This window comes from Triturus cristatus, chromosome 2_2, assembly GCF_964204655.1.
Source record: "Triturus cristatus chromosome 2_2, aTriCri1.1, whole genome shotgun sequence".
In the NCBI taxonomy this organism is placed as follows: domain Eukaryota; kingdom Metazoa; phylum Chordata; class Amphibia; order Caudata; family Salamandridae; genus Triturus; species Triturus cristatus.
The window spans coordinates 157,347,029-157,419,117 of NC_140582.1; positions in this window are offsets into that span (position 1 = coordinate 157,347,029).

Genomic DNA, 72,089 nt, shown 5'->3' on the forward strand with positions numbered 1-72,089 from the left:
AAAGTAATTGCGCTGGAGATTGTCAGATCAGCAATAAGTGGTTTATTAGTGGAGAGTAGATGAGGCAGAGCACACAGCAAAGAAAACCAGATCAAACAGTTCAACTGTCGAAGCTGGAAAATAGAACATAAAATGCACACGTAGGTACTATGTTCTATGTTCCAAGCTGAGGGAAGGGAACAAAGGAAACTACAAAAGAAATAAAGGAAAGAATATAACATATCTCCTTTCTAACATAAAATAACATAAATCGTAATGATCAAGTTAAATATCTACCAGGTAAAATTCTAGGACGGACATTTTCTTTAACTCTTGACGCAACAGATTGCGTATGCACTAGAGCATCAGCAGAAACTTTCTCAGAATTGCATAATGGAGATGAGCCAGCATTATTTAAAACCTTGCATTTAGCAACCCTTCTCACATTCCAAACCCTACCATCTTGAGTGATAATACTACTCTTACAAACATTCACAATCTTAATAGGTTGGTAGAATTTAGAACGACCTTTTATCCAAAAACCAGGTTCTCATTCTCCTACAACAAAATCATGATCTTTGACTTTCATTTTTGAATCGAACACAGATTTCATCTTGTTTTGTTTTTCTTCCACACGTTTGGCAACAACATCAATATCAAGCATGTTGTTATTAGAGTTAATTTTTTTCATCCACCAAGGACAGATGTCAGAAGAAGGTTCTCTACCCTTCAATAGTCTAAAAGGACTAACACCAGTTACAGAGTGAGGAGTGATGCGATACATCCATAACTTCCTCCTCACTATATCCATCCACGGGTCAGAAGATTCATTAATCAACTGAATGCCTTCTTTAAGAACACGATTGAAACGTTCTACTAGACCATTTTCTCTTGGTTCGTATAGAGACGTGTTATGATGTTTAATGTTACACTGTAAAAGAAACTCTTTCATTTCCTGTGAAACGAGTTGAACCCCATTATCAGTCACCAACACTTCTGGTGCTCCTTCACGGGCAAAAACCTCTTTCAAAAAGGTAATGATCACCTGAGATGAAATGCTTGCAACAAATTTAGCCTAAGGCCATTTAGAGTGATAATCCATAATGACTAATGCAAAACGAGCATTTAGAGGTAATTGCTTGAAAGGCCCAGAAATATCAAAGCCACTTTCTGCCAAAGATGAACTGGCCAACTCACTGGATTGAGAGGCGCAGAAGAAACCTGGAGCATCTTATCACTACTTATGCATTCAGGACATTCCCTAACTGTTTTGTCAACCATCTTATCAAGACCAGGCCACCAGAAATTTGCCCTAATTAGTCGTTTCATTGACGACATACCCAAATGTCCTTGATGGGAAAGAAACAAAATCTTTTTCTGCAATTTAGCAGGAGGAATAATTTTCCCCCCTTTAAAAAGTAAACCACCACTTTCTTCAATTTCAGCAGAAATACGACAATATGGAGCAATTTCCGCGGACACAAGCCTTTCCTTGGGCCATCCCTTTTTTATGAATTCAAAAATCTGTTGACACAAAACATCATCATCCATTTCTCTAGACCACTCACTTTCGGACAGATTTACAAACTCATGAGAAACAAAATCTTTTATAGTGGCAATAATGTCCACATCTTGTGCAATAGTGGACACACACCCATCAGAGCATGGTAGCCTAGAGAGAAAATCAGCTGTGACATTATTCCTGCCTGGAACATACACTACCTCAAAATCATATTCTTATAAACGGGAGGTAAGACGGGCTATGCGGGCCGTGGAGTTCCACCCACCCCCAGGAGATAGAATACCAACAAGAGGATGTATGACATTACAACGCGTGTCATTACAACGCGTGCAGTTACATCGCATGCGTTACAACGCATGCAATGTTACAACGCTATGCCATTACAGCGCAAGTCTTTACATCGACTAGATGGCGTGCTAACATTAGAAAAGTGTAATTTACTATTCCAACTCCAGTCCACGTAACAGTAGGGAAGGTGTTGGGATAGTAAACTACACTATTTGTAATGTTAGCACGCCATCTAGCGCAAGTCGATGTAAAGACTTGCGTTGTAATGGCACTGCGTTGTAACATCGCATGCATTGTAACGCATGCGATGTAAAAGCTGTGCGTGGTAAAAACCGCGTTGTAATGGCTGTTCCCCCCAACAAGAGGTTTATGATCAGTCCTTAGTAGGAACCTGCTACCCCATACGTAGTTACAAAAATGTTCAATAGCCCAAATGCATGCAAGTAATTCCTTCTCAATTACCGCATACCTTCTTTCCGTAGCAGACAACATTCTGGAAGCAAAGGCTACACACCACTCATCTTTCCCAGAGCACTGACTGAGAACACCACCCAGTCCATAAAGACTGGCATCAACCGTGATAATGCACTTTTTATTAAGGCAAAAAGATTTAAGAGTAGGTGCATTGACAATCTCCTTTTTGATATCTCTGAAAGCCATTTCTTGTACATCAGTCCAAATAAAATCAGACGATTTCCTAGTTAACTCCCTAAGAGGCTCCATTTTAGTAGCAAAGTTTTGTATAAACTTGCTATAGTATTCACAAAGACCAGCAAACGAAAGAAGCTTTTCCTTATTATCAGGAGCAGGAGCCTTTACAATCGCATCAACCAAAGCTTTTTTCGGTACCACACCTTCACCAGAAAGAGTATGACCAAGATACTCAACAGATTTGCAAAAAAATTTGCATTTCGGAGCCTTAAGTGTTAAACCAGATGTACTCAACCTAGAACATACCTCTTTTAAATGAATAACATGTTCATCCATATTTTTAGAAAATATGAGTATATCATCTTGAAAACATTTGACAAACATGTTCACATCCTTAAAAATATGATACATTGCTCTCTGAAACACAGATGCAGCTGAAGCTAGGCCAAAAGGCATTCTTTTAAACTAAAACAACAAATGGGGTGTGATAAACGCCGTGAAATGTTTAGAATCATCTGTTAGATCAATTTGGTGATAAGCTGACCGCAGATCTAAAGTAGAAAAAATACAAGCACCATCTAACATGCATATCATTTCATTGATGTTGGGAAGAGGATGACAGTCAGTAATCAAACTAGAATTTAACGCCCTCAAATCAACACATAGACGAATGCTATTATCAGGTTTACGAGCCAAAACAATGGGAGAAACCCATTCAGATGACTCAACCTCTTCAATGATATCATCCTTAACCATAGCATCCAGCATCACCTTAAGTTTCGCTCTAACACTAATGGGAACACCCCTCAACTTTTGTCTTATTGGAACAGCATTTGCCTTAACTTTGATCCTATGGCTAAAACCAACAAGTTTACCTAACTCATCTGAAAATACTTGAGGATGCATACAAAGTGGGCAAAGTGTTCCCTCATGTCTAGGCATAGTATTTTGTACAGGAAGGATACCCTATCTGTACAAAACCTATCCGAGACTCATGCACACGCCCAAGGGCTATGGCGCCAAGGTGGTGCGTGGCACACAGCAGCTGTAATCAGTGATGGTACAAGGGAAAGGGGAGGAGAGAGACGTATCTTCTATTTCTGCTGCAGAATGCAGCACATATGGACAGAGGAAAAAATGAGGAATAAACATATTTCTCCTCGCTACGCCTCACCTCAGGAGGAATAGGGATTTGGCACTACCCCAAGTTTGCATCACTTTGTAAATATGGGGAAGCATCAAATTCCATGGGTGTTGTGCAGGAAAACCCACCACAAAGCCCATAGAATGCCTCCCGGGTGCAGAGTAAGGTGGCACAGCATATCGCTCTTCGTCGTCTTACTGATGTTTTATGAGGCCACTCAAAGCCATGCAGGGTGGCTTTGCGTTGCTTCATAAATCAAAATGAGAGCCCTGTGTCATGCATGTACCACTTTATGTGGTGTAAAAGTGATGCAGGGCTCTCATAAATAAGCCCCTAATGGCTCAAACTGCATACAGACTGCTGTGGGTGGATTTGAGGTGGGAAATATAGCGAGGTGTTTACCTGCAGCCAAGGCTCATATAGGGATGAAAAGGTCTTAACATCAAACAAGTTGAAAAAGCAGAGTCTTGGAAGAAGACCAGAGCTAAAATGAAATAGCAGAGGATGCAGCAAACTGCTACACAATACGGGTGCTAAGTGAATCCACTTTTGGCAACCAGTCACTACATTGGAGCATAATGAGGGTCAGATGGCAGGGAAGACATGGATTGTTTGCCCTGCCACTCAGATGATGGGTGGAGAGCAGCCGTGGCCGCTGCAGGTAAGAGCGGTGGGGCCGGCTGGGGGGAAAATTCATTATTTATTTAATTTTCCTTGTGGTCGTCTCTCGAAATCCCCTACCCCCCAGCCGGCCCCACTGCCCCACCGCTCTAACCTGCAGCGGCCGCGGCTGGTTGAGAGACATATAAAGTAGGCCTTATGCCATGCTTTGAGTGTTGAGCAGCCTATTGTGGGGCCTAGGATAAAATCTTCCATTCCATTCCACAGCCACACATACTTATACACCAGGAGAAAATAAGTAGCTAACATTTTGGGAAATAAATTACTGTGAGATACTGTTCCCTGTTCCAGAAACACCCTTTAGTACTCTTTAGATGTTCTCACAAAAATTGTAAGGAAAAATGAAACACATATGACACCTTTACCATGACTGTAAACAAACCAGGGTACAAAGAACCTCTGATACAAAGAAGAGATCAAGGGGGAATAGAGAGTGAATGTGGGGGAATAATCATCCACTAACTACCAGGAGGTGGCCGAGGGAAGACCGGGGGAATTCCCTTGGTGGAACTAGAGCTCTCACACACCCAGCAAGCTAGGTGTCATGCTTCATCATATGAGCAATGCCCCTCGTCAAGTCGGCGCTGCAATACTTGACGGGCTCCCGAACCGGAGCTCTTTATCGGGGATCTTTTGTTCCTGCCGGTTGGTGCATGGGGGTAAGGGGCCTAGTGTGTGTATATGTGACAAGGAGTGGGTTAAAACGGGTCAGTTAGTCCTAGTCGAAATTTATTCAGAAGGTAAACTGCCCGGTTAAAAATGGTGTAGAGTGGCTGTGTACTAGAGATAAGGTATCTAGTCATGTAGCTCTAGTCTAGGTGATCAACATGTTTCATGCCATGTGTGTCAGGAGGATCTGGGCAATTCTTCAGGATCAGGAAATCTATCTACACTACGCGGCAGGGTGCAAGCTACATACCACGTCCTTAGGTCCGTGACCTAGTAAGTTACTAGAAATTGCTAGCAACAGTTCTGGCGGTAACTAAAAGGACACCGATTGGGTCCCGCGTGAAGGCACGCAAAGCTGGAACACCTACCCAAACCGCCAGGAACCGGGTCTTCCCTCGGCCACCTCCTGGTAGTTAGTTAATGGTATTTAGTTAATGGTATTCTGTAGACATGCAGCAACTGTCCTTGTTTCGGCGTGGGTGCAGGGGTAGACTTCTTTCCACCCTGAGAAATGCAAACATTAACCAACACATACTTATAGTATTAGCATTTGGGCATCTGAGTGAAGGCAATGTAAATGTACACGATTAGTCCCCACGGTGGGGGTTGTGCTTACTCTTCTACCTGTTTTCTCTACAGTTCTGCTTGGCAAGCAAGAATTACAGTATGCTTCAGACAAACATGAGAACCAGAGTTAAAAGCAATATTGTCAAAAGAAGGAAACCAACCACCCTTTGCTCATGCGAGTCATTCCACAGTGCACCCGAAAAAGACAGGTCAGGAAAGAGGAAGGTACCATCACTTGACCACAAGTACTACCCATAAGCCATCTGGACTCCATATATTAGCCATATTTAACCCACAAATCCGTGTTAGCCTCTGTGCAAAAGAAGGTATAAACCTAGGAAAAAGAAAAGAACTAATCGGGGCGCTTGAGGTGGATTAGATATTAGGACAAAGGACAAAACTACTGACTTAGCTGCCTCATCTACACAGGAATTCCATTAGGAGACATCTTCTCAATGTTTGTATAGACAGTACACTTGACAGCCCCTCGTTTAGAAGGCATCTGAGGATCAGTGTGCAAATGAGACATGCATAGTCCATTTTTTAGTGTGCCAGCTCATGTAAAGAAACCTCTGTAAGTTATAGAAAGCCCCAAAAATATATTTCAAAGATGTGTAAGTAGTTGTTATCTTTTGTGATCGTAAATCACATGCTCCTAGAAGGCCAATCAATTGAGAAATTTGAGGATAATAAATAGATTGTAGTACATTTCATTCCTTAACAAAAGATACAATGCACACAGCATAAGGTGCTACTAACTATCCCTGGGGCATATTATCAAGCACGGAGTTAAAAATATCGCTAAAGCGGCGATAATGGGCTTGATAATATGCCGCAGAGAATTCCCATTGAAGCCCATGTTGACACCAAAACATGGCTTCTATTGGAATTCTCAAGGGCATATTATCAAGCCCTTTATCGCCGCTTTAGCGGCAGTTTTCTGCCACTAAAGCGGTGATAATTTTAATGCCGTTTCTTGATAATATGCCCCCTAGTTCCTTTCGTAAACATGAGCCATCCACAAAGCAAAGACATTCCCGATTAAGGATTGGTACATAAAACAAATCCACAAGGGGCATATTATCAAGGACGGCGTTACAATTATCGCCGCTTTAGCGGCAGAAAACTGCTGCTAAAAGCAGCGATAATGGGCTTGATAATATGCCGTAGAGAATTCCAATATAAGCCCATGTTCTGGTGGGTGAGCAGTCTATATATCGACTTTTTAATATCAAGGGACATAAATATCGAGTCAAAAATATCGAATGTACAAAATATCGAAATATATAATATCGATGTGAAAAATATCGGTTTTTTTTTTTTTACTTATATGTCGATGTAAGTAATATCGTTAGTAATAATATCGACATGTGAAAATATCGTCATTGTGTGTTTAGTAAATATTTTGAAGTTGTTTGTATAAATAGTTAAAATGTATATAATATGAGAAATATTTATATTGTTTTAGGGGCGGGATGTTGGGTTATAGGGGATAAGGGTGGGGAGTGTTTTAAAAAAGTTAATTAATTTTTTTAATATATTGTAAAATTTAATTAGTAAATTTTATTTAAAATGTGAAATGTATATTTAATTTTAGGAGCGGGATGTTGGTTTATAGGGGATATGGGTGGGAAGTGTTTTAAAAATGTTTATATATTGTTTAATTTGAAAAAAATATAATTTAGAAATTGTAAATTAAATTTAGAATTTTACAAATAATTTTAGAAGCGGGATGTTGGTTTATAGGGGATAAGGGTGGGAAGTGTTTTAAAAATGTCTATATATCTGTTAATTTAAAAAAAAAAATATTTAGAAATTGTAAATTAAATTTAGAATTTTACTAATATTTTTAGGAGTGGGATGTTGGTTTATAGGGGCTAAGGGTGGGAAGTGTTTTAAAAAAGTTTATATATTGTTTAAATTTTTTTTAAATTTATTTAGAAATTGTAAATTAAATTTAGAATTTTACAAATAATTTTAGGAGCGGGATGTTGGTTTATAGGGGATAAGGGTGGGAAGTGTTTAAAAAAAGTTTATATATTTGTTAATTTTTTATTAAAATTATTTAGAAATTGTAAATTAAATTTCGAATTTTACAAATATTTTTAGGAGCGGGATGTTGGTTTATAGGGGATAAGGGTGGGAAGTGTTTTAAAAATGTTTATATATTGTTTAATTTTTGTAAAAATTTATTTAGAAATTGTAAATTAAATTTCGAATTTTACAAATAATTTTAGGAGTGGGATGTTGGTGTTTAGGGGATAAGGGTGGGAAGTTAATTAAAAATGTTTATATATTTTTTAATTTTAAAAAATAATTATTTAGAAAATTAAAATATAATTTAGAATTTTACAAATCCCATAATTTAATATAGATTTGAGTCAGAATAGTAAATTAATTAAGTTCAGTGTCCAGCACTTATCTTAATTAAATATAGACTGGAGTGGGAATAGTACATTTATTCAGTTCATTGTCCAGCACCTACTGTAATTTAATATAGTTTGGAGTGAGAATAGTAAATTAATTAAGTTCAGTGTCCAGCACTTATCTTAATTAAATATAGACTGGAGTGGGAATAGTAAATTAATTCAGTTCAGTGTCCAGCACCTACTCTAATGTAATATAGGTTGGAGTGAGAATAGTAAATTAATTAAGTTCAGTGTCCAGCACTTATCTTAATTAAATATAGAGTGGAGTGGGAATAGTAAATTAATTAAGTTCTGTGTCCAGCACATACTCTAATAAAATATAGGTTGGAGTGAGAATAGTAAATTTATTAAGTTCAGTGTCCAGCACTTATCTTAATTTAATATAGACTGGAGTGGGAATAGTAAATTATTTTAGTTCAGTGTCCAGCACCTACCCTAATTTAATATAGGTTGGAGTGAGAATAGTAAATTAATTAAGTTCAGTGTCCAGCAGTTATCTTAATTAAATATAGACTGGAGTGGGAATAGTAAATTAATTAAGTTCAGTGTCCAGCACCTACTCTAATTTAATATAGGTTGGAGTGAGAATAGTAAATTAATTATGTTCATTGTCCAGCACTTATCTTAATTAAATATAGACTAGAGTGGGAATAGTAAATTAATTAAGTTCAGTGTCCAGCATCTACCCTAATTAAATATAGATTGGAGTGAGAATAGTAAATTAATTAAGTTCAGTGTCCAGCACTTATCTTAATTAAATATAGATTGGAGTGGGGATAGTAAATTAATTAAGTTCTGTGTCCAGCACATACTCCAATTAAATATAGGTTGGAGTGAGAATAGTAAATTAATTACGTTCAGTGTCCAGCACTTATCTTATTTAAATATAGACTGGAGTGGGAATAGTTAATTAATTAAGTTCAGTGTGCAGCACCTACTCTAATGTAATATAGGTTGGAGTGAGAATAGTAAATTAATTAAGTTCAGTGTCCAGCACTTATCTTAATTAAATATAGACTGGAGTGGGAATAGTAAATTAATTCAGTTCAGTGTCCAGCACATACTCTAATTAAATATAGGTTTGAGTGAGAATAGTAAATGTATTAAGTTCAGTGTCCAGCACTTATCTTAATTTAATATAGACTGGAGTGGGAATAGTAAATTTTTTACGTTCAGTGTCCAGCAGCTACTCTAATTTAATATAGGTTGGAGTGAGAATAGTAAATTAATTTAGTTCAGTGTCCAGCAGTTATCTTAATTAAATATAGACTGGAGTGGGAATAGTAAATTAATTAAGTTCAGTGTCCAGCACATACTCTAATTAAATATAGGTTGGAGTGAGAATAGTACATTAATTAAGTTCAGTGTCCAGCACTTCTCTTAATTAAATATAGACTGGAGTGGGAATAGTTAATTAATTAAGTTCAGTGTCCAGCACCTACTCTAATGTAATATAGGTTGGAGTGAGAATAGTAAATTAATTAAGTTTAGTTTCCAGCACTTATCTTAATTAAATATAGACTGAAGTGGAAATTATTAATTAATTCAGTTCAGTGTCCAGCATATACTCTAATTAAATATAGGTTGGAGTGAGAATAGTAAATTTATTAAGTTCAGTCTCCAGCAGTTACCTTAATTTAATATAGACTGGAGTGGGAATAGTAAATTAATTAAGTTCAGTGCCCAGCAGCTATTCTAATTTAATATAGGTTGGAGTGAGAATTGTAAATTAATTAAGTTCAGTGTCCAGCACTTATCTTAATTAAATATAGACTGGAGTGGGAATAGTAAATAAATTTAGTTCAGTGTCCAGCAGCTACCCTAATTTTATATAGGTTGGAGTGAGAATAGTAAATTAATTAAGTTCAGTGTCCAGCAACTACCCTAATTAAATATAAATTGGAGTGAGAATAGTAAATTAATTAAGTTCAGTGTCCAGCACTTATCTTAATTAAATATATATTGGAGTGGGAATAGTAAATTAATTAAGTTCAGTGTCCAGCACATACTCTAATTAAATATAGGTTGGAGTGAGAATAGTAAATTAATTAAGTTTAGTGTCCAGCACTTATCTTAATTAAATATAGACTGGAGTGGGAATAGTAAATTAATTAAGTTCAGTGTCTAGCAGCTATTCTAATTTTATATAGGTTGGAGTGAGAATAGTAAATTTATTAAGTTAAGTGTCCAGCACCTACTCTAATTTAATATAGGTTGGAGTGAGAATAGTTAATTAATTATGTTCAGTGTCCTGCACTTATTTTAATTAAATATAGACTGGAGTGGGAATAGTAAATTAATTAAGTTCAGTGTCCAGCAACTACCCTAATTAAATATAAATTGGAGTGAGAATAGTAAATTAATTAAGTTCAGTGTCCAGCACTTATCTTAATTAAAAATAGATTGGAGTGGGAATAGTAAATTAATTAAGTTCAGTGTCCAGCACATACTCTAATTAAATATAGGTTGGAGTGAGAATAGTAAATTAATTAAGTTCAGTGTCCAGCACTTATCTTAATTAAATATAGACTGGAGTGGGAATAGTTAATTAATTAAGTTCAGTGTCCAGCACCTACTCTAATGTAATATAGGTTGGAGTGAGAATAGTAAATTAATTAAGTTCAGTGTCCAGCACTTATCTTAATTAAATATAGACTGGAGTGGGAATAGTAAATTAATTTAGTTCAGTGTCCAGCACCTACTATAATTTAATATAGGTTGGAGTGAGAATAGTAAATTAATTAAGTTCAGTCTGTAGTGGGAGTAGTATGTTAATTAAGTTTGGTAAATAGCAAATATTAGAATTAAATATAGAGTTGAATAGGAACAGTTAAATTAATTTGTTTTAATTTACTAAAAATCTGTAGATTTTACTTTTGGTTGGATAAAAGATAGAAGTTATATCAGAATGCAAATTCCAATTTTTTTTATAAAATAGTAGGAAGGAAAATAAGATTTGTTTTATAGTTGTTGGAATGTATATTCATTAGAGAGAAAATATTGTTTATTATTACGCATATTCTAATAATTAAATCATTGAAATAAACATGTAATAAAATAATTAATATTTAACATTTGTATTATAGTCATAATTTTTTTATAATGGATATATATTTGTTTAATGTATATTTTGGACATGAATATATGAACACACAAAATTATTAAAAATAAAAAAATATGATTTTTATGTCTGTTTAATATTTTTACATTTATATTGTGTACTCTCAAAATTTTTAGACTTTATTTGAATTTATAAGAAATTGTATGTTTTGAAATATATGATTAATATATTTTAATTATTAATATTTATATTAGATAATTAAGATTGAAATTGTTTACATTTTAGACTATGTATTTTTTTTTTTTTTTTGGTATGTTGTAGATACAATATATTAATTATATCATGTTCATCAATTTATTTTGGTAATATATACAGTTTTATTATTATATTAATAAAAATATTTTATTTATTATATTTATTTTTATACGTTAAATAATTTTCACATAGATAAAAAAAATAGGTATTCTTTTTGAGTATTTTATTCTAATGTTTTACTAATTTTTAAAGTAATGTGTAATGTTAAATAAATAGTTAGGGCATTTATTGGTATTTTTTTAGTTGTTATGTTTGTTTGGGTCTTTTATTTTGTAACCGCTCGCTGTTGTTTTGGGTTATTTTGGTCGAATCCAGGTCGCGGTCGGGAGCTGTTTCGCGTTTGAGAAGGTAAGAGTTATTTTCTTTATTATTAAATAGTTTTAAGTGTTTTGTGGAAGTAGTAATGTTGTAATAAGTGTGTATGGATTGATGTTTTAGAAGTTAGGGTGTTAGTAATAGTTTGTATACGGTTTTATAATTTACGTTGTGTTCCGTGTTTGTGGCTTTGTTAGTGTTTTGTTATTTCGGTGTGTTAAAGTTTTATAGTGTTTGAATAACGTTTGTAGTGATGTTTTTAGGTGCCTTATGTGTGTTTGTGTGTGGGTGGGAATGTTTGTTTCTCTTTTGTAGGTTTTACGGAGAAGATATTTTCGTCGGTTTCAAACACCTTATTTTTTTTAAAGGAAGTGTGTATTAGTTGTGTTAACTAATCTTTATTTTACACTTCCTTTATTGTTCGGGTTTCCAGGAGCGGTTATTTACCTTTTTAATATTTTTCGGGATCTTTATGGTTAATGGATAGTCGTTTTTTTGCGTAGACGTTGTTTTCGATAAACAGTTGTATTTTTACATTTTATTTGGATTTTTTTTTTTAAACCTATGGATTTTGAACTATCTGGATTTATTTGGAAGGAATGTTATTATCCCATTGGAGCAACTACACAGGTAAGTTCATTTAAATATTTTAATTGTTGGTGGCCAAACCTTATATATTTAATATTGTTGTTGTGTACTTGGTTTGTTTAATTATGTTGTCTAAATATATGTCGATGTAATTGATTTATATATTTTAGACCACATAATTAAATATGTGATATAATAAAGTGGTTTATTTATGTTGTGATAGTTGTTTTAGTAGAATTGTGGGTTAATACTTAGGAAAGGGTTTAAAAGAGAGTTTGAGCTATTATATTTAAGTACTCAAGTCCTCTTGTGGATGGGTATAGCTGTACCTGTTGTTGTAGGTAATTATACATTTGAGTCGTTTGTCTAGATTGTTTTGGTTTTAATTGTAGGACAGATTGTTGCATTCTTAATTCTTGGAAACTTTGTTCCTTTTGTATGGCAATTAGTAGTTTTTGTAGTGTTGGAGTTGTTCTCCCAGTAGAAGTTAGGAATGCATTATGCCAGCCCTCGACGGCGTTGTTAGTTTTGGCTTGTTGGTTGAGTGTACTTACATATACATTCCACCAAGGTATTTGGAACTTGGGCTGACATCTATGGCCTGATCTGTGTAGTCTCCCCACCCAGGTATCCTCAAAATAATCTAAGAGGGGAGGTAACTTTACTTCATTTTGCTTGTAGAATGGACTTTCTAATAAAAGATTGTAATGTTCTGCAACATCTGTGGTTGGTACATAAGCTAGGGTTGTTAGAAGTTTTATTTGATGTGCAAAACTTATGTTAGTGGCATATTCTACACTTAGTGAAGATTTTTGTAAATGTCTCCATATACATTGGTTTAGATGGAAGTAACATCCTTGGATAGCTGTAGGGGGGTACAGTTTTAGAATGCAATTTATCATGGCTTGCTCAAAGTCTATGATAATCCTTTGAGGGTAAAAATCATTTGATTCTTGTTTTAGTTTTCCTAGCATTTCATTATATGTTGTGTTTTGTTTGTTAGGTAATAGTGCATAAATTAAAGGTATGGAAGTGTTGTGATATTGACCGTGTATTGTGTAAAGCTGGTAGAATGGTTTTGGGCATATTGTAAAGGTGCCATCCATCATCCATGTTTGGCATTGTTGCAGTTTAGTTATATTGTTTGCAGTAGCAAACATTATGATTCTTTTTTCTGTGCTTTTGTTATCAAAAAAAATAAAAGGTTCATTATTGTGGGTGATAGTTAATTCTGGTGGAATGATGATCTCTTGAAAAGTTTTAGGGGATGGTATAGTTGTCGTGGTTGCTTTTTTGGTCCTAGCAATAGTTCTTGTTATAGAAGCAATTGATGGTAATTGGCCTCTTGCTTCTTTGGGCACTCTAGGTAATAGTTCTTTTAGGATTACACTTGTAGCAGTTTGTGAACCAGTGCTTAATTCTTTGATATTTTCAAGGGTTGATCTGACTTCTATTTCAGAGAGATTGGGTGGATGGTTATGCTCTCTTGTATATAGTACAGTTGTTTCTCTTGTTGTTGCTCGTCCGTAGCATTTGTTAGAATAATATTTAGAACACTTCCAGTTCACTTTTCGGTCCGTCTGCTTTTCTTGGGTGTATGTGTAACCCATGTAACACAATAGGAATTTTCCTTTCTGCGAAGTTATAAATTGGGCTTCTTCTGTCATCGTGATGTTTTAGAAATCTGGAAAAAATGTATATGAAAATATATGCAATAGTACTTTATATATTTAAATGAAAATAGCAAAAAAGCATTTTTTTTATATATACTTACCAAGGTGCCGATTACGATCCGGTAAAAAATTTCCCCGTGCGACTCGTATCCGGTCTTTTTACCGTACGAATCGTACAAGTGCCGTACGAACTGGCAATCACGATTCGCATGGGAAAAAGACCATACGAATCGCATTGGGAATAATTCCCCACACGTCCTCGGGTCGGAAAAAGTGTCCGACACGTCCTCGTACGATTTACCGTACAAACGTGAAAAGCGAAGTCCGACCGGGGAATCACGATCCGTCCCGGGCGTCCGAATGTACAACCGTATGGTTAAAAGACCGTCCGCACCGAACTCCTATAACAACCATGGAGACGTCCAAACAGGTGCCCGGTACGTGCCGTACCCCCCCCAGCCCCCGTACGTATGCGCCGACCCCCCGTGTATGTACACCCGTGTACGTTCGAGTCGAACCCCCCCGTGTACGTTCGAGTCGAACCCCCCCGTGTACGTTCGAGTCGAACCCCCCCGGGTACGTTCAAGTCGAACCCCCCGTGTACGTTCGAGTCTAACCCCCCCGTGTACGTTCGAGTCGAACCCCCCTGTATGTACACCCGTGTACGTTCGAGTCGTACCCCCACCCGTGTATGTACGGTGCGTACCCCCAGCGTGGGGGTACGACTCGAACGTACACGGGTGTACATACAGGGGGGTTCGACTCGAACGTACACGGGGGGTTCGACTCGAACGTACACGGGGGGGTTTGACTCGAACGTACACGGGTGTACATACAGGGGGGTTCGACTCGAATGTACACGGGGGGGTTAGACTCGAACGTACACGGGGGGGTTCGACTCGAACGTACACGGGTGTACATAAAGGGGGGGGTCGGCGCGTACATACGGGGGCTGGGGGGGTCGGCGCGTACGTACGGGGGCTGGGGGGGGGTCGGCGCGTACATACGGGGGCTGGGGGGGGTCGGCGCGTACGTACCGGGGCTGGAGGGGGGGGTCGGCGCGTACGTACGGGGGCTGGGGGGGTCGGCGCGTACATACGGGGGCTGGGGGGGGTCGGCGCGTACGTACGGGGGCTGGGGGGGGGTACGGTGCGTACCGGGCCACCTACTCTGGTCGATTCGCGCCGTACTTCACTTTTCCGGCACTTTTTGGGTGCCGTGAAAATATTGCCGTCTGGACTGCTGTCGGTTCGAATCGTAATTCCTGGGTCGTGAAACGCTGCCTGAAAGCGTCCCGACGTCACGTCGCAGCATTCCCGGATCACATTCGTATGTATGTTTTCGTCGGTCGGTGTTTTTTACGATTCGTACGGAAATGGTGTTTCCGTGCGAATCGTAATTCCATGTTTGTAAAGTTTTACGACCGGGTACGAGTCGGACGGGGAAAACGCTCCGACCGACGGTTCGTACCCGGTTTTTACCGGATCGTGATCGGCACCCAAGTGTTTTTGGTTGTATTTGAATGAAGATGTTGTTTGTAGACAAAATGTTGTTTAGTTGATGTAGTCTCTGAAAGTTAAAGAACATATAGGCGCCGATCACGATCCTGTAAAAACCGGGTACGAACCGTCGGACGGAGCATATTCTCCGTCCGACGCGTACCCGGTCGTCAATTCATACAAACAAGGAATTACGATTCGCACGGGTACACCATCACCGTACGATTCGTAAAAAAGCCCGACCGAACAAAAAAACCCTACCAATGCCATCCGGGAAAGCGCCGACCTGACGTCGGGACGCTCGCAGCCAGCCATTCACGACCCAGGAATTACGATTCGCACCGACGTCATCCCGCACGGTGAATATTTTCCGGCACCCAAAAACTGCCGGGAAATCAGGACGACGCGAACAAGGACCACCAGTACGCAACGGACAGACAGGACGACGCGAACAAGAAGGACCAGTACGCGACGGACACACAGGACGACGCGACCAAGGAGGACCCGTACGCGACAGGACGACGCGATCAAGGAGGACCCGTACGCGACAGGACGACGCGATCAAGGAGTACCAGTACGCGACGGACAGACATGGACCCGAACCTACGAGTCATCCCTGCCCTCATAGCAGTCCACCTCCTCTACAGGTTACGACGCAGACGCCGCAGAAGGTCAGAATAACTAAGGGAGGGGGGAAAGTGGGGTGGGGTGGGGGTGGCAGGACCAGGGCAGGCCACAAAACAACCACATAAGTCACACACCACACATGGCCTGGACATACCTGACTCCCATGCCCTGGTCACCACGAGGGGGTGGGGGCGTGTCCTGATAAGCCAGCGACCGCCACAACGGAAGTCCGTCACCACGCGAACCGGCTACACAACCAGACAGGTACGTCCCGTACCCACGCCTGAAGAGCGTGGGTACGAGTCGTACCACGCCCACACACGTCACCCCAACAATGGCGGGACGGATCGCACCCACGTGGCAAAGGCCTGGGTACGGGCCGCACAAGCATCACATAGCGTGGGGACGTATATGTACGGACCCTACCCCCACCCCGTATGCAAGGAGCGTACCCCCCACCCCAACAGTGAAAGTACGACCCGTACCCCCACCCGCGTATGCATGGAGCGTACCCCCAACCCAACAGTGTAAGTACGACCCGTACCCTCACCCGCGTATGCAAGGAGCGTACCCCCCACCCCAACAGTGTAAGTACGACCCGTACCCCCACCCGCGTATGCATGGAGCGTACCCCCCACCCCAACAGTGTAAGTACGACCCATACCCCCACCCGCGTATGCATGGAGCATACCCCCATGCCAACAGTGTAAGTACGACCCGTACCCCCACCCGCGTATGCACGGAGCGTACCCCCCATGCCAACAGTGTAAGTATGACTCGAACCCTCACCCGCGGACGTACGGACCATACCCCCACCCCCACCAGTGTAAGTACGACTCCTACCCCCACCCGCGTATGCATGGAGCGTACCCCCACCCCAACAGTGTAAGTACGACCCGTACCCTCACCCGCGTATGCAAGGAGCGTACCCCCCACCCCAACAGTGTAAGTACGACCCGTACCCCCACCCGCATATGCATGGAGCATACCCCCCACCCCAACAGTGTAAGTACGACCCATACCCCCACCCGCGTATGCATGGAGCGTACCCCCCATGCCAACAGTGTAAGTACGACCCGTACCCCCACCCGCGTATGCATGGAGCGTACCCCCCATGCCAACAGTGTAAGTACGACTCGAACCCTCACCCGCGGACGTACGGACCGTACCCCCACCCCCACCAGTGTAAGTACGACTCCTACCCCCACCCACGTATGCATGGAGCGTACCCCCACCCCAACAGTGTAAGTACGACCCGTACCCTCACCCGCGTATGCAAGGAGCGTACCCCCCACCCCAACAGTGTAAGTACGACCCGTACCCCCACCCGCGTATGCATGGAGCGTACCCCCCACCCCAACAGTGTAAGTACGACCCGTACCCCCACCCGCGTATGCATGGAGCGTACCCCCCATGCCAACAGTGTAAGTACGACCCGTACCCCCACCCGCGTATGCATGGAGCGTCCCCCCCATGCCAACAGTGTAAGTACGACTCGAACCCTCACCCGCGGACGTACGGACCGTACCCCCACCCCCACCAGTGTAAGTACGACTCCTACCCCCACCCGCGGACTCACGGACTGTACCCCCACCCCAACAGTGTAAGTATGACCCGTACCCTCACCCGCGTATGCAAGGAGCGTACCCCCCACCCCAACAGTGTAAGTACGACCCGTACCCCCACCCGCGTATGCATGGAGCGTACCCCCCACCCCAACAGTGTAAGTACGACCCGTACCCCCACCCGCGTATGCATGGAGCATACCCCCCATGCCAACAGTGTAAGTACGACCCGTACCCCCACCCGCGTATGCATGGAGCGTACCCCCCATGCCAACAGTGTAAGTACGACTCGAACCCTCACCCGCGGACGTACGGACCGTACCCCCACCCCCACCAGTGTAAGTACGACTCCTACCCCCACCCGCGGACTCACGGACCGTACCCCCACCCCAACAGTGTAAGTACGACCCGTACCCTCACCCGCGTATGCAAGGAGCGTACCCCCCACCCCAACAGTGTAAGTAGACTCGTACCCTCACCTCGAATGCATTGAGCGTACCCCCACCGTGTATGTTCCAAGCGTACATATCCTGAAATCGGAGGTGTGTGTGCAGAGTCCACCCAGCAGTGCCCTGAGACAGGAGGGGTGGGTGTGGAGTCCTCCCAGCAGTGCCCTGAGACAGGAGGGGTGGGTGTGGAGTCCTCCCAGCAGTGCCCTGAGCCAGGAGGGGTGTGTGCAGAGTCCACCCAGCAGTGCCCTGAGACAGGAGGGGTGGGTGTGGAGTCCTCCCAGCAGTGCCTAGAGACAGGAGGGGTGGGTGTGGAGTCCTCCCAGCAGTGCCCTGAGACAGGAGGGGTGTGTGCCTATCACTCCCAGCAGTGCCCTGAGACAGGAGGGGTGGGTGCCTATCACTCCCAGCAGTGCCCTGAGACAGGAGGGGTGTGTGCAGTATCCTCCCAGCAGTGCCCAGAGACAGGAGGGGTGGGTGCCTATCACTCCCAGCAGTGCCCTGAGCCAGGAGGGGTGGGTGTGGAGTCCTCCCAGCAGTGCCCTGAGACAGGAGGGGTGGGTGTGGAGTCCTCCCAGCAGTGCCCTGAGACAGGAGGGGTGGGTGTGGAGTCCTCCCAGCAGTGCCCTGAGACAGGAGGGGTGTGTGCAGAGTCCACCCAGCAGTGCCCTGAGACAGGAGGGGTGGGTGTGGAGTCCTCCCAGCAGTGCCCAGAGACAGGAGGGGTGGGTGTAGAGTCCTCCCAGCAGTGCCCTGAGACAGGAGGGGTGGGTGCCTATCACTAACAGCAGTGCCCTGAGACAGGAGGGGTGTGTGCCTATCACTCCCAGCAGTGCCCTGAGCCAGGAGGGGTGGGTGTGGAGTCCTCCTAGCAGTGCCCTGAGACAGGAGGGGTGGGTGCCTATCACTAACAGCAGTGCCCTGAGACAGGAGGGGTGGGTGCCTATCACTCCCAGCAGTGCCCTGAGACAGGAGGGGTGGGTGCCTATCACTCCCAGCAGTGCCCTGAGCCAGGAGGGGTGGGTGTGGAGTCCTCCCAGCAGTGCCCTGAGACAGGAGGGGTGGGTGCCTATCACTCCCAGCAGTGCCCTGAGACAGGAGGGGTGGGTGCCTATCACTCCCAGCAGTGCCCTGAGACAGGAGGGGTGTGTGCAGAGTCCTCCCAGCAGTGCCCAGAGACAGGAGGGGTGGGTGCCTATCACTCCCAGCAGTGCCCTGAGCCAGGAGGGGTGGGTGTGGAGTCCTCCCAGCAGTGCCCTGAGACAGGAGGGGTGGGTGTGGAGTCCTCCCAGCAGTGCCCTGAGCCAGGAGGGGTGTGTGCAGAGTCCACCCAGCAGTGCCCTGAGACAGGAGGGGTGGGTGTGGAGTCCTCCCAGCAGTGCCCAGAGACAGGAGGGGTGGGTGTGGAGTCCTCCCAGCAGTGCCCTGAGACAGGAGGGGTGTGTGCCTATCACTCCCAGCAGTGCCCTGAGACAGGAGGGGTGGCTGCCTATCACTAACAGCAGTGCCCTGAGACAGGAGGGGTGTGTGCCTATCACTCCCAGCAGTGCCCTGAGCCAGGAGGGGTGGGTGTGGAGTCCTCCCAGCAGTGCCCTGAGACAGGAGGGGTGGGTGTGGAGTCCTCCCAGCAGTGCCCTGAGCCAGGAGGGGTGGGTGTGGAGTCCTCCCAGCAGTGCCCTGAGACAGGAGGGGTGGGTGCCTATCACTCCCAGCAGTGCCCTGAGACAGGAGGGGTGTAACACATGTGTGTGAGGCCAGAATTATCCACATGCATACTGCCTACAAGGGAACATGTCCCCATGAACTCATGTCAACAGACTCCACACACAAGTACAGTGATCACCAAGGATGCCACGATTGTTGCAGGTGGAGACATGGCCCTGCATGCATGGCCAAAGTAGAAGGGCTCCGTCACACACACAGCTCATGTAGACACAGCTCTGTGCTAAACATTGGGAACACCCTGCAGGGAAGAAAGCTGGGTACACAGAGGAAGGAATACACCCTGGGACAAGTGCACCATGCAGTAACTGCTTACATGAACAAAGAAAGTTAGCCAACACCTTGTGATGGCACACAGATCCCAGGGTCCCACCAATGAGCAGCACACTACTACATATCCCACACACCCAAACCCTTAAACACCACCCAAAACCATGTAGCAGCCCCACCAACACCAATACCAGCATAGCAGTAGTGTGAGAATGAAAACAAAATTATGCTTTATTCAGCATGAGCACAATGTCCGTGGATCGCAGGCAGTTCAATATTCACAAAGCCCATAGGGCAGTCAATGATTCTCAGCTGGATGGGGGACACAGTGGGATGCGTGTCCCCTACCTTGCCTGCACAGTCAAATGGCATCGTCTTCCACACTGGTGAGGGCATCAGGGGGGGGGAAGCAACAGGCACCGCAGGGACATCAGGGCAAAGGGGCGGCGTTGTGGGTGCAGGGATGGAGGACTCCACCACAGGGGGTGGGTCAGTGCCAAAGGCGGAGGCCAGGATGGCACTACACACCTTTGCAAGGTCCTCCAGGGAGTCCCCTGCACCCGAAGGGACCTCAGGCCCCAAGGAGGGGGGGGGTCAGAGGGATGGGTCGCAGCGCCACCGGGGGAGGGTGGAGACAGGGGGGGAGACTCAACCACCCTGACCGAGGACTTCCTTGACCGCTTGCGTGGTGGTGTAACTGTGGGGCTCAGGGACAGAGCGGCCATGAAGGAGTCCTTGGGGGAGATGTGGCCAGGAGAGCTGAGGGGAGGGGATTTGGAGGGAGTGGACTGGGTGGAATGCGGACTCCCACTATGGCTGCGTGTCACACGTTTGCCCCCAGACCCAGTGGGTGTGCCTACCTCACCCTGTGTGTGCGTGTCAGGAGGAGTGCGGTGGACCTTCCCTGCTGGTGTGGTGCCCGTGTCTGTTGATGTGGGTGCATGCCGACGTCTGGGTGTACGTGGGACAGGCATGGGAGTGGGAAGTGTGGATGGGGCAGGGGTAGGTGGGGGGAGGTCGCGCTGCAGGAGACCCACTGCTGCAGTCAGTGTGGAGTCTATGGACCTCAGCAAGTTGCGTTGGTCAGCCTGCGATGAATGAATGCCCTCCAAGAATGCCTCGATGTTGGTGAGGGTTTTGCCGTGGGCATGGAGGACATTAAGGATCGCAGCCTGATCAACCTGCAGTTGCCGCTGGATGTCCACAGACTCTGCATTGGCGGCAGCAGTGGAGACAGGGGCAGGGGGTGCGGTGCCTGGCAGGAAGGAGACATGCTGTGACCGGGCACGCTGGGAAGGGACACGAGCAAGTGGGAGGCGGCTGATGGGAACTGAGGGGGCGGTGCGAGGTGTTGTTCCGCTGTCAGCTGCTGGTGCAGCCACCGCCCACTCGGAGAAATCCTCCTTGGACCTGTCAGCTTCGTATTCTGACGTGCCAGTCGACAGGTCCTCGGCCGCACTATCCTCCACCTCTGTCCCACTCGATGTGCCAGCCCCGATGTCACGGCTGGCACTGGTGCTCGGTCCCTCCGCCTTGCCTGTGTCCATGTCTCCCTCTGTGTCCCCCGACGATGCTGTGGGCAGGGTGGAGAGACAGAAATTAATCAGACAGCTGTACACATCAGTCACATGAGTCCAATCTACATAGGTAACATTGCATAGCCTGAAAAGGAAGATCCCTGACATCTACTAAACAAGGTACCGATGTAGGGCATGAAACACACAGTTGGTTGAGCCACCATGCCACTGCAACACCATGGAGAGCATGAGACAATAGCTCAAGACAGGAAACGTAGTCTGACATAGCACCCAGGCCCTGGGGACAATCCAGCACTGCATCTGCACCACACAGCGTCGGTGAAAATACCGATGACCAGGGACCATATCCACGAACTTGAGACACATGCTGCATAGGTAATGCTGGAAACATGCCCAACATGACTCGGTCACTGCACCTTGCGTGTGTGTCCAGACAAACATCACACACTGCCCAGACCCAGCAAGTAGAAATCAGGATTTTACATATAGGCATTGCCCGCCCCAACCAACCCCTACACGAGGCAAATTGTTGAGACACAGGTGGCACCAACATCTCATAGTCTGGGTGATAAACACAGGGGCAGGCAAAATGCAAGATTGGACGCCAAACAGCCAAGGTGCACCTGTACAAATAATGAGGTACCAGTGCCCATCCTCAGATGAGTATAACAAGACACACAGGCACTGCCAACTGTGAGTATGAAGAAGGACAATCAGGTCAGGCTGCACAGTGGACACCTGTACAAAATAGCACGTCTATATACATGGTGCCAGGGGACAATGGCACAGAGCACAACCTACGCTGTAGACACTGAGAGTGTCCACGTTTATGATGACACACACCACTGAGGAAAAGGTGCTCCAGGGGACAGTAGTGGCCACGCAACCACATGCTACTGAATGGTAATGACTGCAACACACGCCACCATCCCTGCACTATGCGTATCGCACACTCATGCACATCATATCACAGGCCACTACATAGGACATGCGCGCTGTAAGGCATGACACATGAGAGACCAACTCCCATGTCTGGAGTCAGCATCAGTGCCAACTGACATGGAACCCACATGCAGTGCACTTGACAGGGCACAGCCAAGGTCCAAAAAGCTGTTACACACCACCCCCACACATGATGCTACAGGCATTGTTCTCATGGACAAAGCACCAGCCTACATTACCTTGTGAAGGAGTGACCACACACAGACCAGGGAACACATTGCAAGGAGGGGAAGGGTGGCAGGGGCGCAGCGCTATACTGGGGCAAACAGGATCTGCACAGCACCTTTAAACCCTGCCAGTGAATTAATGCTACCGTGCCCTTACAAATGCCGGTGACACACAACAAACGCACATGTACCTACCCCCTTCCGGCTGCTGCATCGCCTGTAAGCACCTCTCCAGGTCTGGAAAGACCACCGGCAGCACACGCCTGTGGAGGTGGCTCAGACGGCGGCGGCCGCGGTTCTTGTGGCTCTCAGGTGAGTCCCCCAGCAGGAGCCGTGCAATCCTCCGCGTCCAGCACCGGATATCCTGCCAGCGTTTCCTCACCTGGGGCAGGCTCCGCCTCCGACCATCCACACCCCTCATGGCACTGACGGCGGTCAGCCAGATCTGCTCCTTGGCAGTGGCGCCTACCTGTGAGGAAGAACAAGTGACACCACATCAATACACCAGCCACATGTCACAGAGAGACATATGAGAACAAATTAGCTGTTTACAACAAGGCATGTCATGCAGCCAACGCATTGCACCTTTGTCATAGGGACATCATCCCCTGGTGAGGGAAAAAGCTGTACGTGCCATAGTGGGTACACAGGTGGAATGATGGCAATGTCACAATCAGTGATCAAGGCTCACACTGTGCATCACACCCACCCCTCCTGTCTCAGGGCACTGCTGGGAGTGATAGGCACCCACCCCTCCTGTCTCAGGGCACTGCTGGGAGGACTCCACACCCACCCCTCCTGTCTCAGGGCACTGCTGGGAGGACTCCACACCCACCCCTCCTGTCTCAGGGCACTGCTGGGAGGACTCCACACCCACCCCTCCTGTCTCAGGGCACTGCTGGGAGTGATAGGCACCCACCCCTCCTGTCTCAGGGCACTGCTGGGAGTGATAGGCACACACCCCTCCTGTCTCAGGGCACTGCTGGGAGGACTCCACACCCACCCCTCCTGTCTCAGGGCACTGCTGGGAGGACTCCACACCCACCCCTCCTGTCTCAGGGCACTGCTGGGAGGACTCCACACCCACCCCTCCTGTCTCAGGGCACTGCTGGGAGACATCAGGCTTCCCCCCCCTGGGACCCCCCCTACAGTACATGGCATGTGTGTCACACCAGGACACAATGCCTGAAGTCACAGTCACAACATAGGGACAGTCTGTGCCAGTGGCCTATGCACTCACCTGATACCCTGGTCGCCCATACAGCATGGAGTACTGTGGGAGGATCACATCCAGCAGAGCCATGTTCTCCTCCAGGGTGAATGGCTGTGTCCTCTCCACAGCCCTTGACATGGTTCCAGGGAATCAGTAGCAGCAGCTGGGTCGACGAATGCAAAGATGTGCAGGCAAGTACTCCCTCATGGGACCTGGCTGCCTTATATCTGCCTTTCTGCCCTGTCTCATGCACAGGAGTACAGAGTGATTGGTCACTCACATTTGCATCCTATGTTTCCACCAATCCATTCAAACCTAGAAGTCTGTGGGTTCTCTATCGGTTTCATTCTCCTGCATGATGTCAGACCCACAAACACATTGCAACAATGTAGAAGAATTCCAACTGACTTCTGCTGTGCACCTTCCAGAACAATTTCGGATTTTGAACTTGGTCTCCATGACAACCAGCATGCATGTAGGCCTCAATACTTGTCCCCTATGTAATTTGGAGCATCACACACAGGTACGGTGCGTTTCGGGGCCCTAGGGCACCCCAAATGCGTTGCAACGGCCCGTACACGAATGCCTACGTTCACTATCAGAATGGGTGTCCTCGCGTATGCGTATTCGTAGTGGTACGGCCCGTACACACGCATCTACGCTCACTATCACTATGGGTCTGCACGCGTATGCGTACTCGTAGTGGTACGGACCGTACACACGCATCTACGCTCACTATCACTATGGGTCTGCACGCGTATGCGTACTCGTAGTGGTACGGCCCGTACACACGCATGTCCGCTCACTATCACTACGAGTACGCATACGCGTGCAGACCCATAGTGATAGTGAGCGTAGATGCGTGTGTACGGTCCGTACCACTACAAGTACGCATACGCGTGCAGACCCATAGTGATAGTGAACGTAGATGCGTGTGTACGGTCCGTACCACTACGAGTACGCATACGCGTGCAGACCCATAGTGATAGTGAGCGTAGATGCGTGTGTACGGTCCGTACCACTACGAGTACGCATACGCGTGCAGACCCATAGTGATAGTGAACGTAGATGCGTGTGTACGGTCCGTACCACTACGAGTACGCATACGCGTGCAGACCCATAGTGATAGTGAGCGTAGATGCGTGTGTACGGCCCGTACCACTACGAGTACGCATACGCGAGGACACACATTGTGACAGGGCCGTACACACGCATCTACGCTCACTATCACTATGGGTCTGCACGCGTATGCGTACTCGTAGTGGTACGGACCGTACAAATGCCTGTACGCTCGCCATCATGATGGGTACACATACGGCAGCACTCCCACAGTGATTTGGGAACGTACAACGGCCCTCTTAGCAGCAGTACGGCGGTTTTTACACATCACAGTGGTGATAGGCGACACACAGGTAGGAATAGGGCGGACATACTTGTCCATGGATGGACATACTTGTCCATGGATGGACATACTTGTCCAGGAATGGACATCAAGGCATCGTCTGTGCATTACTACATGTGTGGGGCACAGGTGTGACAGGCTGTGATGTGGAACATGACTCCTGAGTGGAGAAGGCACCAGATGTATGATGAGATGTGTATAGGTGTACTGTGTGACGGTGCAATGTGTGCCAGCCATGCCCTTGACTCCTTTGACATGTGTGCATGTCGGACTGCACACTTGGGGTAAGCGTCACTGGCATGGCACGGACACCAACACACGGAAGTGTCCCATGATGCCCGGTACAGGGGTTATGACACCTGACTTGTCACTACCCACAGTGCACAATGTGACTATGTCATTTATGTGTGGGGGATTTACATCAGGTTGATGTTGTAGCACCCTCATAAGCTGCAGCCGTAGCAGCAACCAACATGTGTCTGTGTGTAGATTGTCATTGCACACTGTTCCGCACACCATGCCACATGTGGTATCGGATGTGAGGTGCACATGTATGCATGGGACACGGAGTAGCGTGACAAGGCCATGTCTGCATCCTCACAAGGAATGTGTGGTGAGTCATGACATGTGCACCTTCATGGCAAGGTGTGTGGGCTGTCCTAGTGTAATGTCATGTGACCTGTGGCTCCAGTGTTCCGCAACCAGTCTCTGCAATCGGCATCCTACTTCTGCTGATGTGTGGGTGTATGTCACTCCTATCTTGCGTCTGGCTGTTCACTTGCATTGGGACACAGCTATTCCCATGGCGTGGCATGGGGAGGTTCTCAATCTCCGTGTGTAGCTGGGTCTTGGAAGGAGTGCCACCTTGCATCCATACGTGTGCTGGCCATGTAGCACATACCTGACTCCCTATGTAGCATGTGTGTATTGCCAGATTAACATGTGCTCAGTAGACATGAGTTGTTGTGGTGGTGCACTCACTCTTCCTTGTCACTTCCAAATTACTGCAGAGCGCCGCCTCTTGCCCGAATAATTCCAGACTTGGCTGCCATGCAGGAGAATGACAGCATCCGGCTCTACCGCTTCACCCAACCGTTGATTCTGGAGTTGACGGCGAGACTGCCACCACACCTGCAACCGCTGCACAGGTATCCTACGGCACTGACACCCCAGCTGAAGGTAATGGCTGCCCTACATTTTCTTGCCACGGGTACCTTTCAAAATACCATAGCTCATGTTGGTGGCATGTCCCAGAGCATGTTCAGTGGTGTGCTGCATGATTTCTTGGAGGCCATGTTGATTCACCTGGATGACTTCATCAAGTTCCCAACCCCTGAACAGATGACTGAGGTCAAGCGTGGATTCTATGCCCTGGGAGGGATGCCCCATGTCATAGGGTCCATAGATGGGACACATGTAGCTTTGGTACCACCACACGCACGGGAGGTGGCGTACCGCAATCGGAAGCACTACCACTCCATCAATGCCCTTGTGGTGTGTCTCTCCAACATGGTGATTTCACATGTCTGTGCTCGTTTTCCAGGATCAGCACACGATGCCTACATCATGAGGCGTAGCGGGATGCCTGATATGATGATGCAGCTGCGCAACGAACGGGCATGTGTTGTAGGTGGGTACAGTCTGTCTGTCTTCTATTCTGTATCGCCTACCAGCACGACCGCTTCACCACTTCTAACGATGACCATGTGCTTCCCATGTAGGGAACGCTGGCTATCCCAACATGCCATGGCTGATCACACCTCTCCGCAACCCCATCACGCCGGCACAGCTCCGCTACAACACCGCCCATGGCCGGACAAGGCGAGTGATAGAGAGGACGTTTGGCATGCTGAAGAGCCGATTCCGGTGCCTCCACAAGACCGGCGGGGCACTCCCTTATGCCCCGGCAAAGGTCTGCAAGATCTTCATGGTCTGCTGCATGCTGCACAACATGGCAGTTGAAAGAGCTGTGCCACTCATCCTGAATCAACATGACGAGGACCATCCACCCGTGGAGGACGAAGGGCTTGGCAATGGGGCTAGTGATGTGGAGGATGTGGAGCCGCAAGAGGACATCCGGACTCGGCTCATACGCGACTTCTTTGCTTAGTGGTGAGTACCAGGGTCTGAGTGTGCATGCATTGGTCCCCGTGTGGCATGCGTTGTGATGTGTGTCTCCACCTGCATGTATGGCACGTGGGTCAGAGGTGTGTGTGGGTGTGTCACTGGAGTGATGGTGGCAGTGATGGTAGTATTTCCCCAGTCATAATTGTGACCTAGCATGTTGTCATCCATACATGTGTCGAGTAAATGCACATGCAAGTGGCTGTGCTTTTTGTGGCTGACTTCTTGTGTGTCTCTCTTCCCCAGGTACCGGCGCATGCCGTTTGCTGGTTGCATTGTTGTGGCACTGCTATTCCTCATGGACATGACATCGTGGGCTGACTCAGCGTTACAGGCACGGACACGTTTGGAAGTCTCCATGGGGTAAGGGATGCATCTGGGGTGTATTGGGTGTGGCAGTTGTTCACGATGTGTGCACACTTCCCCGATCGGGGTTTGGTTCCTCTGCAGTCATATGGCATCCCCATGGGACACAACATGCAGCTGGGTACACCTGAATAGATGGGCTGCCTGGTTGTCAGTCATCAGTGATGGGATAGTGGATTGTGATGATGGCATCAATGTGTGTGACACTGCCCTCGGACACATACGGTTGACATTGTCTTGACATGGCGTGGGACTTCCACATCAGCGGATCTATGGTGTATGTCAGGCTCTCCGTGTGCAGCTGTGGGTTTTAGCTGTTAGCCGACACTTGTGTGCCAGTTCCATGGCTATCAGGCATTTGTGCTGCAGAAGGGGGGTGCCAGTGTTGGACCCACATGTAACTCCACATGATGTGTTCATGTGTACTTCAAGTTGCCTCTGCAATCCCAAAAACATGACTAATAAAGGTGTCCCTATGCCTCCAAGGTGCCTCTTCTCAGTCAATGCTGGTGTGTTGGCACGGTGCATCCTGCATGTCTGGCATGGTATTCCCTGATTGTGGCTATGTGTCAATGTGTCGAGTGGCAAGATGCAAGCTGTGTGTGTGTGCTGAGACTGTGTATTGGGCATGATGTCCATGACTGTGTGGGTATTGTGACATGTGCCATCCCCATGCATCCAACGTTGTCCATGACCCCATTCCCTGCATCCACCAGACTCAAGCTTGCAGGACATGGTTCTGCCACCTGTCTACACATACCTGGGTGCCCCCCAGGACACTGGCCAGGATCCCTGACCTCTGCGCATGACTGTTGCTGTACTCAATGTGTCTGTCAGCACGGTTGTTCGGCCACCCCCTCAGCTGGTTCTGCCCATCACGGGTGTGTATGGTGCTCCATGTCTGTCTTGCCTAATAAACTGTGACCCATGTGTCCTGTGCCAGACTCAGGCCCCAGGGTGTGGATGGTTGAAGTGAACAGATGACTCAGGCATGTTTAGACTGTACAAGACACATGTTAGGTAATAATGCTACCAGCAGGCATCTACTCTTAATAGTGTGATTTATTATTGGGGGGGGGGGGGGGACAAAGTGAGGGGCTTTCCGGGATTAGGGAATCCAAAGTTCAGTAGGGGAGTTGGTGTCCTTGCCATTGGAAATCCTCAGAGTCCATGCCACAGTCTTTGTCAACATTGGTCAGCCAGTGACCAGCAGGGCCATGTGGCAGAGAATGTCTCTTGATGCTGTGATGCTGTTGCTCCAGTGGGCCAGGTGCCAGGCCAGGTGTCCTGGGAGATGGTGATGTAGCTGCCACCCTCACGGTCCTTTCCGTGGACGACCCGGCTTCCTGCGGGGAACCTCAGCAGCAGGCCGTGACGACGTCTGGGATGCTCCGTCGGATGTTTCCTCCTCCTCCTCCTGATCCCTCCCTGTGGGTGGTGATGTTCTCCGCCTTCTGGCACAGGGAGGGTCGGCCATGGTGTTGGCCATCCGACGGAGTGTAGCGTGAATCCCCTGGAACGCCGTCACTTGCTCAGCCTGTCTGTCCTCCATCCTCCGTTGGTGTACCTGTAGACAGGCTATTAGCTCCGCATGTTGCTGGGCCTGCTGGACCTTGATCCCCTCGAGGACGGACACAACCTGGGCCATGCCCGTGGTGTCCTGCCGGTATGAGTCCAGGATGTTACGGACATGGGAAAATACCGGATCCCCAGCCAACTGGTCAGGCTCGCGCCTCCGCCGTCCTCCACTCCCACCACCCCTGCCCACTTGCGTCTGGCCTGCACTTGTGGGCACATCGGGTCTCCGGGACCCCTGAGGGGTGGCATTGGCGTTGTCGCCTGCCTCCTCCTGGCTGCCCGGGACACCGTGTCCCTCCTGGCGAGCCTGGCTGCATTGTGGTGTTGGGGCAGGGATCCTGGGTGTCTCCTGGGATGTGGCAGGAGTGGGGGTGGTGGTTGGCACGGTTGTACCTGACGCAGGTGCTGCAGGTGGTTGGACACCAGAGGGGCCAGGTCGGTCGGGGTCGTCCGCAGAGTGGTGAGAGTGGTCGCTGCCGGTGGGATCGGTCTCCTGCAGATCCGGGTCCTGTGAGTGTTCCCCCCCAGTGTTGGGGAGTGCAGCACGACGTTGACCTGTGTGTGAGAGAGAAAATGTTAATTTTGGTCCATGCAACATCCATGTTTCATCCGTTTCAAAGTTGGCACATTTCCTCTTGGAATTAGGATCTGTCTTGCATTCCACTCACAGTGCACTTGTGCATGGGTGTGTCCCTTGGGCACCAATTTGGCCCCTTTAACTATGTGTGGCACAGTCTTACTTGCTGCGTCAAGTGTGACTGCAGTCAGAAGTGGAGTGTGCAGGTGTGGCGATCCATGCATTTGCACCTTCCTTGTAGCACTGTACATGTGCACATGGAGTGGATCCACACACTTATATGATGCAGGTGGCTGTCCTTGTGCTCGTGTACAGGTTGTGACATGGCCCTGCGTTTTGCCATGATGAAGAGGGGGGGTTCTGGCACTGGCCACCCTTGTCTACATGCACGCAGTGCACCTGCTGACGAGCAGACATTCCCACACACCAAAGGACTGATTTGCTCTCCCTGTGTCTCCCTCCTTCTCTGTCCCCCTCTCCCTCCCTCTCTGTCCCCCTCTCCCTCCCTCTCTGTCCCCCTCTCCCTCCCTCTCTGTCCCCCTCTCCCTCCCTCTCTGTCCCCCTCTCCCTCCCTCTGTGTGTCAGCCTCCTCCCTCTGTCCGTCTTCCTGTGTCTCCCTCCCTCTCTGTCCCCCTCTCCCTCCCTCTGTGTGTCAGCCTCCTCCCTCTGTCCGTCTTCCTGTGTCTCCCTCCTTCTCTGTCCCCCTCTCCCTCCCTCTCTGTCCCCCTCTCCCTCTCTCTGTGTGTCAGCCTCCTCCCTCCCTCCGTGTGTCAGCCTCCTCCCTCTGTCCGTCTCCCTCCCTCTCAGTCCCCCTCTCCCTCCCTCTGTGTCCCCCTCTCCCTCCCTCCGTGTGTCACCCTCTGTCACCTTGGCCCAGCTTCCTGGGCACACACTGTTAGCAGATCTTTGATTGGCCCTTGGCCTGTTGATGTGAGTTTGTTTCTGATCTCCAGGCACCCATTTTGTCTGCTGTGTGTCTGTGCACTGCTGCTGTGGTGGTGTGTGCTGCCACTCTTTCACAATGTTGGCTGTTCATTAGCTGCTGTCATGTGCAAAACAGTGCCTTCACCCCCATGTGTTGATGCAAGGCGTCCGCCATTTGCTGGCAAGTCATTCCTGTGTTGGGACACAGTGTTTGTCTGGCTGTGACCTAGGCCATATGGGCAGAGGGCATTGTTGTCTGCTTTGGAGTCGCACTATGTGATTTTTGGTGCCCAGCCTCCCGCCATCCGGGTTACCGTGTCATGTGTTGTTGTCTTCTGTGGCCTGTGACTTGACATTGTCCAGCTGGGTGCATGGGGCATGGTGGCAGCAGTGGCATGTGCCTGCTCATGGAGTGTGGTTGAGTCATGCGATGGCTTGTGGTGGTTGCGTGCCTGTTAGTAATTTTGGTTGTGGTTGCAGTTCCCCCCATGTGAGGTGCGTTGTTTGTGTACTCACCCGGGTCTCGGAGTCCTTCTACTCCTTCAACTGCCTCCACCGGCAGTATGGCCATCACCCTCTCCTCCCAGGGATGGTACTGTACGGCTCTGCGGGAGGGCCCTCCTCCGGTGGCGTTGGCCTGGTCGTGTTCCTCCTGCCTCTTGGCTCTGACCCTCCTCCGCAGATCGTACCACCTGTTCTGGCAATCCTGCTTGGTCCTCCTGGTGTCCGCAACAGCATTCACAGCATCGACGATGGTCTGCCACATGGCTGTTTTGGCTGCCTGGCTGGTGCTTCTGACCAATGTTCCAAAGATCTGTGGCTCGACTCTGAGGATTTGATCAACAAGGACCTCCAACTCTCGGTGACTGAACTTTGGATTCTTGGTAGTGGGCATGGTGAGGGGTGTGGGTGGGGATGGTGTGGGTGTGGGGGGTGTGTGGATGTTGGGGGGGGGTGTGGATGGTTGTGTGTGTGTGTGAATGTGATGAGAGGGTGTTTGTGAGGGTGGTCGTGTGAAGGTGTGCAAGTGTAAGGTGTGGTGTAGCTTGTAGTCTGGTTCTGTGGTGTCTGGCAGCAGTGAGTCTGTTGCAAAGGCTCATGGTTTGTGTGTGTGGGCCCTTTTTATTGGTCCATGGGTGGGTGTGGCAGTTTTTGAATTTTGGGTGGGTGTGTTATATGGAGTGGTGGTGTATTGGGCCTCTGTTTGTTTTTGGCAGTTGCAGGTCAGTGATTGTGTTATTTTAGTGGTTGTTGGCCATGTTTAGTGGCTGTGTGCCTTTCGAATGGTGTATTCTTGTGTTGTTTTATTTTGTCCTGGTTGTGTACGTGCGTTTTGAGCGTGTGTACGGTGTGTACATGGGCCATTTGGTTGTACGATTATGTCCTTGTGTGTGGCTTTGTACGACTCGTACATGCGGTTGTGATGTTGGGGCATGGGGTGCGCTCCGTACTTAGGAGGTTGTGTTGGGGGTGCGCCAGGAACTACTGGGGTGTAGGTTCACGGTGGTACGACACGTACTGGGGTGGGGGTACGACTGGAACGTACTGGGGTGTAGGTACACGGGGGGTATGACACGTACTGGGGTGGGGGTGGGGCTCGAACGTACTGGGGTGTACATAGACGGTGGTACGACACGTACAGGGGTGGGGGGGTGTACATTGACGTTGGTGCGACACGTACTGGGGTGGGGGTACGACTGGAACGTACTGGGGTGTAGGTACACGGGGGGTATGACACGTACTGGGGTGGGGGTGGGGCTCGAACGTACTGGGGTGTACATAGACGGTGGTACGACACGTACAGGGGTGGGGGGGTGTACATTGACGTTGGTACGACACGTACTGGGGTGGGGGTACGACTGGAACGTACTGGGGTGTAGGTACACGGGGGGTATGACACGTACTGGGGTGGGGGTGGGGCTCGAACGTACTGGGGTGTACATAGACGGTGGTACGACACGTACAGGGGTGGGGGGGTGTACATTGACGGTGGTATGACACGAACAGGGGGGGGTGTACATAGACGGTGGTACGACACGTACTGGGGTGTGGGTACGACTGGAACATACTGGGGTGTAGGTACACGGGGGGTATGACATGTACTGGGGTGGGGCTCAAACGTACTGGGGTGTACATAGACGGTGGTACGACACGTACAGGGGTGGGGGGGTGTACATTGACGTTGGTACGACACGTACTGGGGTGGGGGTACGACTGGAACGTACTGGGGTGTAGGCACACGGGGGGTATGACACGTACTGGGGTGGGGGTGGGGCTCGAACGTACTGGGGTGTACATAGACGGTGGTACGACACGTACAGGGGTGGGGGGGTGTACATTGACGGTGGTACGACACGTACAGGGGGGGTGTACATAGACGGTGGTACGACACGTACTGGGGTGGGGGTACGACTGGAACGTACTGGGGTGTAGGTACACGGGGGTATGACACGTACTGGGGTGGGGGTGGGGCTCGAACATACTGGGGTGTACATAGACGGTGGTACGACACGTACAGGGGTGGGGGGGTGTACATTGACGGTGGTACGACACGTACAGGGGGGGGTGTACATTGACGGTGGTACGACACGTACTGGGGTGGGGGTACGACTGGAACGTACTGGGGTGTAGGTACACGGGGGTATGACACGTACTGGGGTGGGGGTGGGGCTCAAACGTACTGGGGTGTACATAGACGGTGGTACGACACGTACAGGGGTAGTGGGGGGTGTACATTGACGGTGGTACGACACGTACAGGGGGGGGGGTGTACATTGACAGTGGTACGACACGTACTGGGGTGGGGGTACGACTGGAACGTACTGGGGTGTAGGTACACGGGGGGTATGACACGTACTGGGGTGGGGGTGGGGCTCGAACGTACTGGGGTGTACATAGACGGTGGTACGACACGTACAGGGGTGGGGGGGTGTACATTGACGGTGGTACGACACGTACAGGGGGGGGTGTACATTGACGGTGGTACGACACGTACTGGGGTGGGGGTACGACTGGAACGTACTGGGGTGTAGGTACACGGGGGGTATGACACGTACTGGGGTGGGGGTGGGGCTCGAACGTACTGGGGTGTACATAGACGGTGGTACGACACGTACAGGGGTGGGGGGGTGTACATTGACGGTGGTACGACACGTACAGGGGGGGGTGTACATTGACGGTGGAACGACACGTACTGGGGTGGGGGTACGACTGGAACGTACTGGGGTGTAGGTACACGGGGGGTACGACACGAACTGGGGTGGGGGTACGACTGGAACGTACTGGGGTGTACATTGACGGTGGTATGACACGTAGTGGGGTGGGGGTACGACTGGAACGTACTGGGGTGTACCTAGACGGGTGGGGGTATACATATACGGGGGGTATGTGTCGGACGTACGGGGGCTGGGGGGAGTGTTGGGCGCGTATGCGGGCACATGTCTCCATGGTTGCTATAGGTGTTCGGTGCGGACGGTGTTTTTTCCATACGGTTGTAGGCTCGGACGCACGGGATGGATCGTGATTCCTCGGTCGGACTTGGATTTTTACGTTTGTAAGGTAAATCGTCCGAGGACGTGTCGGACACATTTTCCGACCCGAGGACGTGTGGGGAATGATTCCCAGTGCGGTTCGTATGGACTTTTTACCATGCGAATCGTGATTGCCAGTTCGTACGGCACTTGTACGATTCGTACGGTAAAAAGACCCGATACGAGTCGTACGGGGACATTTTTTACCGGATCGTGATCGGCACCTTAGTCTTTTAAACAATCACTTATAGAAACACATACTTATTCATTCAGGAACTCTTTCAATCTCTCACTCTCACATATACTCACTTATATACACCAATAGTCACATATACTAGTTTAAAACATATGTAGTTACTCATAAAGACACTATTGAGACAGTCATTCACTCACTAACACAACCATACACACACTCATCCACCCATACAGTCCTGCACACATGCTGTCTTCAACACATACAAACAGTGAGTCACTCATTCATGCACCTATGCACTACGTAATACCCCCCACCGAACCATGCAGACACTCAGACTGATACTCAAAAAACCAACTAATAACCTATATAGACACCCATGTAGCTACTCACCAACCCATGCAGCCCCTTATACACAAAGTGAGAGACTGATACAGATGTTTACATATTTAAACATTACTCACTAAGCCATGTATTCACTATGATACACTTAATCAGTCAGTTACACAATCAATTTTTCAAAAACAAATCATCCATTTAGACACTTATATACCCATTTATTCTTCCATCGACCTTGAGATATACATATATAAAACATATTTAATTTTCAGAAAAACACACATTCACTGGATGATGTCATCAGTGATGTCATCAGTGATGTCATTTGAGATGTCATCAGTGATGTCATGAGTGATGTCACTGACCATGTCATGAGTGATGTAATATGTGACGTCATCAGCAGTGCATTGCGGGCGCGCGAGTTATAGTTAGCTTAACTAACTATAACGGGGGAATTTCAATGGTTTTGTACAAGTGAAAAGTCCAGCTAACTATAACACCCCTGAAACCTATGGTTTTTTCAGTGAGTTTCTGAGGTTTTTTAAATGCTAATTTCTAACTATAACGTGCCTGAAACCTATGGTTTTTTCTGTGAATATATATATATATATATTCACTGAAAAAAACATGGGTTTCACACACGTTATAGTTAGAAATTAGCATTTAAAAAACCTTGCAAATTCACTGAAAAAACCATAGGTTTCACACATGTTATAGTTAGGAATTAGCATTTAAAAAACCTTGCAAATTCAGTGAAAAAACCATAGGTTTCACACACGTTATAGTTAGGAATTAGCATTTAAAAAACCTTGCAAATTCAGTGAAAAAACCATAGGTTTCACACACGTTATAGTTAGCTGGACATTTCACTCGTAAAAAACCAATGAAATTTCACCGTTATAGTTAGTTAAGCTAACTATAACTCGCGCGCCCGCAATGCACTGCTGATGACGTCACATATTACATCACTCATGACATGGTCAGTGACATCACTCATGACATCACTGATGACATCTCAAATGACATCACTGATGACATCACTGATGACATCATCCAGTGAATGTGTGTTTTTCTGAAAATTAAATATGTTTTATATATCTCAAGGTCGATGGAAGAATAAATGAGTATATAAGTGTCTAAATGGATGATTTGTTTTTGAAAAATTTATTGTATTACTGACTGATTAAGTGTATCTTATTGAATACATGGCTAAGTGAGTAATGTTTAAATGTGTAAATACCTGTATCAGTCTCTCACTTTGTGTATAAGTGGCTGCATGGGTTGGTGAGCAGCAACATGAGTGTCTATATAGGTTATTAGTTGGTTTTTTGAGTATCAGTATGAGTGTCTGAGTGTCTGTATGGTTCAGTGGGGGGTATTACGTAGTGCATAAGTGCATGAATGAGTGACTCACTGTTTGTATGTGTTGAAGACAGCATATGTGCAGGACTGTATGGGTGGAAGAGTGTGTGTATGGGTGTGTTAGTGAGTGAATGGCTGTCTCAATAGTGTCTCTATGAGTAACTACATATGTTTTAAACTAGTATATGTGACTATTGGTGTATATAAGTGAGTGTATGTGAGAGTGAGAGATTGAAAGAGTTCCTGTATGAAAAATTATGTGTTTCAATAAGTGATTGTTTAAAAGACTAAGTATGTGTAAGTTTCCGTAGAAGTAAGTGTGGTGGTGTGTGTATAACTGTATATGCAAGTAAATGGATGATTGATTCTTTATTAGCATGAGTAACTATGTGTGTGAGTAACTCTATGGATGAGTGGCATTGTGTTACAGGATGTTTAGGTGTATGAGTACATATGATGTGTGAGTACACGAATGAGTGACTGTACAGGACTGTTGGTGAATAAGTGGATGTTTATGTGGATCTTAGAATTATTGAAGAGGTTGTTGTAATTGGTATTGGTATGTCCATTTTTTTGAAAATTTCAGTCTCTATTTTTGAATGTGTGTATCAAAGGTTATATTAGGGTGAGAGGAGGTCTGCCACTCTATCACATGGATGATGTCATCAGTGATGTCATCAGTGATGTCATTTGAGATGTCATCAGTGATGTCATGAGTGATGTCACTGACCATGTCATGAATGATGTAATATGTGACGTCATCAGCAGTGCATTGCGGGCGCGCGAGTTATAGTTAGCTTAACTAACTATAACGGGGAAATTTCATTGGTTTTTTACGAGTGAAATGTCCAGCTTACTATAACGTGTGTGAAACCTATGGTTTTTTCACTGAATTTGCAAGGTTTTTTAAATGCTAATTCCTAACTATAACGTGTGTGAAACCTATGGTTTTTTCACTGAATTTGCAAGGTTTTTTAAATGCTAATTCCTAACTATAACATGTGTGAAACCTATGGTTTTTTCAGTGAATTTGCAAGGTTTTTTAAATGCTAATTTCTAACTATAACGTGTGTGAAACCCATGGTTTTTTCAGTGAATTTGTATGGTTTTTTAAATGCTAATTCTTAGCTATAACATATGTGATTCCCATATTTTTTTTTATTGATTTTTTATGAGTTTTTTTTTATAAATTCTTATATTAAATGTGATTTTTTTTTTTAAAAAAACAAGTTTTTCTAAACTTTTTATTCTCTTAAAACACTATGTTTTTTTTCTAAAAAATCTGCAATATTTCAAGTTTTCTCTTTTTTTTTTTACCAAACAGGTAAGATATATTAGTATAACTTTGAAAATATTTTTTTTTTTTGTTTTTTTTTTTTAGTGCGCGTACGGTAAGCTTACGGTAAGCGTACGGTTTACGCAATGTCCGTAATTTATCTACGCTGTTTGCGTATAGTTACGCAATTTGCGTAGCCGCGCGTACTGCGCGTGGGGCGCGTTATGCGTGTACGCTACACGCGCACGTTACGCGGAAGTGTTGGGGAGTGACTGTTATGCGCATGCGCGCGAGCGCGTGTCTTTTTTACGCGCATGCGTACTTTTGCCGTAAGCGCACCGTAAGCGCACCGTAAGCGTACGGTGGGTCATGTGATCATGAAACACAACTTTTGATTGGTTGAAACTACTTTCAGTTCTAGAACTCTCCTACACCACACCCATTCCCCTCATTTCTGCTTGTGATCCCTTAGGAGAAGGAGCTGGGTTGTCTTTGTGATACGATGGCAGAACAGCAGAGCTCTTCTGAGAGTGAGGCTAGCAGCACTACCTTGAGGCAGAGAAGGAGGAAAGAAAAGACCTCTTTCATATGGGAGTATTTTACTTTTCCAGAGGGCAAGAAAAAGGTAAATGCACCCTTAGTGACTTGTAAGCTGTGTGGCCGTGTACTTTCAAGAGGGAATCCCAACAAGAAGTATTCCTTCGGGAATCACACCATGTTGAGACACCTTAAAGATGTACACAGAAGGACACATGCTTGACATACTGAAGGTAACCCTTCAGTAAGTCAACCAAGCACATCCACAGCAGCTCAGCCTGGTCCATCATCTGCAGGGCTGAGTCCTTCTTCTGCAGGTCAGGTGAGCCCTTCATCTGTGGTGGGAGCAACTCCTTTTTCTTCTCCTCTGGAAACAAACCATCGTTTTTTGAGGGTTGAAATACGGTGCGCCACTTGTCATGATCTAATTTGTCATAGGGAGACCAGTGTTTCCCTAGTGAACAATAAAATAGATCAGCACATTTGTCGTACCGACTAATATTCCCATTCTTTCTTTCCTCTGTCCCTGCATGAACACAACGGCTCTTGTAAGAGCCAACCTTACCTTTCATCTATTTTTTATATATGTTTTTAAAACTTTTTTTTGATTTTTTTTTACCGTACGCGTACGGTACGCGTAATTATTATTATTTTTTTTTTAAAAACACTAAAAATCAATTATCACATTACAAGGTCCTTGAGAGACTACAATGAAAAACTGAAAATGTGATTGTGGAGAAGTGGAAATAAGGGACCATGAAATTTTTGACTTACCATACACACTCAAAAAATTATTTATTAATTTAAATTTAATTTTAATTGCTTTAAAAATGGTTCTAGTTGTCGAAAATTTTCTATCTCAATCTGAAAAAAAAGAAAAATGTATTAATATTTAATAAAACATTTTATAATACAGTACACATATTTACATATTTTTCAAAAAAAATGTTTGCCTTTTTTTTGCTGTTTTCAGAATATATTGCATTTCACTATAAATTGTGAAAGCAATTGCATTCATCATTTAACAGCGGGCAAAAAAAAATTAACAATCTCAAAGATTGTTTTAAAAAAGCCCACAATCTCTTTTTGCATAAACATAACTTTATAGAAATGCATAATATTCTTAAAAAATATCATCTAATATCAATACTTATTTCTTTAAAATACCGTCTGACATTTTTGTTTCAGAAGTATAATCACAAAAATATATCTCAAATAACTCCACAATACATCTGATTCCATTTCCTTTAGGCCAAATAGTAATTTTAAAATTCTTTTTTGATTAAATTTCCAATGGTAATCCAATAAAAATCTAAAGTTTAAATTGTACAGATCTCACCGATTTTCTGTAACATTTTGGTTTCCGAAAGATTAATTAATAATTAAATAAGTCCACAATAGAATTGTTTACCTTTCCGCATGGCCAAATAGTAATTTTAAAAATCTTTTTGGAATAAATTTCCAATGGCAATCCAATAACATTCCAAAATTTAAATTGTGCAGATGTTACCGATTTTTTCCAAATTTTTGGTTTTCCAAAGTTTCATTAAAAATTGAAAAAGTCCACATTACAATTGGTTACCTTTCCATTAGGCCAAATGATAATTTGTAAAATCATTTTTTTTGAAAATTCCAATGGTAATCCAATAAAATGGTAAATTTGTTTTGTACAGATCTTGCCAAGTCTCTCTAAAATTTTGGTTTCAGGAAGATTAGATAGGAATTTGCTAAATCAAAAGGCAAACGTTGCTTAAAAATCAATTGGGAATCATTACACAGTGTCCAGCCTTTTTCACATTTAAGATAAACTGTGTAATGACCAGAAGTTACAGTAGGTCCATCATGGAAAATTATTGCAACTGTTACAAAAGTTTTTCCTGAAATTGATAATTGCTGTCCTGTAAACTTCTTTATTAAAGTATCTAATTTTGAACCATCAGCTTTACAGCGTTGCATCATTAAAATTACATACTGTCCGTATTCTTTTAAAATTAACGTTGAAAACATGTCAGATTGACACTCACTGCATTCCATGCCATGATTAGCATCTTTAACTAATTTAGCAAAAGTGACTGTTTTACTTTCTGGCAATGTTAAATAAATAAACCTTTCAGAATCAACATTAGAGCCACATATATTATAACAGTTTTCACAACTATGTTCCCATTTATAAGAGAGACCAAATACATTTTCAATGGGAACCCCTTCTTCTTCCAGTACCTGAAGAAAAAACATCAAGAATTCCTGTGCGTCTTGCTGTACATTTTGAGAAAACTGTGTTCGTCCTGAACATACATCTAAAAGTTTTCTAATTTCAGTAGCACTTTCTATTTGAGTTTTATCATTACTCAGCTTTTGAAAAAGGAGACTCAACTCAGAACAGAATCTTTTTCCCTGATTTACTATTATCTGCTCTTGCACACTTTCCAGATAAAATGCAACATTCAGCACTACATTAGCGTAGCAGTTGACACCAGAGCTATTTTCAAAATGACATCCTACAACCTGTTCTTCATATTCTTTTTTCTTTTTGCTTGCAATTACATCACTCCTCTTTTTTTTCCTCCTCTCTACATCTTCATTACAAATATTCTCATTTCTCCTTTTACGAGAAACTACACGTTTCTCCAACACAGGATACTGACCTAAATGAGGAGCATAGCTTCTTCTTAATCTATTATACTCCTTTACACAATTTGTATCAGCACTAACTTTTGAGTCATCAAAGTCTATCATGAATAAACCTGATAATGTTTTCACTCGTGACAAAGCAACATATGCCATACCTTCTTTGAACACAGTTGAACCAATGTTCACAAATGCACAATCTACAGTCAATCCTTGAGACTTGTGAATAGTTACAGCATATGCTAGAGAAAACGGAAACTGCTTCCTACGTACATATAAGTCTTTCACAAGCATGAAACGAACTGAACAACGACAAATATCTTTAACTTCTTCTATCTGATCAAATTTTATTTTTAAACATTCAATTCCATCTTTTTTCTGATAATTAATAAAACCCACAACTCTTCCCATAGCTCCATTAACTAAACCTTTTTCAACATCCAAATTTCTCCTTAAAAATACTCTACAGTTCATGCAAACATATAGATTTTTTTCTAATCCAGCTGTTTTGGAAATGTTCTTCTCTAGTGAATCCAATTTATTTTTCAGTGTGCTTGTTAATGTGATAGTAATTCTCCCATCCTCAATTTTGTCCACTGCTTCCAATTTCCTGATATCTTCCTTTTCCAATTTCAAAAGCTCCTCATTGAATATTGAGCATTCACGTAGAGTTGACATTAAGCAGATGACACTTTTCTTTTCTGCAATGTTCTTGTATATCTTCTCTGCAACTATTTCTTCCTTTGGAAATAAATTATGTAGCAACCGACTCTGTACTGCTTTTGTGCCAGCTTCAGTGAGTAGTCCAATTCTGATATCTTTCAGAATACTTCCATATTCTTCATCGTTTGCTTGTCTCATATTGGTAGTGAGTTCCTTGTACTCAAAGAAGGACCAAATATTTGCATTACCGATGCTTCCCAATGACTTCTTTGTGTCTTCATGTGTCACAGTATTAAACACTGGTTGCCCTTTAACTGGAGTAAGCTGTAGAAGATCCCCAAAAACTATGACATGTTTTCCACCAAATAACACGTCATAGTCTGTCCTTAGAATTTGCTGCATTCTTAAATGCACAAAGGCAAGCATTAAGTTTGATACCATGCTCACCTCATCAATAATGAGAACTTGCATCTTCTTCAATACTCTTGAAACTTCCAAGCATGCTTCTCCAGTTAGCTTGTTGTATTGTATTTTGTTCTCATGCTCCACTGGTAACATTAGCAAACGATGTAAGGTGATTCCTTTTATGTTATATGCTGCTAACCCAGTTGGAGCAGTAACCACACAAGACAAAGTAGAATCCGTTTTTTGCTGTAGGTAGCTTCTGATGACTTTTATTAAGAAACTTTTTCCAGTTTCAGCTTGTCCACTTACATACATCCTGATTGGATGAAATGATGTGCATGAGCACTCTTTTTTTTCATGTAGAAATCCGTGATCAATTTTGTTTCTGATCTCTTCATAAATTTGTTGCTGCTCTTCGTTCAGTTGTCTTTCCAAATTTTGTAAGTCTATAAATTCTTCTTGAGCTTGATTCATAGCCGTTTCCACTTCATTCATGGCTATTGATGCTTCATTTTTAACGATTGGTTGTCCTAGGGGATCTTGACTGAGTGTTCCTGAACTTTGGCTGTCCTGAGAACTGTCTCTAGATACTTCTGCTGCAATTGTAGTTTCCTGTTCAATTTCTTCATTTAACATTTGCAGATAAGTTGAGAATGTACTGCATTGTATGCTGTCTTTGCAAGCATTAAAAGAATCTTCATAGCTTTGAAATTCTCCCAGTAGTTCATCCTCTGTACGCCATGGTTTAAACAGCTGTAAAAGAGCCAAGTAGTAAAATTCCTTTTTGTCAGTACTGTCGGAACTCAGCTTCCTGTGATTTATCAAACTTCCTTTTGTTTGCTTCACCAAACATCCTTCCTCACCAATGACTTTATATTTTCCATTGTTGATGTCTTCTGCGGCTTTCCGTGAATAAATGTAGTTCAGCAGCACTTCATAAAGACACATGTTCTCCAGATGATGACTTTTCTTTGGGTAATATGTGTCCAACATGTTTGATTTCAAAATATCTGTACTTTCTGGGTCATTCTCGGCCAAATATTCAATTTCTCCAACAGATTTCAGTACCCGATTTCTCATTGCTACAAGGCCTAAACTTGCCCAAATTATTCTTCTTGATTTCGAGTAGAGACTTGCAGAAGATAACCTATCTGAACATTCGTAGGATCCAATTTCTCGATGCGATAACATCTTTAAACTGAAACTGTACAGCTTCTTACTGACAGTCTTCTCGTGAGAAATCTCTTCCCACATTTCCTTCAATTCAGTTTTTTCTGATTTCGTAATGTAAGACGTTACATATCGAGCAACAGCAATGGAATTGTCAGCTACATACTGTATATCCATGTTAGCATTCCACATGGATGAAATGACTGGGTTGTAGTCATTTATATTTTTTGATTCTTCTTTTCTTTTAAGGTTGTAGGTATTCTTAGGTGATTTTCTTGTGATAGTATGTCTCACAGATGACATAAAACTGTTTACTCTTCCATTTGAAAGAACAGGTCTAGGAAATCCAAATCGACATTTAGTGTAGTATTTATCTTTGCTCTTGTATTTCCGTCGACAGTGTTTTCCACACCGATGACTTTGGAAACGTAAAACTTGCTCCTTTAACTTTTTCTCTTCTGTGCTTTTTGGTATAGCACATGTTGCATATTCTTCAATGTAAGATAACACTGCTTCATCAGCATCTGTTCCAAACTTTGGGGCATCCTTGATCCACAACAGCATATGAATATGAGGAGCACCTCTTGCCTGGTACTCTTTTCTCCAAAAGAAATCCACTACTTCTCCTAGAGGTGGATTTTTTTTATTGCAGATGAAGGACATCATAGCCTCAAATCTATGATTGAAATATCTGCAAACATTAACCGGATCCAATGAGCACAGTTCTCCTGCTGTCTTGTATTCGATGTTTTTAATGTTTGAATTTGCCTCTCGTAGAAAATCCAGTAAATCATCCCAAGCGTACTCGGCACAGCTTAGGGTAACGAACCATGTTGGTGTTCCTAAATTCCGTAACATGCATTTTAATTCACCATGGCGTCGGTACCAATATTCATTAGTCCCACGCTGACAAGCCATCAGATTAATCAGTTGTGTTTCCAAATGATCATCTCGGTGCTGAACTTTCTCCATAAAATCCTTAGCAGACACATTTTGTAAATGTACTCCACTTTTTAAAATGTGATTTACTGCATATGATAATGCAGACAAGTCGCTTTCAAATAAAAGATGGAACAAATAAGGAATACTTTGTCGAAATCTTGTATCTTCTGCATATAGTCTTGTAGTCCGATACTCAGAAGCTGGAATCTGTTCTGGACATTCATCGTATCGTCCTCCTTTTCCTTTAGGAAACAGCTGGGGAAAACATCGAGCTTCCAAGCTCTCCTCCCATAAACTCACGGGAGTTCCTTTTGCTTTCTTCATCTGAAACAGATCAATATTGTCTCCCATAACTTCTTTTGAATGAAGAGGATGTATGCTAAAATGTTCATAAATTTCTTCTTCCTTTGACTTGTCCACTTTTTCAGTTTGTCCAGTTGGTGTTTCTGTGTCTTCTTGTAAATCTTCTTCTTCTTACTCTTCTATATAAATTGATTCATACCATTTGTTATTCCTTTTCAAATACAAATTTGCTCTTTGTACTTTCCGTACATCTACCAGCTCCTGCCAAATCTTCTTATTCTTTGTAGGTACACCATTAACCAGAATAACTAATGGTTCAGTTTCCAAAGTATCTGCATCAATAGTTTCCATATTTTTTTTCAAATCCAAGGGCAAATATACCACTCTACCTTTTAAACCTCTCAGTAAATCTGAAGGAGGTAATTTACCAGTTTTGGGCTCCATACGTACTATGGTCTGGAACGGATGAACACATTGAATAAGTATAGACTCATAAGTATTTAATTCAGAAAGTTCGGCAGGAATAACATCCAATTCTAAATTATTATGTACAGCTCTGGTCGGCATTCTATTTTCTTCTAATTTGTTGTAACAGTATTTACAAATACGCTGAACTTCACCCAATTCAAAACAATTTTCAAGAAATATACATGTGGCAAAATCCTTCCACTTATAATTATCTTCATTGTCACTTTTTCTATAGAGATCAACATACCTGGTTTGTTTTCTATAATGAGTTCTGCGGCAACAAATACAAGTAATATTTGGTCTTTCATTAGAGATTTTTTCAAATTTTGTTATGTGATCATTAAATGTCTTACTTACAAATGGTTGTACATTCTCTTCCACTTCTTCCTCATTTACTGTGTCCTTTTCTGCACTGTTTTGTTCAGGACCAAAGTAACAAAACTGAATTTCATCAACAACCTTCTCTACATCTGATACTGACCCACGGAACAGAGCCCTATTCAATTCATCTAACTTTATTGCTGGACTTTTAGCAAAATACAACCGTCTCACAAACTTTCTCATTTCAGTATGATGAACAGCCAGCATTCTAAAATGATGGAAAACACTAATACACACTTTTCTAGATAGACAAGCCAGAGAATGACCCTGCAAACCAGTATTCTCTCTCACTCTGCATGGATCTAGACTTTGAAGCACCTTAATCTTCTGTTTTACACTTTTTTTACTATATTCTCTTAGAAACTCACGAAATTTATCAATAGATTCCTGATGCACAGTGCAAATACTACTACAATTCCAAGTATACACTGGGGCTTTAGGACGTCTCCCCATAGCCTCATCCGCCATCACTTGTACCTCATCTCTTGGAACTATTATCTCCTTCTCCATTATGCAACCATTTTTCACTTCGTAAGCACGACCTCTGGTGTCAACTGCATGCAGCAAACTATTACTTTGAAAATAGCTCTCTTCATTAAAAAAAGGTTCACTACTTGAACTATGCATCCATTTTCCTAAAAACACTTTACAAAAGTTTGTTCTGTTCACTACTCTTTTCCTTTTGCTTTGTGATTTCAGTACATTAACCATTTTATCTAATGTACGCATCCTATTCAAAATTAAAATGAATAGTTTCCTTTTTAATTCTAATGCCTTTGCTGCAATGGCTTCAATTTCTTTTTTTCTCTTGTAAAATTTAGCCTTTTGCTTATATTTCTTCACATCCTTTATCAAAGTGGACATAACTCTTCTCTGAAACATTTTTCTACGTATCTCTTTAAACGCTGTTTTTCTGTTTAAGTTAATCTTTTTAGTTGCAGAAGGTATATTTGCATTAACTAAATTCTCAATTTTTTCCTCTGCTTTTCTATTGAAAACATTCTTTCCAGTACAGACATTTTGTACATTTTTCCTTTTTTTGAATATGTTCTTTAAAAAATCTTTTGTTTGCTTACCAGAAGATTTTTTCTTTTTCCCAACATGAGCATCTCCAACTAACTTAGGTCCTCCAGTTGTCTTCAAATATAGGCTTTTTTGTGGTCTTTCTTTACTCTGGATTTTGTAGGCATCTTAAATTTTGTTCACTGCTCTTCAGCAATACCTGAAAAAAACTAAAAAAAATTCCTTTATTTTATTTAAATATATTACTACATTTTTTATGTTCTTTAGAAATCTTAAAATACTATAAACCCCTTTCCTATAAATGAAAATCACAATAACACCTTCACAAATTAAATATCTAAAAATAATTCCTGTGTGCACACAAAGTCATGCTTTGAAATTAGACAGAAAACGAAATTTCTTTGCCAATTGCAAAGCATACTTTCTACTACTTTTTAGGCAAGTGAAAAGTACTTTTACAGACTGACACATTATGAATCCACTTTTCAGATTCTTAAAAAAGCACATGTCCAAACTGCTTTTTCAGACCAGCACCATGTGTAACCTGGGTGACTGACTACACTCCAGCAAGGGCAACCAGCCTTAGTGATGCTGAATGTTTTTGCATTACTGACTGAAACCTCAAACCCCACTCGCTTGTGAATACTGTGCATGATTCCACAGGGTAAGCAGCTGGGTGTGTGCTAAGAGTCTGCTTCTGCACCAAAAAATGGCTCCCCCTTTCCATCTAATGCAACTGTGAAATCACCAGAGCAATACGCAATAAATCTCTGCCTGTAATTCCTCTTTGCACACAGAGTCATGTTTTCATATTAGTCACAAAACGAAATTTCTTTGCCAATTTGAAAGCACACTTACTACTCTTTTTTTTGGCAAGTGATAAACACTTTTACAGACTGACACATTTTAAACCAACTTTTCAGATTCTTAAAAAAGCACATGTCCAAACTGCTTTTTCAGACCAGCACCATGTGTAACCTGGGTGACTGACTACACTCCAGCAAGGGCAACCAGCCTTAGTGATGCTGAATGTATTTGCATTACTGACTGAAACCTCAAACCCCACTCGCTTGTGAATACTGTGCATGATTCCACAGGGTAAGCAGCTGGGTGTGTGCTAAGAGTCTGCTTCTGCACCAAAAAATGGCTCCCCCTTTCCATCTAATGCAACTGTGAAATCACCAGAGCAATACGCAATAAATCTCTGCCTGTAATTCCTTTTTGCACACAGAGTCATGTTTTCATATTAGTCACAAAACGAAATTTCTTTGCCAATTTGAAAGCACACTTACTACTCTTTTTTTTGGCAAGTGATAAACACTTTTACAGACTGACACATTTTAAACCAACTTTTTAGATTCTTAAAAAAGCACATGTCCAAACTGCTTTTTCAGACCAGCACCATGTGTAACCTGGGTGACTGACTACACTCCAGCAAGGGCAACCAGCCTTAGTGATGCTGAATGTATTTGCATTACTGACTGAAACCTCAAACCCCACTCGCTTGTGAATACTGTGCATGATTCCACAGGGTAAGCAGCTGGGTGTGTGCTAAGAGTCTGCTTCTGCACCAAAAAATGGCTCCCCCTTTCCATCTAATGCAACTGTGAAATCACCAGAGCAATACGCAATAAATCTCTGCCTGTAATTCCTTTTTGCACACAGAGTCATGTTTTCATATTAGTCACAAAACGAAATTTCTTTGCCAATTTGAAAGCACACTTACTACTCTTTTTTTTGGCAAGTGATAAACACTTTTACAGACTGACACATTTTGAATCCACTTTTTAGATTCTTAAAAAAGCACATGTCCAAACTGCTTTTTCAGACCAGCACCATGTGTAACCTGGGTGACTGACTACACTCCAGCAAGGGCAACCAGCCTTAGTGATGCTGAATGTATTTGCATTACTGACTGAAACCTCAAACCCCACTCGCTTGTGAATACTGTGCATGATTCCACAGGGTAAGCAGCTGGGTGTGTGCTAAGAGTCTGCTTCTGCACCAAAAAATGGCTCCCCCTTTCCATCTAATGCAACTGTGAAATCACCAGAGCAATACGCAATAAATCTCTGCCTGTAATTCCTTTTTGCACACAGAGTCATGTTTTCATGTTAGTCACAAAACGAAATTTCTTTGCCAATTTGAAAGCACACTTACTACTCTTTTTTTTGGCAAGTGATAAACACTTTTACAGACTGACACATTTTGAATCCACTTTTTAGATTCTTAAAAAAGCACATATCCAAACTGCTTTTTCAGACCAGCACCATGTGTAACCTGGGTGACTGACTACACTCCAGCAAGGGCAACCAGCCTTAGTGATGCTGAATGTATTTGCATTACTGACTGAAACCTCAAACCCCACTCGCTTGTGAATACTGTGCATGATTCCACAGGGTAAGCAGCTGGGTGTGTGCTAAGAGTCTGCTTCTGCACCAAAAAATGGCTCCCCCTTTCCATCTAATGCAACTGTGAAATCACCAGAGCAATACGCAATAAATCTCTGCCTATAATTCCTTTTTGCACACAGAGTCATGTTTTCATATTAGTCACAAAACGAAATTTCTTTGCCAATTTGAAAGCACACTTACTACTCTTTTTTTTGGCAAGTGATAAACACTTTTACAGACTGACACATTATGAATCCACTTTTCAGATTCTTAAAAAAGCACATGTCCAAACTGCTTTTTCAGACCAGCACCATGTGTAACCTGGGTGACTGACTACACTCCAGCAAGGGCAACCAGCCTTAGTGATGCTGAATGTATTTGCATTACTGACTGAAACCTCAAACCCCACTCGCTTGTGAATACTGTGCATGATTCCACAGGGTAAGCAGCTGGGTGTGTGCTAAGAGTCTGCTTCTGCACCAAAAAATGGCTCCCCCTTTCCATCTAATGCAACTGTGAAATCACCAGAGCAATACGCAATAAATCTCTGCCTGTAATTCCTTTTTGCACACAGAGTCATGTTTTCATATTAGTCACAAAACGAAATTTCTTTGCCAATTTGAAAGCACACTTACTACTCTTTTTTTTGGCAAGTGATAAACACTTTTACAGACTGACACATTTTAAACCAACTTTTTAGATTCTTAAAAAAGCACATGTCCAAACTGCTTTTTCAGACCAGCACCATGTGTAACCTGGGTGACTGACTACACTCCAGCAAGGGCAACCAGCCTTAGTGATGCTGAATGTATTTGCATTACTGACTGAAACCTCAAACCCCACTCGCTTGTGAATACTGTGCATGATTCCACAGGGTAAGCAGCTGGGTGTGTGCTAAGAGTCTGCTTCTGCACCAAAAAATGGCTCCCCCTTTCCATCTAATGCAACTGTGAAATCACCAGAGCAATACGCAATAAATCTCTGCCTGTAATTCCTTTTTGCACACAGAGTCATGTTTTCATATTAGTCACAAAACGAAATTTCTTTGCCAATTTGAAAGCACACTTACTACTCTTTTTTTTGGCAAGTGATAAACACTTTTACAGACTGACACATTTTGAATCCACTTTTTAGGTTCTTAAAAAAGCACATGTCCAAACTGCTTTTTCAGACCAGCACCATGTGTAACCTGGGTGACTGACTACACTCCAGCAAGGGCAACCAGCCTTAGTGATGCTGAATGTATTTGCATTACTGACTGAAACCTCAAACCCCACTCGCTTGTGAATACTGTGCATGATTCCACAGGGTAAGCAGCTGGGTGTGTGCTAAGAGTCTGCTTCTGCACCAAAAAATGGCTCCCCCTTTCCATCTAATGCAACTGTGAAATCACCAGAGCAATACGCAATAAATCTCTGCCTATAATTCCTTTTTGCACACAGAGTCATGTTTTCATATTAGTCACAAAACGAAATTTCTTTGCCAATTTGAAAGCACACTTACTACTCTTTTTTTTGGCAAGTGATAAACACTTTTACAGACTGACACATTATGAATCCACTTTTCAGATTCTTAAAAAAGCACATGTCCAAACTGCTTTTTCAGACCAGCACCATGTGTAACCTGGGTGACTGACTACACTCCAGCAAGGGCAACCAGCCTTAGTGATGCTGAATGTATTTGCATTACTGACTGAAACCTCAAACCCCACTCGCTTGTGAATACTGTGCATGATTCCACAGGGTAAGCAGCTGGGTGTGTGCTAAGAGTCTGCTTCTGCACCAAAAAATGGCTCCCCCTTTCCATCTAATGCAACTGTGAAATCACCAGAGCAATACGCAATAAATCTCTGCCTGTAATTCCTTTTTGCACACAGAGTCATGTTTTCATATTAGTCACAAAACGAAATTTCTTTGCCAATTTGAAAGCACACTTACTACTCTTTTTTTTGGCAAGTGATAAACACTTTTACAGACTGACACATTTTAAACCAACTTTTTAGATTCTTAAAAAAGCACATGTCCAAACTGCTTTTTCAGACCAGCACCATGTGTAACCTGGGTGACTGACTACACTCCAGCAAGGGCAACCAGCCTTAGTGATGCTGAATGTATTTGCATTACTGACTGAAACCTCAAACCCCACTCGCTTGTGAATACTGTGCATGATTCCACAGGGTAAGCAGCTGGGTGTGTGCTAAGAGTCTGCTTCTGCACCAAAAAATGGCTCCCCCTTTCCATCTAATGCAACTGTGAAATCACCAGAGCAATACGCAATAAATCTCTGCCTGTAATTCCTTTTTGCACACAGAGTCATGTTTTCATATTAGTCACAAAACGAAATTTCTTTGCCAATTTGAAAGCACACTTACTACTCTTTTTTTTGGCAAGTGATAAACACTTTTACAGACTGACACATTTTGAATCCACTTTTTAGGTTCTTAAAAAAGCACATGTCCAAACTGCTTTTTCAGACCAGCACCATGTGTAACCTGGGTGACTGACTACACTCCAGCAAGGGCAACCAGCCTTAGTGATGCTGAATGTATTTGCATTACTGACTGAAACCTCAAACCCCACTCGCTTGTGAATACTGTGCATGATTCCACAGGGTAAGCAGCTGGGTGTGTGCTAAGAGTCTGCTTCTGCACCAAAAAATGGCTCCCCCTTTCCATCTAATGCAACTGTGAAATCACCAGAGCAATACGCAATAAATCTCTGCCTATAATTCCTTTTTGCACACAGAGTCATGTTTTCATATTAGTCACAAAACGAAATTTCTTTGCCAATTTGAAAGCACACTTACTACTCTTTTTTTTGGCAAGTGATAAACACTTTTACAGATTGATACATTATGAATCCACTTTTCAGATTCTTAAAAAAGCACATGTCCAAACTGCTTTTTCAGACCAGCACCATGTGTAACCTGGGTGACTGACTACACTCCAGCAAGGGCAACCAGCCTTAGTGATGCAGAATGTATTTGCATTACTGACTGAAACCTCAAACCCCACTCGCTGGTGAATACTGTGCATGATTCCACAGGGTAAGCAGCTGGGTGTGTGCTAAGAGTCTGCTTCTGCACCAAAAAATGGCTCCCCCTTTCCATCTAATGCAACTGTGAAATCACCAGAGCAATACGCAATAAATCTCTGCCTGTAATTCCTTTTTGCACACAGAGTCATGTTTTCATATTAGTCACAAAACGAAATTTCTTTGCCAATTTGAAAGCACACTTACTACTCTTTTTTTTGGCAAGTGATAAACACTTTTACAGACTGACACATTTTGAATCCACTTTTTAGATTCTTAAAAAAGCACATGTCCAAACTGCTTTTTCAGACCAGCACCATGTGTAACCTGGGTGACTGACTACACTCCAGCAAGGGCAACCAGCCTTAGTGATGCTGAATGTATTTGCATTACTGACTGAAACCTCAAACCCCACTCGCTTGTGAATACTGTGCATGATTCCACAGGGTAAGCAGCTGGGTGTGTGCTAAGAGTCTGCTTCTGCACCGAAAAATGGCTCCCCCTTTCCATCTAATGCAACTGTGAAATCACCAGAGCAATACGCAATAAATCTCTGCCTGTAATTCCTTTTTGCACACAGAGTCATGTTTTCATATTAGTCACAAAACGAAATTTCTTTGCCAATTTGAAAGCACACTTACTACTCTTTTTTTTGGCAAGTGATAAACACTTTTACAGACTGACACATTTTGAATCCACTTTTTAGATTCTTAAAAAAGCACATGTCCAAACTGCTTTTTCAGACCAGCACCATGTGTAACCTGGGTGACTGACTACACTCCAGCAAGGGCAACCAGCCTTAGTGATGCTGAATGTATTTGCATTACTGACTGAAACCTCAAACCCCACTCGCTTGTGAATACTGTGCATGATTCCACAGGGTAAGCAGCTGGGTGTGTGCTAAGAGTCTGCTTCTGCACCAAAAAATGGCTCCCCCTTTCCATCTAATGCAACTGTGAAATCACCAGAGCAATACGCAATAAATCTCTGCCTGTAATTCCTTTTTGCACACAGAGTCATGTTTTCATATTAGTCACAAAACGAAATTTCTTTGCCAATTTGAAAGCACACTTACTACTCTTTTTTTTGGCAAGTGATAAACACTTTTACAGACTGACACATTTTGAATCCACTTTTTAGATTCTTAAAAAAGCACATGTCCAAACTGCTTTTTCAGACCAGCACCATGTGTAACCTGGGTGACTGACTACACTCCAGCAAGGGCAACCAGCCTTAGTGATGCTGAATGTATTTGCATTACTGACTGAAACCTCAAACCCCACTCGCTTGTGAATACTGTGCATGATTCCACAGGGTAAGCAGCTGGGTGTGTGCTAAGAGTCTGCTTCTGCACCAAAAAATGGCTCCCCCTTTCCATCTAATGCAACTGTGAAATCACCAGAGCAATACGCAATAAATCTCTGCCTGTAATTCCTTTTTGCACACAGAGTCATGTTTTCATGTTAGTCACAAAACGAAATTTCTTTGCCAATTTGAAAGCACACTTACTACTCTTTTTTTTGGCAAGTGATAAACACTTTTACAGACTGACACATTTTGAATCCACTTTTTAGATTCTTAAAAAAGCACATATCCAAACTGCTTTTTCAGACCAGCACCATGTGTAACCTGGGTGACTGACTACACTCCAGCAAGGGCAACCAGCCTTAGTGATGCTGAATGTATTTGCATTACTGACTGAAACCTCAAACCCCACTCGCTTGTGAATACTGTGCATGATTCCACAGGGTAAGCAGCTGGGTGTGTGCTAAGAGTCTGCTTCTGCACCAAAAAATGGCTCCCCCTTTCCATCTAATGCAACTGTGAAATCACCAGAGCAATACGCAATAAATCTCTGCCTATAATTCCTTTTTGCACACAGAGTCATGTTTTCATATTAGTCACAAAACGAAATTTCTTTGCCAATTTGAAAGCACACTTACTACTCTTTTTTTTGGCAAGTGATAAACACTTTTACAGACTGACACATTATGAATCCACTTTTCAGATTCTTAAAAAAGCACATGTCCAAACTGCTTTTTCAGACCAGCACCATGTGTAACCTGGGTGACTGACTACACTCCAGCAAGGGCAACCAGCCTTAGTGATGCTGAATGTATTTGCATTACTGACTGAAACCTCAAACCCCACTCGCTTGTGAATACTGTGCATGATTCCACAGGGTAAGCAGCTGGGTGTGTGCTAAGAGTCTGCTTCTGCACCAAAAAATGGCTCCCCCTTTCCATCTAATGCAACTGTGAAATCACCAGAGCAATACGCAATAAATCTCTGCCTGTAATTCCTTTTTGCACACAGAGTCATGTTTTCATATTAGTCACAAAACGAAATTTCTTTGCCAATTTGAAAGCACACTTACTACTCTTTTTTTTGGCAAGTGATAAACACTTTTACAGACTGACACATTTTGAATCCACTTTTTAGATTCTTAAAAAAGCACATGTCCAAACTGCTTTTTCAGACCAGCACCATGTGTAACCTGGGTGACTGACTACACTCCAGCAAGGGCAACCAGCCTTAGTGATGCTGAATGTATTTGCATTACTGACTGAAACCTCAAACCCCACTCGCTTGTGAATACTGTGCATGATTCCACAGGGTAAGCAGCTGGGTGTGTGCTAAGAGTCTGCTTCTGCACCAAAAAATGTCTCCCCCTTTCCATCTAATGCAACTGTGAAATCACCAGAGCAATACGCAATAAATCTCTGCCTGTAATTCCTTTTTGCACACAGAGTCATGTTTTCATGTTAGTCACAAAACGAAATTTCTTTGCCAATTTGAAAGCACACTTACTACTCTTTTTTTTGGCAAGTGATAAACACTTTTACAGACTGACACATTTTGAATCCACTTTTTAGATTCTTAAAAAAGCACATATCCAAACTGCTTTTTCAGACCAGCACCATGTGTAACCTGGGTGACTGACTACACTCCAGCAAGGGCAACCAGCCTTAGTGATGCTGAATGTATTTGCATTACTGACTGAAACCTCAAACCCCACTCGCTTGTGAATACTGTGCATGATTCCACAGGGTAAGCAGCTGGGTGTGTGCTAAGAGTCTGCTTCTGCACCAAAAAATGGCTCCCCCTTTCCATCTAATGCAACTGTGAAATCACCAGAGCAATACGCAATAAATCTCTGCCTATAATTCCTTTTTGCACACAGAGTCATGTTTTCATATTAGTCACAAAACGAAATTTCTTTGCCAATTTGAAAGCACACTTACTACTCTTTTTTTTGGCAAGTGATAAACACTTTTACAGACTGACACATTATGAATCCACTTTTCAGATTCTTAAAAAAGCACATGTCCAAACTGCTTTTTCAGACCAGCACCATGTGTAACCTGGGTGACTGACTACACTCCAGCAAGGGCAACCAGCCTTAGTGATGCTGAATGTATTTGCATTACTGACTGAAACCTCAAACCCCACTCGCTTGTGAATACTGTGCATGATTCCACAGGGTAAGCAGCTGGGTGTGTGCTAAGAGTCTGCTTCTGCACCAAAAAATGGCTCCCCCTTTCCATCTAATGCAACTGTGAAATCACCAGAGCAATACGCAATAAATCTCTGCCTGTAATTCCTTTTTGCACACAGAGTCATGTTTTCATATTAGTCACAAAACGAAATTTCTTTGCCAATTTGAAAGCACACTTACTACTCTTTTTTTTGGCAAGTGATAAACACTTTTACAGACTGACACATTTTAAACCAACTTTTTAGATTCTTAAAAAAGCACATGTCCAAACTGCTTTTTCAGACCAGCACCATGTGTAACCTGGGTGACTGACTACACTCCAGCAAGGGCAACCAGCCTTAGTGATGCTGAATGTATTTGCATTACTGACTGAAACCTCAAACCCCACTCGCTTGTGAATACTGTGCATGATTCCACAGGGTAAGCAGCTGGGTGTGTGCTAAGAGTCTGCTTCTGCACCAAAAAATGGCTCCCCCTTTCCATCTAATGCAACTGTGAAATCACCAGAGCAATACGCAATAAATCTCTGCCTGTAATTCCTTTTTGCACACAGAGTCATGTTTTCATATTAGTCACAAAACGAAATTTCTTTGCCAATTTGAAAGCACACTTACTACTCTTTTTTTTGGCAAGTGATAAACACTTTTACAGACTGACACATTTTGAATCCACTTTTTAGGTTCTTAAAAAAGCACATGTCCAAACTGCTTTTTCAGACCAGCACCATGTGTAACCTGGGTGACTGACTACACTCCAGCAAGGGCAACCAGCCTTAGTGATGCTGAATGTATTTGCATTACTGACTGAAACCTCAAACCCCACTCGCTTGTGAATACTGTGCATGATTCCACAGGGTAAGCAGCTGGGTGTGTGCTAAGAGTCTGCTTCTGCACCAAAAAATGGCTCCCCCTTTCCATCTAATGCAACTGTGAAATCACCAGAGCAATACGCAATAAATCTCTGCCTATAATTCCTTTTTGCACACAGAGTCATGTTTTCATATTAGTCACAAAACGAAATTTCTTTGCCAATTTGAAAGCACACTTACTACTCTTTTTTTTGGCAAGTGATAAACACTTTTACAGACTGACACATTATGAATCCACTTTTCAGATTCTTAAAAAAGCACATGTCCAAACTGCTTTTTCAGACCAGCACCATGTGTAACCTGGGTGACTGACTACACTCCAGCAAGGGCAACCAGCCTTAGTGATGCTGAATGTATTTGCATTACTGACTGAAACCTCAAACCCCACTCGCTTGTGAATACTGTGCATGATTCCACAGGGTAAGCAGCTGGGTGTGTGCTAAGAGTCTGCTTCTGCACCAAAAAATGGCTCCCCCTTTCCATCTAATGCAACTGTGAAATCACCAGAGCAATACGCAATAAATCTCTGCCTGTAATTCCTTTTTGCACACAGAGTCATGTTTTCATATTAGTCACAAAACGAAATTTCTTTGCCAATTTGAAAGCACACTTACTACTCTTTTTTTTGGCAAGTGATAAACACTTTTACAGACTGACACATTTTAAACCAACTTTTTAGATTCTTAAAAAAGCACATGTCCAAACTGCTTTTTCAGACCAGCACCATGTGTAACCTGGGTGACTGACTACACTCCAGCAAGGGCAACCAGCCTTAGTGATGCTGAATGTATTTGCATTACTGACTGAAACCTCAAACCCCACTCGCTTGTGAATACTGTGCATGATTCCACAGGGTAAGCAGCTGGGTGTGTGCTAAGAGTCTGCTTCTGCACCAAAAAATGGCTCCCCCTTTCCATCTAATGCAACTGTGAAATCACCAGAGCAATACGCAATAAATCTCTGCCTGTAATTCCTTTTTGCACACAGAGTCATGTTTTCATATTAGTCACAAAACGAAATTTCTTTGCCAATTTGAAAGCACACTTACTACTCTTTTTTTTGGCAAGTGATAAACACTTTTACAGACTGACACATTTTGAATCCACTTTTTAGGTTCTTAAAAAAGCACATGTCCAAACTGCTTTTTCAGACCAGCACCATGTGTAACCTGGGTGACTGACTACACTCCAGCAAGGGCAACCAGCCTTAGTGATGCTGAATGTATTTGCATTACTGACTGAAACCTCAAACCCCACTCGCTTGTGAATACTGTGCATGATTCCACAGGGTAAGCAGCTGGGTGTGTGCTAAGAGTCTGCTTCTGCACCAAAAAATGGCTCCCCCTTTCCATCTAATGCAACTGTGAAATCACCAGAGCAATACGCAATAAATCTCTGCCTATAATTCCTTTTTGCACACAGAGTCATGTTTTCATATTAGTCACAAAACGAAATTTCTTTGCCAATTTGAAAGCACACTTACTACTCTTTTTTTTGGCAAGTGATAAACACTTTTACAGACTGACACATTATGAATCCACTTTTCAGATTCTTAAAAAAGCACATGTCCAAACTGCTTTTTCAGACCAGCACCATGTGTAACCTGGGTGACTGACTACACTCCAGCAAGGGCAACCAGCCTTAGTGATGCTGAATGTATTTGCATTACTGACTGAAACCTCAAACCCCACTCGCTTGTGAATACTGTGCATGATTCCACAGGGTAAGCAGCTGGGTGTGTGCTAAGAGTCTGCTTCTGCACCAAAAAATGGCTCCCCCTTTCCATCTAATGCAACTGTGAAATCACCAGAGCAATACGCAATAAATCTCTGCCTGTAATTCCTTTTTGCACACAGAGTCATGTTTTCATATTAGTCACAAAACGAAATTTCTTTGCCAATTTGAAAGCACACTTACTACTCTTTTTTTTGGCAAGTGATAAACACTTTTACAGACTGACACATTTTAAACCAACTTTTTAGATTCTTAAAAAAGCACATGTCCAAACTGCTTTTTCAGACCAGCACCATGTGTAACCTGGGTGACTGACTACACTCCAGCAAGGGCAACCAGCCTTAGTGATGCTGAATGTATTTGCATTACTGACTGAAACCTCAAACCCCACTCGCTTGTGAATACTGTGCATGATTCCACAGGGTAAGCAGCTGGGTGTGTGCTAAGAGTCTGCTTCTGCACCAAAAAATGGCTCCCCCTTTCCATCTAATGCAACTGTGAAATCACCAGAGCAATACGCAATAAATCTCTGCCTGTAATTCCTTTTTGCACACAGAGTCATGTTTTCATATTAGTCACAAAACGAAATTTCTTTGCCAATTTGAAAGCACACTTACTACTCTTTTTTTTGGCAAGTGATAAACACTTTTACAGACTGACACATTTTGAATCCACTTTTTAGGTTCTTAAAAAAGCACATGTCCAAACTGCTTTTTCAGACCAGCACCATGTGTAACCTGGGTGACTGACTACACTCCAGCAAGGGCAACCAGCCTTAGTGATGCTGAATGTATTTGCATTACTGACTGAAACCTCAAACCCCACTCGCTTGTGAATACTGTGCATGATTCCACAGGGTAAGCAGCTGGGTGTGTGCTAAGAGTCTGCTTCTGCACCAAAAAATGGCTCCCCCTTTCCATCTAATGCAACTGTGAAATCACCAGAGCAATACGCAATAAATCTCTGCCTATAATTCCTTTTTGCACACAGAGTCATGTTTTCATATTAGTCACAAAACGAAATTTCTTTGCCAATTTGAAAGCACACTTACTACTCTTTTTTTTGGCAAGTGATAAACACTTTTACAGATTGATACATTATGAATCCACTTTTCAGATTCTTAAAAAAGCACATGTCCAAACTGCTTTTTCAGACCAGCACCATGTGTAACCTGGGTGACTGACTACACTCCAGCAAGGGCAACCAGCCTTAGTGATGCAGAATGTATTTGCATTACTGACTGAAACCTCAAACCCCACTCGCTGGTGAATACTGTGCATGATTCCACAGGGTAAGCAGCTGGGTGTGTGCTAAGAGTCTGCTTCTGCACCAAAAAATGGCTCCCCCTTTCCATCTAATGCAACTGTGAAATCACCAGAGCAATACGCAATAAATCTCTGCCTGTAATTCCTTTTTGCACACAGAGTCATGTTTTCATATTAGTCACAAAACGAAATTTCTTTGCCAATTTGAAAGCACACTTACTACTCTTTTTTTTGGCAAGTGATAAACACTTTTACAGACTGACACATTTTGAATCCACTTTTTAGATTCTTAAAAAAGCACATGTCCAAACTGCTTTTTCAGACCAGCACCATGTGTAACCTGGGTGACTGACTACACTCCAGCAAGGGCAACCAGCCTTAGTGATGCTGAATGTATTTGCATTACTGACTGAAACCTCAAACCCCACTCGCTTGTGAATACTGTGCATGATTCCACAGGGTAAGCAGCTGGGTGTGTGCTAAGAGTCTGCTTCTGCACCGAAAAATGGCTCCCCCTTTCCATCTAATGCAACTGTGAAATCACCAGAGCAATACGCAATAAATCTCTGCCTGTAATTCCTTTTTGCACACAGAGTCATGTTTTCATATTAGTCACAAAACGAAATTTCTTTGCCAATTTGAAAGCACACTTACTACTCTTTTTTTTGGCAAGTGATAAACACTTTTACAGACTGACACATTTTGAATCCACTTTTTAGATTCTTAAAAAAGCACATGTCCAAACTGCTTTTTCAGACCAGCACCATGTGTAACCTGGGTGACTGACTACACTCCAGCAAGGGCAACCAGCCTTAGTGATGCTGAATGTATTTGCATTACTGACTGAAACCTCAAACCCCACTCGCTTGTGAATACTGTGCATGATTCCACAGGGTAAGCAGCTGGGTGTGTGCTAAGAGTCTGCTTCTGCACCAAAAAATGGCTCCCCCTTTCCATCTAATGCAACTGTGAAATCACCAGAGCAATACGCAATAAATCTCTGCCTGTAATTCCTTTTTGCACACAGAGTCATGTTTTCATATTAGTCACAAAACGAAATTTCTTTGCCAATTTGAAAGCACACTTACTACTCTTTTTTTTGGCAAGTGATAAACACTTTTACAGACTGACACATTTTGAATCCACTTTTTAGATTCTTAAAAAAGCACATGTCCAAACTGCTTTTTCAGACCAGCACCATGTGTAACCTGGGTGACTGACTACACTCCAGCAAGGGCAACCAGCCTTAGTGATGCTGAATGTATTTGCATTACTGACTGAAACCTCAAACCCCACTCGCTTGTGAATACTGTGCATGATTCCACAGGGTAAGCAGCTGGGTGTGTGCTAAGAGTCTGCTTCTGCACCAAAAAATGGCTCCCCCTTTCCATCTAATGCAACTGTGAAATCACCAGAGCAATACGCAATAAATCTCTGCCTGTAATTCCTTTTTGCACACAGAGTCATGTTTTCATGTTAGTCACAAAACGAAATTTCTTTGCCAATTTGAAAGCACACTTACTACTCTTTTTTTTGGCAAGTGATAAACACTTTTACAGACTGACACATTTTGAATCCACTTTTTAGATTCTTAAAAAAGCACATATCCAAACTGCTTTTTCAGACCAGCACCATGTGTAACCTGGGTGACTGACTACACTCCAGCAAGGGCAACCAGCCTTAGTGATGCTGAATGTATTTGCATTACTGACTGAAACCTCAAACCCCACTCGCTTGTGAATACTGTGCATGATTCCACAGGGTAAGCAGCTGGGTGTGTGCTAAGAGTCTGCTTCTGCACCAAAAAATGGCTCCCCCTTTCCATCTAATGCAACTGTGAAATCACCAGAGCAATACGCAATAAATCTCTGCCTATAATTCCTTTTTGCACACAGAGTCATGTTTTCATATTAGTCACAAAACGAAATTTCTTTGCCAATTTGAAAGCACACTTACTACTCTTTTTTTTGGCAAGTGATAAACACTTTTACAGACTGACACATTATGAATCCACTTTTCAGATTCTTAAAAAAGCACATGTCCAAACTGCTTTTTCAGACCAGCACCATGTGTAACCTGGGTGACTGACTACACTCCAGCAAGGGCAACCAGCCTTAGTGATGCTGAATGTATTTGCATTACTGACTGAAACCTCAAACCCCACTCGCTTGTGAATACTGTGCATGATTCCACAGGGTAAGCAGCTGGGTGTGTGCTAAGAGTCTGCTTCTGCACCAAAAAATGGCTCCCCCTTTCCATCTAATGCAACTGTGAAATCACCAGAGCAATACGCAATAAATCTCTGCCTGTAATTCCTTTTTGCACACAGAGTCATGTTTTCATATTAGTCACAAAACGAAATTTCTTTGCCAATTTGAAAGCACACTTACTACTCTTTTTTTTGGCAAGTGATAAACACTTTTACAGACTGACACATTTTAAACCAACTTTTTAGATTCTTAAAAAAGCACATGTCCAAACTGCTTTTTCAGACCAGCACCATGTGTAACCTGGGTGACTGACTACACTCCAGCAAGGGCAACCAGCCTTAGTGATGCTGAATGTATTTGCATTACTGACTGAAACCTCAAACCCCACTCGCTTGTGAATACTGTGCATGATTCCACAGGGTAAGCAGCTGGGTGTGTGCTAAGAGTCTGCTTCTGCACCAAAAAATGGCTCCCCCTTTCCATCTAATGCAACTGTGAAATCACCAGAGCAATACGCAATAAATCTCTGCCTGTAATTCCTTTTTGCACACAGAGTCATGTTTTCATATTAGTCACAAAACGAAATTTCTTTGCCAATTTGAAAGCACACTTACTACTCTTTTTTTTGGCAAGTGATAAACACTTTTACAGACTGACACATTTTGAATCCACTTTTTAGGTTCTTAAAAAAGCACATGTCCAAACTGCTTTTTCAGACCAGCACCATGTGTAACCTGGGTGACTGACTACACTCCAGCAAGGGCAACCAGCCTTAGTGATGCTGAATGTATTTGCATTACTGACTGAAACCTCAAACCCCACTCGCTTGTGAATACTGTGCATGATTCCACAGGGTAAGCAGCTGGGTGTGTGCTAAGAGTCTGCTTCTGCACCAAAAAATGGCTCCCCCTTTCCATCTAATGCAACTGTGAAATCACCAGAGCAATACGCAATAAATCTCTGCCTATAATTCCTTTTTGCACACAGAGTCATGTTTTCATATTAGTCACAAAACGAAATTTCTTTGCCAATTTGAAAGCACACTTACTACTCTTTTTTTTGGCAAGTGATAAACACTTTTACAGATTGATACATTATGAATCCACTTTTCAGATTCTTAAAAAAGCACATGTCCAAACTGCTTTTTCAGACCAGCACCATGTGTAACCTGGGTGACTGACTACACTCCAGCAAGGGCAACCAGCCTTAGTGATGCAGAATGTATTTGCATTACTGACTGAAACCTCAAACCCCACTCGCTGGTGAATGATTGTATGACATAATTTCGAAAGACAAAAATTCGACCTACAAAAATATCGCAACAAAAATATCGTGGTCAAGAATATCGACATCCTATCTACAACATGGTAAGTACAAAAATATCGATAATTTAATATCGATGTCAAAAATATCGTAATTCAAAAATATCGGTTTTTTTTTAGTTTAAAAATATATGTAAAATAAACCAAATAATACTTATAAATCAAAGAAACATAATTAAATATATTGTATAATATGTAAAATTTATAATAAATATATATAATTAAATGAAACTTTAATTAAACATATATATAATATATAATATATACACTTACTTAATAATTACTTTTAATAATAATTTCTATAACATATAAATTATTAAATATTTATTTAAATTACCAATACATCTATACACATAAAACAATAACATTAATAAATATTAAATAATTACATATAGCAAATAATAATCAATAATTTTAATTTGAATAATTTTTATTATTAATTATATATTACAATAGCTAAAATATTACAAAACATATTTAATATCAGACACAATAAAACTACTAGTCCAACTTCAACAAAAACAACAGTAAGGAAAATGTTGGATAGCGTAGGGGTAAAAATATCTATTCCAACTCCCGAGAGTGCAACAGTAGGGAAAACATTGGATAGCGTAGGAGTAAAAATTACTATTCCAACTCCAAAGAGTGCAACAGTAGGGAAAGTGTTGGATAGCGTAGGGGTAAAAATTACTATTCCAACTCCAGAGAGTGCAATAGTAGGGAAAATGTTGGATAGCGTAATGGTAAAAATTACTATTCCCACTCCAGAGAGTGCAATAGTAGGGAAAGTGTTGGATAGCGTAAGGGTAAAAATTACTATTCCCACTCCAGACAGTGCAACAGTAGGGAAAACATTGGATAGCGTAGGGGTACAAATAACTATTCCAACTCCAAAGAGTGCAACAGTAGGGAAAACGTTGGATAGCATAGGGGTAAAAATTACTATTCCAACTCCAGAGAGTGCAATAGTAGGGAAAGTGTTGGATAGCGTAAGCGTAAAATTTACTATTCCCACTCCAGAGAGTGCAATAGTAGGGAAAGTGTTGGATAGCGTAAGGGTAACATTTACTATTCCCACTCCAGAGAGTGCAACAGTATAGAAAACGTTGGATAGCGTAGGGGTAAAAATAACTATTCCAACTCCAAAGAGTGCAACAGTAGGGAAAACATTGGATAGCGTAGGGGTAAAAATTACTATTCCAACTCCAGAGAGTGCAATAGTAGGGAAAGTGTTGGATAGCGTAAGGGTCAAATTTACTATTCCCACTCCAGAGAATGCAATAGTAGGGAAAGTGTTGGATAGCGTAAGGGTAAAAATTACTATTCCAACTCCAGAGAGTGCAACAGTAGGGAAAACGTTGGATAGCGTAGGGGTAAAAATTACTATTCCCACTCCAGAGAGTGCAATAGTAGGGAAAGTGTTGGATAGCGTAAGGGTAAAAATTACTATTCCCACTCCAGACAGTGCAACAGTAGAGAAAAGGTTGGATAGCGTAGGGGTAAGAATTACTATTCCAACTCCAAAGAGTGCAACAGTAGGGAAAGCGCTGGATAGCGTAGGGGTAAAAATTACTATTCCAACTCCAGAGAGTGCAACAGTAGGGAAAGCGCTGGATAGCGTAGGGGTAAAAATTACTATTCCCACTCCAGATAGTAAAACAGTTGGGAAAGCACTAGATAGCATAGTGATTCTATTAACATTATAACCAATTTAATAATTTCTTATAAAAAAATTGCATGTTAACAATGTTTTAAAAAAAAAAATATTATTAAATACCAATTATGTAAAATAAATATTTAAATAAATAAATTTTAATTACATCCCACACTATTCCCCCTTTAACACACAACACACTACACATAAAAATTCACATAATTAATTTAATTATGAATTAATCACTTAATAAAATTAAATCACCAATTAATTACTAATTAACAATTAATTAATTAACTATAACAATAAAGAAATATTATTAATAAACTAATTATAATTTATATAATTAACAAAATAATAAAGTAATTTTACAATTAATAATTAATTAAAAATTAATTAATCTATTAATCACATTAATTACCAATTATTAATTGATTACAAATTAATTAATCATAAATACCAATGAAACAATACATATTAATTCATTAATTATAATTACATTACTTCCCACCCTATTCCCCTATAAACCCACAACCCACTACACATTAAAATTCACATAATTAATTTAATTATCAATTAATCACTTAATAAAATTAAATCACCAATTAATTACTAATTAACAATTAATTAATTAACAATAAATAAATATTAATAATAAACTAATTATAATGTATATAATTAACCAATTAATAAAATAATTGTACAATTAATAATTAATTAACAATTAATTAATCAATTAATTACCAATTATTAATTAATTACCAATTAATTAATCATAAATACCAATTAAACAATACATATTAATTCATTAATTATAATTAAATTACTTCCCACCCTATTCCCCTATAAACCCACAACCCGCTCTGATACTAAAACGCTAAATTAAATGTAAAATAATTATAAATCTCTAAACATTTATTTTTAAATGTATTAAAATACATTACAATAATCTTTAACATACAAATAAAATACATATTAAATGACATTACACTAAATAAATATCGATATTATTGACATCGAAATTTTTACTTACGATATTACTTACATCGATATTAATTACTTCGATATTATTTACTTCGATATTACTTACCTTGGGATCGATATTCTGTCCATCGATATTCTTGACTTCGATATTCTGTACCTACGATATTAAAAACACGATATTATTGTAGGTCGAAATTTAAAACTCGATATTTTGGCTAACCACCCTGGTGAATACTGTGCATGATTCCACAGGGTAAGCAGCTGGGTGTGTGCTAAGAGTCTGCTTCTGCACCAAAAAATGGCTCCCCCTTTCCATCTAATGCAACTGTGAAATCACCAGAGCAATACGCAATAAATCTCTGCCTGTAATTCCTTTTTGCACACAGAGTCATGTTTTCATATTAGTCACAAAACGAAATTTCTTTGCCAATTTGAAAGCACACTTACTACTCTTTTTTTTGGCAAGTGATAAACACTTTTACAGACTGACACATTTTGAATCCACTTTTTAGATTCTTAAAAAAGCACATGTCCAAACTGCTTTTTCAGACCAGCACCATGTGTAACCTGGGTGACTGACTACACTCCAGCAAGGGCAACCAGCCTTAGTGATGCTGAATGTATTTGCATTACTGACTGAAACCTCAAACCCACACTCGCTTGTGAATACTGTGCATGATTCCACAGGGTAAGCAGCTGGGTGTGTGCTAAGAGTCTGCTTCTGCACCGAAAAATGGCTCCCCCTTTCCATCTAATGCAACTGTGAAATCACCAGAGCAATACGCAATAAATCTCTGCCTGTAATTCCTTTTTGCACACAGAGTCATGTTTTCATATTAGTCACAAAACGAAATTTCTTTGCCAATTTGAAAGCACACTTACTACTCTTTTTTTTGGCAAGTGATAAACACTTTTACAGACTGACACATTTTGAATCCACTTTTTATATTCTTAAAAAAGCACATGTCCAAACTGCTTTTTCAGACCAGCACCATGTGTAACCTGGGTGACTGACTACACTCCAGCAAGGGCAACCAGCCTTAGTGATGCTGAATGTATTTGCATTACTGACTGAAACCTCAAACCCCACTCGCTTGTGAATACTGTGCATGATTCCACAGGGTAAGCAGCTGGGTGTGTGCTAAGAGTCTGCTTCTGCACCAAAAAATGGCTCCCCCTTTCCATCTAATGCAACTGTGAAATCACCAGAGCAATACGCAATAAATCTCTGCCTGTAATTCCTTTTTGCACACAGAGTCATGTTTTCATATTAGTCACAAAACGAAATTTCTTTGCCAATTTGAAAGCCCACTTACTACTCTTTTTTTTGGCAAGTGATAAACACTTTTACAGACTGACACATTTTGAATCCACTTTTCAGATTCTTAAAAAAGCACATGTCCAAACTGCTTTTTCAGACCAGCACCATGTGTAACCTGGGTGACTGACTACACTCCAGCAAGGGCAACCAGCCTTAGTGATGCTGAATATATTTGCATTACTGACTGAAACCTCAAACCCCACTCGGTTGTGAATACTGTGCATGATTCCACAGGGTAAGCAGCTGGGTGTGTGCTAAGAGTCTGCTTCTGCACCAAAAAATGGCTCCCCCTTTCCATCTAATGCAACTGTGAAATCACCAGAGCAATACGCAATAAATCTCTGCCTGTAATTCCTTTTTGCACACAGAGTCATGTTTTCATATTAGTCACAAAACGAAATTTCTTTGCCAATTTGAAAGCACACTTACTACTCTTTTTTTTGGCAAGTGATAAACACTTTTACAGACTGACACATTTTGAATCCACTTTTTAGATTCTTAAAAAAGCACATGTCCAAACTGCTTTTTCAGACCAGCACCATGTGTAACCTGGGTGACTGACTACACTCCAGCAAGGGCAACCAGCCTTAGTGATGCTGAATGTATTTGCATTACTGACTGAAACCTCAAACCCCACTCGCTTGTGAATACTGTGCATGATTCCACAGGGTAAGCAGCTGGGTGTGTGCTAAGAGTCTGCTTCTGCACCAAAAAATGGCTCCCCCTTTCCATCTAATGCAACTGTGAAATCACCAGAGCAATACGCAATAAATCTCTGCCTGTAATTCCTTTTTGCACACAGAGTCATGTTTTCATATTAGTCACAAAACGACATTTCTTTGCCAATTTGAAAGCACACTTACTACTCTTTTTTTTGGCAAGTGATAAACACTTTTACAGACTGACACATTTTGAATCCACTTTTTAGATTCTTAAAAAAGCACATGTCCAAACTGCTTTTTCAGACCAGCACCATGTGTAACCTGGGTGACTGACTACACTCCAGCAAGGGCAACCAGCCTTAGTGATGCTGAATGTATTTGCATTACTGACTGAAACCTCAAACCCCACTCGCTTGTGAATACTGTGCATGATTCCACAGGGTAAGCAGCTGGGTGTGTGCTAAGAGTCTGCTTCTGCACCAAAAAATGGCTCCCCCTTTCCATCTAATGCAACTGTGAAATCACCAGAGCAATACGCAATAAATCTCTGCCTGTAATTCCTTTTTGCACACAGAGTCATGTTTTCATATTAGTCACAAAACGAAATTTCTTTGCCAATTTGAAAGCACACTTACTACTCTTTTTTTTGGCAAGTGATAAACACTTTTACAGACTGACACATTTTGAATCCACTTTTCAGATTCTTAAAAAAGCACATGTCCAAACTGCTTTTTCAGACCAGCACCATGTGTAACCTGGGTGACTGACTACACTCCAGCAAGGGCAACCAGCCTTAGTGATGCTGAATATATTTGCATTACTGACTGAAACCTCAAACCCCACTCGGTTGTGAATACTGTGCATGATTCCACAGGGTAAGCAGCTGGGTGTGTGCTAAGAGTCTGCTTCTGCACCAAAAAATGGCTCCCCCTTTCCATCTAATGCAACTGTGAAATCACCAGAGCAATACGCAATAAATCTCTGCCTGTAATTCCTTTTTGCACACAGAGTCATGTTTTCATATTAGTCACAAAACGAAATTTCTTTGCCAATTTGAAAGCACACTTACTACTCTTTTTTTTGGCAAGTGATAAACACTTTTACAGACTGACACATTTTGAATCCACTTTTTAGATTCTTAAAAAAGCACATGTCCAAACTGCTTTTTCAGACCAGCACCATGTGTAACCTGGGTGACTGACTACACTCCAGCAAGGGCAACCAGCCTTAGTGATGCTGAATGTATTTGCATTACTGACTGAAACCTCAAACCCCACTCGCTTGTGAATACTGTGCATGATTCCACAGGGTAAGCAGCTGGGTGTGTGCTAAGAGTCTGCTTCTGCACCAAAAAATGGCTCCCCCTTTCCATCTAATGCAACTGTGAAATCACCAGAGCAATACGCAATAAATCTCTGCCTGTAATTCCTTTTTGCACACAGAGTCATGTTTTCATATTAGTCACAAAACGAAATTTCTTTGCCAATTTGAAAGCACACTTACTACTCTTTTTTTTGGCAAGTGATAAACACTTTTACAGACTGACACATTTTGAATCCACTTTTTAGATTCTTAAAAAAGCACATGTCCAAACTGCTTTTTCAGACCAGCACCATGTGTAACCTGGGTGACTGACTACACTCCAGCAAGGGCAACCAGCCTTAGTGATGCTGAATGTATTTGCATTACTGACTGAAACCTCAAACCCCACTCGCTTGTGAATACTGTGCATGATTCCACAGGGTAAGCAGCTGGGTGTGTGCTAAGAGTCTGCTTCTGCACCAAAAAATGGCTCCCCCTTTCCATCTAATGCAACTGTGAAATCACCAGAGCAATACGCAATAAATCTCTGCCTGTAATTCCTTTTTGCACACAGAGTCATGTTTTCATATTAGTCACAAAACGAAATTTCTTTGCCAATTTGAAAGCACACTTACTACTCTTTTTTTTGGCAAGTGATAAACACTTTTACAGACTGACACATTTTGAATCCACTTTTCAGATTCTTAAAAAAGCACATGTCCAAACTGCTTTTTCAGACCAGCACCATGTGTAACCTGGGTGACTGACTACACTCCAGCAAGGGCAACCAGCCTTAGTGATGCTGAATATATTCGCATTACTGACTGAAACCTCAAACCCCACTCGGTTGTGAATACTGTGCATGATTCCACAGGGTAAGCAGCTGGGTGTGTGCTAAGAGTCTGCTTCTGCACCAAAAAATGGCTCCCCCTTTCCATCTAATGCAACTGTGAAATCACCAGAGCAATACGCAATAAATCTCTGCCTGTAATTCCTTTTTGCACACAGAGTCATGTTTTCATATTAGTCACAAAACGAAATTTCTTTGCCAATTTGAAAGCACACTTACTACTCTTTTTTTTGGCAAGTGATAAACACTTTTACAGACTGACACATTTTGAATCCACTTTTTAGATTCTTAAAAAAGCACATGTCCAAACTGCTTTTTCAGACCAGCACCATGTGTAACCTGGGTGACTGACTACACTCCAGCAAGGGCAACCAGCCTTAGTGATGCTGAATGTATTTGCATTACTGACTGAAACCTCAAACCCCACTCGCTTGTGAATACTGTGCATGATTCCACAGGGTAAGCAGCTGGGTGTGTGCTAAGAGTCTGCTTCCGCACCAAAAAATGGCTCCCCCTTTCCATCTAATGCAACTGTGAAATCACCAGAGCAATACGCAATAAATCTCTGCCTGTAATTCCTTTTTTCACACAGAGTCATGTTTTCATATTAGTCACAAAACGAAATTTCTTTGCCAATTTGAAAGCACACTTACTACTCTTTTTTTTGGCAAGTGATAAACACTTTTACAGACTGACACATTTTGAATCCACTTTTCAGATTCTTAAAAAAGCACATGTCCAAACTGCTTTTTCAGACCAGCACCATGTGTAACCTGGGTGACTGACTACACTCCAGCAAGGGCAACCAGCCTTAGTGATGCTGAATATATTTGCATTACTGACTGAAACCTCAAACCCCACTCGGTTGTGAATACTGTGCATGATTCCACAGGGTAAGCAGCTGGGTGTGTGCTAAGAGTCTGCTTCTGCACCAAAAAATGGCTCCCCCTTTCCATCTAATGCAACTGTGAAATCACCAGAGCAATACGCAATAAATCTCTGCCTGTAATTCCTTTTTGCACACAGAGTCATGTTTTCATATTAGTCACAAAACGAAATTTCTTTGCCAATTTGAAAGCACACTTACTACTCTTTTTTTTGGCAAGTGATAAACACTTTTACAGACTGACACATTTTGAATCCACTTTTTAGATTCTTAAAAAAGCACATGTCCAAACTGCTTTTTCAGACCAGCACCATGTGTAACCTGGGTGACTGACTACACTCCAGCAAGGGCAACCAGCCTTAGTGATGCTGAATGTATTTGCATTACTGACTGAAACCTCAAACCCCACTCGCTTGTGAATACTGTGCATGATTCCACAGGGTAAGCAGCTGGGTGTGTGCTAAGAGTCTGCTTCTGCACCAAAAAATGGCTCCCCCTTTCCATCTAATGCAACTGTGAAATCACCAGAGCAATACGCAATAAATCTCTGCCTGTAATTCCTTTTTGCACACAGAGTCATGTTTTCATATTAGTCACAAAACGAAATTTCTTTGCCAATTTGAAAGCACACTTACTACTCTTTTTTTTGGCAAGTGATAAACACTTTTACAGACTGACACATTATGAATCCACTTTTCAGATTCTTAAAAAAGCACATGTGCAAACTGCTTTTTCAGACCAGCACCATGTGTAACCTGGGTGACTGACTACACTCCAGCAAGGGCAACCAGCCTTAGTGATGCTGAATGTATTTGCATTACTGACTGAAACCTCAAACCCCACTCGCTTGTGAATACTGTGCATGATTCCACAGAGTAAGCAGCTGGGTGTGTGCTAAGAGTCTGCTTCTGCACCAAAAAATGGCTCCCCCTTTCCATCTAATGCAACTGTGAAATCACCAGAGCAATACGCAATAAATCTCTGCCTGTAATTCCTTTTTGCACACAGAGTCATGTTTTCATATTAGTCACAAAACAAAATTTCTTTGCCAATTTGAAAGCAAACTTACTACTCTTTTTTTTGGCAAGTGATAAACACTTTTACAGACTGACACATTTTAAACCAACTTTTTAGATTCTTAAAAAAGCACATGTCCAAACTGCTTTTTCAGACCAGCACCATGTGTAACCTGGGTGACTGACTACACTCCAGCAAGGGCAACCAGCCTTAGTGATGCTGAATGTATTTGCATTACTGACTGAAACCTCAAACCCCACTCGGTTGTGAATACTGTGCATGATTCCACAGGGTAAGCAGCTGGCTTTGTGCTAAGAGTCTGCTTCTGCATAAAAAAATACCTCCCCCTTTCCATCTAATGTAAATGTAAAATCACCAGAGTAATACCAAACAGCTTTCTGAGACCAACAACATGTGTAACCTGGGTGACTGACTACACTCCAGCAAGGGCAACCAGCCTTAGTAATGCTGAATGTATTTGCATTACTGAGTGCAACCTCAAACCCTAAAAGTATTCCTTATTTATACCAGTACACCTTAATTTATCGTGAAAACATAGTCCATATTATTTTACATGTTCCTCACATTTAAATTTCTCCCAAAACAGAAAATGATAAACACAACTTCAACAAAACGAATTCCATTTCTATTATTCATTTCCTAATTTACCATATACATCCCCTCTCAAACTCTAAACTCACCTTTAAAATTAGTTAGTTGTGAAAGAAATGTGGCACTCAAACAGCAGATTATCAGAGCCAGGATCTCTGTTCTTTACACCTCTCTCCTCTCAGCAGAACCAGATAATGGCAAACTTTCCCTCTCTTTTTCCACACATATACATGTTAATTTCAAATCTCAGTGCTTCCCCCTTTTTTTCAAATGTAATCACACATTTCTATTGGTTGAAAACCAACCCTTTTCCAAAAGTACCCTTCCCCCAACTTGACTTCTCCCTAGTACCCT